We start from the raw sequence: 72089 nt of genomic DNA on the forward strand, positions 1-72089 counted from the left end.
GTGAAATTAGTACACCTTGTACCCTACAAGTAGTGTCTCCAGATCTTCAGAGCAATTATCAATGCTCCTGACTCAAGATCATGTGTTGTATAGTTAACTTCTTGTGTCTTAAGCTGTCTTGAGGTATAGGCAGTGACCTTTCCTCTTGCATAAGAACACAACCTAGTCGTACTGATTATGAAGTTAAAACCTTGTGGTCGATTAGATGTCGTGAAGATCTAAAAGTAAGTATGATTACTCATGAATTTAGGAAGAAGAATAGGTACTTTTGTTCCATCTGTCTCTCTTGTCCCGATCGGCGGGAAAGGCATGTGTTTGGCTTCTAAGTTTACTCGCATGGCAGCATGATCACTCGTAGTCTTAAGTAGTCTCCATCTTGAAGTTCATCTTAAAACTCATACCTGGTTCATCAATTTCAGTTTCGCGTATACGAGTCGTATATAATTAAGATTGAAAAGGTAGTCGAATAAATGATTCTTCTTTAAGCTCACATCACAACGAGGAAAAGAAGTTAGAGTGGAATCATCAATTCTAAACCTGTAGAACCTTGATTATATACTACCCCTATGTATACATTCTTCAACGATAGATCAACCGTATGGGTCTTTGGATTGAACTTCACGTGCTGTACGAGTGGTACTTCGAGGCGGTTTGTTGAATTTTTCTTCGGAAAGGATGAGAAACAATAAGTGCTCTATGCACGAGTACTTTAGTATTCTGGAATGACAGCTTTGCCAGAAAGAAAATTTCAGAGGAAGAGATGTACGTATGAAGTTGTTTTTGTGAGGATAAAATTGAATCAAGTCATATGATAATGTCGGAATCATAAGGAAACTTAAAGACATTAGATTTGAACGTAAGATGTTTACAGACAAAACACAACCGTGCAACCATCAACAGAGTTACAGCACTTTAGACTACTATAAGAGTATTGCTGCGAATAAGGTATACTACAAAAGGTAAGTATATGCAGTACGAGCATCCCTATACCGACGGGATCCTGCAAAAGATAAGACTCTAGTTGCACTAGTTTCAAACATGTTTTAAAACGACATACATAATACTAACAATTGGATGTGAACATATACTATAGTAGGTTCTTTCGCTGCTTCATTCCATTCTGAGGTTAAACTCCTCCGGATTCGCCGTCGTCCTTCTCTATTGGACAGTCCCTCTTGAAGTGTCCCATTATGCCACATAGATGGCATATTCGAGAGATTTCGACATTGGTGTTTGAAGTAATGTGTTGGGTCCGAGTCTGGCAGCAATTGGTGGTATGCCTGTTCTTGTTGCATTTAAAGTAGTGTAACGGACGACAACTACCCCGATGATGGAAGCCATACTTATTGCATTTCGGTAGGTTTCCGGCATACTGCCTAGCTGGTGTAGGGACAATTGGGATACCAGAAGGGATGGTAGTAGGATGTACAGATGTCGTGGCTGCGAAGGTTGCCACATGTTGTTGTCCTTTGCTCGTCCCTTGGGGTGATTTTCCTTTAGCATTAGCCCAAAACTTTCGTTTTTTATTCTTGGGCTTGGGATTCGGGGTTTCGTGGTAGTTTGTTGCCCGTTGAGGTATTTGATTGTTACTTGGATTGGAGCTATTGTTAACAATCCCGCTAACATTCATGTTGTTAGCATTAAGGTGGATCAGAACAGCTGACACGGTAGCCAAGACTGCAGCTTGAAAGGTAGCTGCATCAATTTGAAGAGTTGGTGTTTGGTTGATGGGTTGATCGTTTTTCTTTGGCGACATGATTCTGTTACATGGAAAGAAAATGAATTTGTGAGTGAGAGTGGTTGAACCTGGATGTACTTTGATCGCTTAAGTAAAGAGTAGAAGTATATTCTTGAAGTTTTGACCTGCATCTCTATGATGCAGTCCTAGTACAGATTAGAAGTATGTTCATGATAGTTTGACCTACATCCCTATGATGCAGTCCTAGTTCAGAGTAGAAGTATGATTGTAGAATGGTCTTTAAACGTTTATCGTTCAAGCCGAGGTATCGTTGGTTGGTGAATAACATGATCCAACCACTAAAAAAGACTTGGAAATGTCTCAGGAGTTAAATTACTATGGTCAAATGACTTGACTAAAGCATGATTCGGATAGATTCCAATGAGTGTATGATAAGAGTACTTGAATGAAGAATGACACAGAAGTTAGCCGACTGTCAATACCTTTGATATTTATGATGTAAAAGTTTGGGAAAATGACCTTGTAAAAGGCCTTACATCATATCCATAGGAGATAGTTCTTGAAATCATAAAGACCTAACCAAAAGTACTTACAGTACAAGGTAGTCACAAATAAAGTACTACACAGAACATAGACAGGAACATGGTTCGTTACAACAAAGAAGGAAGTAAGCTATCTCTTACTGGCGACAGTCACCCCCATGGTGAACCCTTAGTTAAGTTAGTTGATGATCCATTTCAAGCAGGTATCTCTCGTACACTCTCTGGCGTACTTGGAGCTCTATGACTTTGGCTCGGTTTTTCAGCTAGTGCTTGCAGTAGGGTCTCATGGTTTCGCTCTGATCTATCGTGAGCATCTTCTAGATGAATGGTGTGGAGGGTATGCATTCTCGCATTGGTATTAACATCTTAGATACGTTGAAAAGTCGTCCTGCTCTGAATTTCGTTTCGGGAAACTCTACGGATTATGATCTGTAGAACTCTATCTGCTGAGATTCCTTCACTTGAGTGGTAGAAGCTTTGGTATCCATTAAACGGCATAGGTTGATCTTGCTCTTCACTCCATGTTTCCAAGCATTCTACCCTAAGGAGGCGTCGGGCCATGAAGAGCTGGACAAGTGTTAGGGTTTGAATTGGGAGCTACTAGGGGTAGGTTCTCATCATCGGGTTCAGAGTTATCATCATCCGAAAGGTCTTCAACATGGTGATCATTCAAAAGGGAGTGGATGATCATTCTCTAGTTCTTCTCCAAACCAACCAGCTATGACTTCGTTCGGAAGATATTGGTTGTCGTGGGGATGGAGTCCAGCTATATTTTCTATGCGAGAATTTAAGGGTAAGAGAATAATTTATTAGACGAACTATCTAGATAATTATTTAGAAAACCTTCATTAGTTACATCGCTATTTGTGAAGTGCATACCAGCTATGTGTAATTTAATAGGATAGACCTTCGAATAAGTGACCTTAACTCCATATTCACACAGAATAGGGGTGAAGTAACATTTTCACAGATTCTAAGTCTATAACATCCTAATTACATATAGCCTTAGTGTATCCATTTAGCAACTATCAACTTAGTGATGAAGATCCCATTTTTAGTTCTCAAGTATAAAGTACTTATAGTAACACCAAATACTCCTATAGTATTTTAATTTTAATGTTATGTTCTATTGCTCTCATTGAGGTAGGGTTGGTACGATTTTAGCATTGTTGCAACTACCCAATTTAAACTTAGGCACATGCTAGTCAACCCTCGGATAATATAGGTGATCAGGCTATATCTTCCCAGTTTTGACCATATGTCTCTAAGCCCACTTGTGTTGCCCAACAATCATAATTCTTTTGTACTGTCCTAGTGACACTGGTTTTAGTATGAATGCAGGCACGTATACTTACTTAAATATTTTATTATTTAAAGTATAAAATCTAAATCAGAGTATTTTTATTCCCATTGTACTTATAGTTAGTATATCTTTTATGGGTTAATATACCCAATTCACTATAAACAATGCTCTGATACCAATCTGTCGCACCCCAAAACCAAGAACGGCGGAAACGTTCTGGGGCGGAGGACGTCATGTAAAGTATCACAACACAGTAAATGTAAATAAGCAAACAACATCATCCATTGCATTAAATATATAATTTTAATACAAGGGTGTTCTGTACAGTTTTTAGACACCAAAAATATAATGTGAATCAAAATAATATGATGAGTCTTGAATGCGCTCCATCTTCTCAAAAGCTGGCATCGGTACCTGTCTACTGATGACCTGAGAATACAAGTTATTTTGAAAGAGTTTATCAGCATTAAGCTGGTGAGTTCATAAGTGTTTTAGTGTCGGTGTTTGTTATTAAAAACGTTTGAACATGTTGCAAGTATAAGTTGTAAAATGTATGTAAGTGTTTGTAAAAGTTTGAATCTCTCATAAAAACCTATATTTTCTATTAAAGTAGCCTTCTACCCAGGGCTTAACTATTTTGTATGCTCGTTTGATGTAAAAATGTGTAATTTCCCAAGTGTAACTATCTTTTAACAAAATATAGTTTGTACATTAAAGTTTAAGTGAGGTTATCACTAAAAATGTAATGGGTAAATCATTGTAGTACTGTAGTTTTGTATTATAGGAACTACTGCTGTACTAACTACCTTAAACCGTATTTATATGAAGGTCTAATGTGATAATTGCACCATACTATTGACTGATAACAACGACATAAAGAACGGTCGTAATAACGGAATGACGTTTGGCACCCGCAGACCTGCAGGTCCGGCTGTAGCTAGCAGCAAGGTGTAGGATAGTCAGTCCAGTATAGATCTATACACAAACTCAACGCTCTCCCTCCAACAGAATTCTGGCTACAACTCGGGCCATGACATTTAAGGCATGCTCCGATACAGTGGATCACAATTGTTAACGTATTCTTGTATATGAAATGAACTGTTCTAGTATAGTTATATATGTTCTTTCTCTAGTATAGTTGTATATGTTCTCTGTCTAGTATAGTTGTATATGTTCTCTTTCTAGTATAGTTGTATACATTCTCTTTCTAGTATAGACTCATGAATGAACTGACTCATTGATCAAGCAGTTGTAATAGTATGATCCTATGTTACCCCAATGGTAACTTACTAATGGTGTGTCTAGTACGTATGAATATGGAAGTACTTTTATGTCCATATATGTATATTTGATATATAATTAATATGGAAACAAACTTCGGATGGTAACCCGATATTCCACCAGACCACATCCAAATCGAGGAAAAAGAAATAGGGTAGGTGGCTTTCCTAAGCCCTTTAAACATTATTTATACATCTATACATATATGGGCATGCAATTTATAAGTAGTAAAACAAAGTTTAAGTAAAAGCATTTGATAAGTAAAATAGTTTGTAACACATTTTTAAGTAAAACAGTTTGAACAGTGATAAAATCATTGGTTCCTAGTTATTAATCACATGTGATTAATGCAATCACATGTGATTGAAGCAATAACTATAAGTATTTAACTTGTATCCCCCCCCCCCATAAAGTATTTAAACATTTAAAATTATTTCAAAGGTTGATTTCAGGGGTATGAACTCACTTGGAAGTTTGAAGATAGCGAGATGGAAAACCGGGCCGAGTTTCGTCTCGGGAAACGGATTTTTCTCGAGATTCTCGGGAATCTCGGGAGTAAAATCGACCCTCGGAACTTGAGCAAAATGACCAGGGCTTCGGGTCTGAATGGGCACGGAAAACGAGGCAAAACGCAAGAAAATAGAGAGAGAATGAGCAAAATTTCTGGAAAGCCTCGCATCCCTTTTATAGGGGCTGAGATGCCTCGCGTACGCGGGGCGTACGAGACGTCACAGCTTACCGCATCCTCGGAAGAAACATCGGAGCGACGTGGATAGGTCGGAGCCCTTGATTTGAGTACGCGGGGCGTACGAGGGTACGCAGGGCGTACTCCGGTCTTATCTGCTGACTCCCTTTCGGATATTATCAAGAGTTTTTATTTATTTTTATATTTATTTTAAATAAAATTCTAAAATTCATATCTCCTTCATACAAACTCCTTTTTCGACGTTCTTTATATCCACGCGAAGGTGAGACTACGATCTACAACTTTCGTTTAGACTCCGTCGGCTAGTTTTGAATTTATTTTTAATATTATATTTTTAATAGGTCGGGATAGGAAAAGTCTGTTAAAGTTCCATAACTTCTTCATCTGACGTCCGTTTTCGTCAGACTTTTTACCGTTGCGCTAGTATTGTTAAGCCCTTCAATTCTCATTTAGATTGTGTCGGCCAAAAGTCTCTCGATCTCTATTTCGAGTTTTTAGCTGTCTACTGTTATATCTGTAACTTAGAAAAATCACAACTTCCTCATACGAAGTCAGATTTGGACGTTCTTTTTATGTACGTTTATGGCTTGATGATATCTAAAACATGCATTTAGATACCTAAGGCCAAAAACTATTGTATTGAAACTTCGCGTTTTACGTTTATCAGTATTGTCGGTTTTGCCGAGAATCTTCGGTTGGTCATAACTTCTTCGTTATAACTCGGATTCTAGGGTTCTTTATATGTATGAAAACCTTGACACGATTCCTACTACTTTATTTAACCCAAATAAGATTTTTTGAAAGTTAATTTTTGACCTAAATTTGACTTGCGTTCCATCGTATTGCCTCGAAATATCGGGTTGTCAGAGCTCCTCTTCAAGTGGAACCAAGAAAGGTTTCATCACTCCTTCTTCTGACCCAAAAGAGACTGAATGCGTCTATTTCCATGAAAGGTCTCATTGGAAGCGGAACTGCCCAAAGTACAAGCAATATGTGAAGGATGGGAAAGTTAAACCCAACCGTGTTGGTATTTACACTATCTTATCTAATAACTCACCCTATTCTAACTCTTGGGTCCTTGATACCGGTTGTGGTATTCATATCTGTTCTGATTTGCAGGGACTAAGAAGAAGTGAGAATGTGGAGCAAGGAAGAATAAACTTAATCATAGGGAATAGGAAAGTTACACCTGTCACCAAGATTGGAGTTTATACTTTATCCCTAAGTAGTGGGTTAAATTTAGATTTGAATAAATGTTGTTATTCGCCAGAAATGGCAAGAAATATTATTTCATTTCATGCATTGTATAAACAAGGTTTCACCTTTTCATTTGATAATGAAGTTGGTTCGATTAATGCTTTCTTTAATAATGTTCTTTATTTTAAAGCATTACCTTATGATGGTGTGTATGAACCTGTATTTGTTGTAGATAACTTAGGAAATAATGTTTTGTGTATTGATTCTCCTAATAATAATAACTTTGATAAAGCATCATTAGGGCATTGTCATCTTGGACATATAAGCAAGAAACGCATAGGCCAACTCCAAAAGGATGGAGCCTTGGAGTCGTTTGACCTAAAGTCAAATGATAGTTACGAATCATGCTTACTTGGAAAAATGACAAAGTCACCTTCACAGGATCATGTGAGAGGGGTGAAGGTTTGTTGGACCTTGTACACACGGATGTGTGTGGACCATTCAAACATGCCACAAGGGATGCTAATCGTTATTATTTGACTTTTACTGATGATTACAGTAGATATGGATATGTCTACCTAATCAAGCATAAGTCAGAGACTTTCGCAAGGTTTAAGGAATTTAAACAGAAAGACGAGAATCAGCTGGGCAGGACATTAAGATGCTTCAATCCGATCGAGGAGGTGAGTATCTTAGTTCAGAGTTCCTCGACTATCTAAGGGAATGTGGGATTGTCTCACAATTGACACCTCCCAGGACACCACAGCTGAATGGTGTGGCTGAGAGGCGTAATCGAACCTTGATAGACATGGTTCGTTCCATGATGAGTCGAGCTTCGCTACCAATCTCATTATGGGGGTATGCCTTAGAGACTGCCGCCCATATCCTTAATCTTGTCCCTACAAAGAAAGTTGCCAAAACTCCTCACGAGATGTGGACTGGTAAAGTACCCAAACTAGACCACATCAAGATTTGGGGTTGCGAGGCTTTCGTGAGATGCGAGACTCATGATAAGCTCGAACCTCGAAGTGAGAGGTGTATTTTTATCGGCTACCCACAGCAATCGTTTGGTTACCTCTTCTACAGCCCTAGTGATAATGTGGTCTTTGTACCAAGAAGAGGAATCTTTTGAGAAAGAGAGTTTATAAGCCAAGGAGACAGTGGGAGGTAAATTAATCTTGAACAAATTCAAGAGTCAAGTGGTGAAGGAACTTCAAGCACTAGCCCTCAACTTGAGGAGGAAACTCCTGTTGAGCCAATTGATGAATCTGTACCTCTGAGGCGTGCCACGAGAGTTAGGAGTGCACCTGATCATTACTATCGATTCCATATTACTGCAGAAGGTGAGACACTTATTAGTGATGGGACACTAGTAGGTTAAGATGACCCTAACAGCTATGAGGAAGCCATGGTAGGCCCCGAGTTTACTAAATGGAAAGAGGCTATAGATAGCGAGATACAATCCATGTATGACAATCAAGTTTGGAACTTGGTTGAGAATGTACCAGGTCGTAAGATAGTACGGTGCAAATGGATCTTCAAGAAGAAGACCGACATGGATGGTAATGTACACACTTATAAGGCTCGAGTGGTCGCAAAGGGCTTCTCTCAAATTCCTGGAGTGGATTATGATGAGACCTTTTCTCCTGTAGCCAAGATTAAGTCTATTAGGGTTATGTTAGCCATAGCTGCATTTCATGACTATGAAATTTGGTAAATGGATGTCAAAACCGCTTTCCTTAATGGAAAGTTGGCTGAAGATGTTTACATGAGTCAGCCAGAAGGTTTTGTCAGCAACGAGTACCCTAATAGAGTGTGTAAGCTTGAGAAATCCATTTATGGATTAAAGCAAGCACCTCGCAGATAGAATCTTTGCTTTGATGAAAAGGTCAAGGAATTTGGCTTTTCTAGGAGTGAAGATGAATCTTGTGTGTATGTCAAGGCTAGTGGGAGTATAGTTAGTTTTTTTTATTGTATGTGGATGACATACTACTCATAGGAAACGACATCCCAACTCTGTAGGAAGTTAAGTCCTGGCTTGGGAAGTGTTTTGCTATGAAGGACCTTGGTGAAGCTTCCTATATTCTACAGATAAGGATCTTGAGAGATCGGAGTAAAAGACTAATTGGACTTAGTCAGAGTACCTACTTGGATAAGGTGCTGAATAGATTCAACATGCAGGACTCCAAGAAAGGAGAGTTACCCATCCAGAGTAACGCCAGATTGAGTAAGACACAAAGCCCTAGCACTGAGGCTGAGATAGCAGAAATGAGTTGAATACCTTAGGCTTTGACTGTAGGATCGATCACGTATGCTATGACGTGTACTCGACCTGATGTAGCCTTTTCCCTTTGCATGGTTAGAAGGTATCAGGGGAACCTTGGCAAGGCACACTGGACTGCGGTAAAGAATATCCTCAAGTACCTACGGAGGACTAAGGACTGGGTCCTTACCCTCGGTGGGAGTGATGACTTGAGAGTTGTAGGGTATAGTGATGCTAGCTTCCAGACTGATAGGGATAATTTCCGCTCTCAGTCAGGCTGGGCCTTTACCCTAAACGGAGGAGCAATTTCTAGGAAGAGTTCCAAGCAAGAGACAGTGGCTGATTCAACTTGCGAATCGGAGTATATTGCCGTGAGCGAGGCGGAAAAGAAGGCTATATAGCTAAAGAACTTCATCGGAGACCTTGGATTTGTACCAGCTATTAAAGAGCCAATGGAAATTTTCTGTGATAGTGAAAGCGTTGTTGCGTTAGCCAAGGAACCAAGGGATCACGGGAGATCCAGACACATCGACAAAAAAAACCATTTTATTAGACATCGAATAGAAGAAGGACTCCTCGTGGCAAAGAGGGTATCATCGGATGAGAACCCAGCAGATCCCCTCACGAAGGGACTGACTCGGGTTAAGCATCTCCAACATGCTTGGAGCATAGGGCTGAAGGATGATATTAGAATTAGTAGTTAGATAACCTCAAAATTTGTAAAGTGCAATTGACATTAGATGATGAATAAAAGGTGTTTTATTTATGAGTAAAGTGTTGCTATCTCTTGTCAATCGTTTACTATATTTCTTTTGCATGTTTTGACTTCCAGAATAATTTTGTTTGGTATAACATATTATTCAAACCTCCACAGTCGGTCATATGTCGGAAGCAGGTATGAACCAAGACTGTCATGATTGGTTGTAGAGGTCTAAGGTGTTGGACAAGGCTACAACAATCATGAGTGCTCATAAGTTCTGAGCGTTGGACTCAACCCACGCTCACTGGAATCAGTTCATGGAATTCTATCTCGAGTGATCGTGAGACGGTAATATCATATAAGTCTTCAAACCTAGAGATACGATTTGTTACTTACAAGTTGGTTATGCATTGATTGTACGAAAACGTATTGGTAACTCAATGTTATAAAACGTGCTTTTGTGTATAATTCAATGAGTGGTAGAACAAACATATGAGTCGAAGTTTATCTGTTCCTTCTTGGATTAGAAGCTGATATTCGGACCCCTCGATGATTTTGTTTTGACCTATGTACCGGGCCCGGTCAGAACTAAGTTGATGTGTTCAATTAAGTTCTTTGCCAAACAAATTCGAAATCGAGAAACAAACTGTTGGACAATAAGTAAGACATTGTTCCATGTATTTGTCCTACTGATATCTAGAATAGAGGATTATATGATCACTTATCTTAAATGGCGTACCATCATCTTCTTAGTTCCGAGAAACCTTGAAAAGAGCTACGATTGCCGATCGGTTCCTGAAATCATACTTTTAGTAATAGTTATTAGACTTATCCAAGTGGGAGACTGTTGGATAAGGTGTCTAAGTCCATAACTATTTCTGGTATGTACTTGACCCGACCCGGCATGGTCCATTTGGGTTGCATGGCACCATGAAATTGGATAGACTAAATGAGAGAAATAACATTTGGAGATTATTAATATATTATAAGTTCTAATATATTAATAATATTATTTGATTAGTTTGATCAAGAATTGATTTAGAATTAATTAAGTGATCAAAAGATAACTAATTAAATATATGGGTTGATTGTGTAAATCATCCATATCTTGTATAGTGGCTAAGAGGCTCCATGGATTATCAAGTTGGGTTCCACCGATAGGATGCTCCATGGGAGTTACAAACCCATGGGTCATGGAAATGAAGAGTCATGACACATTAGGGTTTACATGGTGTAACCCTAGATGTGTCAACACTATATAAGAATCCTATTCTCCACCAAAATCGGTTACACATATGAAACAAGAGGGCTAGGCCGATTTCAAGAAGTATGCATTCTATCAAAATTCTTTCCAAGAGCATTTGGTGTTGTGTGAAGCATTTGAGGCATCACACTTGGGGTGCTAGGCTCACAAGGTTTCAGGGAACATAAGCTACAACAAGGTAAGTTATTATATCTTTCATTCAAGTTAAAATTGTTCCCCATGTATGCTAGCTAGGAATATAACCTTGGAATTCAACTTTGCATGATAATTAGACAAACATAGATCCAAGGTTATTAGAGTTGCATGTACACTTAGGAAGTATTAGACTGCTCAAAACCCATCATAACTAAGATATTTGAATACTTAACTAATACTATAAGTAAGGTAGTTACTAGTACATCGAAATCTAAACTACGAATTAAGTATCAAAAGGACAGCTAAACACTTAGGAAAATATGGGATTTTCCTGGAATAACGTAACAACTCGTAAACGAAATAAGTAACGAAATGATAACTAAACTGTTTTTACATAAGAAAATATGGGATTTTCTTGTATAAATAGCCTTTTACGACGCTCATTGAACTCACCAGCTTAATCACTACTAGAAAAATAGCCTTTTACATAACAAAACTGCTTATGAACTCACCAGCTTAATCACTACTAGAAAAATAGCCTTTTACGACGCTCATTGCGCGTTGTAAAAGGCTCAGACGACGCGCAAATGCGCGTCAAGGAAGGCCCTGTCATAAAGAGAGACGACGCGCATTTACGATGCACATTTACGACACGCAGTTATGACGCGCGTTTACGACACACAATGCGTATCAAGGAAGGCCCTGTCATAAAGGAAGACAACACACATTCGCGTGTCGTTACCTTACAACGCGCGTGTTGATGACACGCAATGCGTATCAAGAAAGCCCCTGTCAAGAAAGGCCATGTCATAAATGAAGATGACACACATTTTTGCGTATCATACTTTTAAATGTTAAAAAGAATATTATTTATAGATTTACTTATTTTCAAATTAAATTTGTATTTAATGTTTCATAATAGAAAATTAATAAAATATCATATACAAAATATAGAATCCATTGCATAAATTTAATGTCATACAGTTCTATTTCTTACAATATATAAATTTGCATCTAATCTACTATGTACATCGAATTTCAACTAACTAAAGTTGCATCTTGCCTTTCATAATTCTTTAAGACTAATGCTCCAAACAGCTGATTATATGGATAAGCAGTTGTACATTGGCCCATCTCACTCAATAATGACTTAGCAAAATTCAACTCCAAGTCTTTACTGCATCTTGCTGATAATGCTGCAAGATTTAAATAAAATTCAACTCCAAGTCTTTACTCAATAATCAAAATCCCAAGAGCAACATCCATTGTAGAGGCAAGTTCATTTTCAAAACAAAACATAGTATTTATAATGATAAGGATGTGGAGGGTATACTGTAAAAACTCAGACATGGCTATAATGGAGATAACAGGGATAGATATATATACCTTAAACAAATTAGCTTCCAAATCAGATTGAGTGTTGCAAAAAAACTAATATATGTTAAGGTAGTATTTGGAGGATGTAATATGATGACATACACGTCCAGAATGCTATTATTTATGATCTTGACCAACACCAAGGGCATTATTGGTAGAAATAATGTTACTATTTGTAGGGTTGAGAGGGATAATGTATCCTCCCTTTTTTCATGTACTGAAGCTCCCTGTTAAATATATTATGGTTTTCTATGCATATGGGAACATAGGGAGGCATCCTATGGGGGTAGATTTGTCATTTGACATACCGGTGACTGAACTGAAGGTGAAGACAAAGCATTTTCATGAAATTTTTTGTTCATATGAATTCCTTCTACATAGGGCAATTAAGCCAACTAACTTGACTAAGTTGACATGGTTTCTAATTGAAACTAGTCTCTAGATGATGAATGGAATATAAATTCAAGTAAGGTTTTGAAGTTTGAACAAAAGATATGTTGTTACCTTAACGAGGCCATGTGGAATTACTAACCATCAACACCAATAGGCCAATGCGGAGCCTTAGCTGCAACAACCAGGCATTGCAGAATTGCTTGCTCTGCCTTAATTATAGATATTGAAAACGCTACACCACAACACAACACAAAGATATTAGCCACTTTTTTGCATCAGAAAACAAAATGAACTTAACAAACCTCCCATATCAAGAGAAGTCATGAATGACCCTACATACACTGTAACAACAACTACTCCATGTTCCAGCTCTAAAATAGGAACAACCTTTCCAGCAACAATCATCAGTTCCATTACAAGTGTCCTCCCTAATCTGAGATTTACAATTTTCAAATCACAAATCCAATTTGTTAAAAAGAAATACATAATTAGCAATCTTATTTACTTTGAAAAAGATAAAACAATATGCATATAAATAGCTTCTAAGTTATGACTTCCCTTAAAATGTTAATGTATAGGGTAAGAATACCACTTATCAAAGGGCAAGAAGCAACTAAGAAAGAGAGATTACATTGGATACCCGTTAATCATAAGTACAACACAACTCCTACATTTAATTGGAACATATTTAAGGTTCATATTTGAGATAAAAGTGTATATTTATTGGTTATGGCTCATATGAGGTGAGATATCGCTTAATCGCTTAACCCGCAAAAAATCCATGTCACAAAATATAATAATAATAATAATAATAATAATAATAATAATAATAATAATGAAAAAAATAGCAGGATATCGTCCATAAAACAACCAATTCTGCAAATATCCAATAACATGGTAGAACCAATGGTGATCATCTTGCATAATGGAGTGGAGTTGAGGAATTGACATGCCATAAATCATTTATTTCTGTCTGTTAAAATACAACTAAGCAGTTGATGTGTCAAAAAATTTAAAAACTTATGCTACATCATACACATAAGTCATAGCAGGTTGCATGAACCATTGTCCTATTTTGAAACAACATTGCATATTATGTATAACAACAAACATTATAAATCAAAAAAATGTGAAACATTGTTGTCGTATAAATAAGTAACTAACCCTAAACAAGGAATTTCATAAATTCTTATAATTTTGAATTATATATCACAATTCACAATGAGGTTTATTAAAATAAAAGCTAACATGGGCAAGAATGTCATTCATGGAATCACTAGCATCAGCATCTCCATGGCCCAAAACACGTAAAAGGCGAAGCAGTCTTATATGAAGAAAAGGGTCTACAATACCTGAAACATCATATTCAGGAGCATATGGGCTGTTGAAAGCATCCTTTAAAACTTTCACCAACAACTCTGTGCATTTCTATACCAAAGGAAGAAAAAAGAAAATATATCTCATCACTAAAATTACTAATTTGCACTTATAGAATCATATGTCAAACAGTTCTTAGCGCAAAAACACAGTAGAAAGATAAAGAAAGAGAACAAGAACTAGAAGAAGAAAATCCCAACAAATAATAGAGGATCATTAACAAGATCAAGTATATTTACCTTCCTGAAAAATTCAAGAGCCTCTTCATTAAGGTTACAGAGATCTGTACAGAGCTAGATTGCTGTTAAAAGAACCCTATGATGTTTTTCTTTAAGTAAGGAAACAACAGGGTTGACAAAATTTTCTGCAAGGTCAGGGACCTTCTTTACAATCCTTATTGAGCACAATGCTGCCTGTAAATTGTAAGAACTTATGTGAGTATGATTCTTCATATGAAATGTGAGAATTAGATGAAACATCCTTGAGAGATCATGAAATGAAATAAATGTTAACATCAGCTTACTTTCTTACGAATATTTGGATCTCGAAATTGCAGGAATCTTTCAACTTTAGGTGCAAGATCACGAGCCATTTCTGCAGAACATATGTTACCCAAAGCACAAAGAGCTAATCCCACAATGTACTGATTGGTGTGGTTAAGATCTCTGCAGATGAAAAAAAAAATTCTCACGTCGACCATGTTGCTTGAACACAAGATATAGGAAAGATAAGAGTGAAGAAAGACAAGAGCATACTGCTTTAGTGAATTGGTGAAAAGCATCAAAACTTCTTGTCTTTCATCAAGAAGCAACATAAGTCCCAGATATCGTATTCTCTTTTCAGGGAATCCAGGAGTTGCTATAAGTTTCAAGCACTCCATTTTTCCAAAATGTGTGGGGTATCCTAACATGTGAATGAAAATGAGCTTTGCCAAGTTACTGTGTCTGTAATCATTATCATGATCGCTAACTGATGCACGAACAAAAGCACATTCTTTTCTAACAACAACACGCTCTTCTGCAGCAGTTTTGCAGGCTCGTATTGCCCTAATCATGTCCCTGCAGTAGACCAATAATGTTTCATTTACAGTTTCAGACCCAACTAATTAACATCAAATTACCCATGTGGTATGAAATGTAGTAAAATCTTTTGCAGGTGAAGGATAAACGAAAAAGATGGAAAATCTTAAGTAGAAAGACATATGGTTTGCGAGGGATGGTTCATGACAAAGTTCATGGATTATCTTCATACCCAGATTAGGATCTTATAAGTTGGTGACAATGTCTTACTCATTTGAGTGACCCATCCAATCAGGAAATACATGGATGAATTCCATTAAATGTACGCAAATCAAATGCCCTAACTCTCAATATAGACAACTTGAGATAACGTTAATACAAATTAGGTCGATATAAAGAACTAGTTCAAAATTGATCACGAGGAAAAGCTTTAAAACATAAGATCAGTTGTAAACAAGCCACTCACCTTAGACGCGTCCCAGACGAAAAGGGATTCATGATTGGGTCGGTTTTAAAAACCGCGAGAGAGCTCGATCAGATCCAGAGATGTTTAGTGCAAAAATGAACTATATAACCAGGTCATAGACCAGTGACTGCAATTATATGTATGTTTGATCAAATCGAGATCTGGGGAAAGGTCAACTATGAGGATCTGAAGGGGAATTTGAGATCTGTAGCCTATGGATGCTAATGAAAACTTGATGATGATGGCCAAAAATCTTGATTTCTCTCGCTAAATTCTTCCACTTTCGCTTCGGTGGGAGAGATGTAAGCGAGTATGCATCTATCTTTGTTTTTCCCTTTTTGAAAAGCGGAAGACGATGTATAGAATACAAAGCACTTAAATCAAATGAAAGTATGCAACAATGTCTCATTTTATTTCTTTCATTTCTCAAATCGTATTCTTTTATATTTTTGTGAACCTGGACTTGTATGACTGCAAAAAGAAATAAACCATTTACATGAAGGAGCATGCATATGTACAATAAAGCTGAATCAATAAATAGTAATAGTTGAGGTTTACCGAGTTATTTCAGCATGTCACTGTGGCAATATTGGTGCTCGACATACTACAAGAGTTGAACCAGTAGGAACAGGGGAACTGGTTGCTTGACTCAGTTCTAAGCAAAATGGACAAATGTGAGCCCCATCACAGATAACGAGTTTGGAGCCTTAACTTTTGCGTTTTCTTGAATCACCATTCAGGCTTTCTGAATCTCTTATTGGTTCTGAATTTTTTTCTTTATATGGATAGCCTACACAATTTTCATGTCGCAAGCATCACAGACATCACATTGTACCCAAAAAAACTTTATACTTTGAGATTTCACTTACAGCCCCACACACATGCTCTTTCTTCATTCCTTTGATGTTATATTTCTGCTCTCCAGCAACTTGTATTGTCTTGTTTCTTATATCATCAACATGTATGTCCGATTTTCTATTGTGCAAATATACAGGCAAGCAGCTCAAAGGGTTTTCCTAGACCCATTTCATTTGTTGTTTTTATAGAAACAAATCAGTAAAAACATCAAAAAAGATATATGAAATATTATAAAAACAATCGGATTCTTCTGGAATTAGGGTTCTAATATGGCTTAAGATATCAGGGAAGAAGAAGAATAATAAGTGAAGAAATTGTACGTGTTCCAAAAGTGAAGAAATTGTAGGTGTTACACGAAAAATTAAGATATCAGGGAAGAATAAGAAGAAGAAGAAGAAGAAGAAGAAGAAGAAGAAGAAGAAGAAGAAGAAGAAGAAGAAGAAGAAGAAGAAGAAGAAGAAGAAGAAGAAGAAGAAAAGAAGAAGAAGAAGAAGAAGAAGAAGAAGAAGAAGAAGAAGAAAAGAAGAAGAAGAAGAAGAAGAAGAAGAAGAAGAAGAATAAGAAGAAGAAAAAGAAGAAGAAGAAGAAGAAGAAGAAGAAGAAGAAGAAGAAGAAGAAGAAGAAGAAGAAGAAGAAGAAGAAGAAGAAGAAGAACAAGAACAAGAACAAGAACAAGAACAAGAACAAGAACAAGAACAAGAACAAGAACAAGAACAAGAAGAAGAGACTAGATGAATAACGGTAAGCACGACATACCTTAGTGCAACCAGAAGAGAAGAATCAGACCTGCTTCATTGAATAGAATGAGATATTTCTTGAAATCAGACCTAGGGCTTGTAAGCAGAACAAAAAATCATGATAAATCATGCTCAGTAAAGCATACCTTAGTTCAATCTGAGCTAGGGCTTGTAAGACCCTAAATCGTTGGCGTTGTGTGGGATGAGAAGCTGTAAGGCCCTAAATCATCGGCTCTAGGATAGAAGTAGATGGAGCATGTAAGTTCTTCACACTTTCAAGCATAATTGTTACCCAATCGTCAGCTCAAGCATAATTGTAACCCAATCATAGTCACTCAACGTGAAAATATGCGATTTTGGAACGGTGGAACTCTGTGGCGAAACCGATAGCAGCTTGGAACGAGATTCAAGTAAGCCAAATTCAAGATTCGTGAAATTCTAGGGCACACGAGGCTACATGTTGCCTGAATTTCAGTCTACCGGAGTTCCGACACATAAGTCCGACTTGTACGCAGTCGAATCTATGGAGGGCACAAGGCAGCAGTCGAATCTATGGAGGGGGAAGAAAGGATCGTAATTAGGGCAAGAAGAAAACAAAAGTGGAGGATAAAAAAGAAGGCGGGTGTTCAAAATTTTAGGGATTTCATTTTCCTCCTATCTACTAAACGCGCTTTTCATTAAAATTATAAAGCGACACTCATAGAGGACGCCCGTTTAAGATACAGCGCCCTCCGTGTTTTTAATTTTTTCTCGTATGACGCTAATTTAAGGGCACGCAATAATGCGTGACCTAAAATCTTAAATTTTTTGAAGAGATGACACTTTTTTAACGTCACTCTCCATTACGTAACATAAATCAATGAGTGTCGTGGTTTGCGCGTCGTAAAAGGCTATTTTTCTTGTAGTGAATGCTGATTTTCAAACTGCTTGTATACTCAGGTCAGCATGTGATAGGTACCCAGTGATCCTTTTGGAGAAGACGGAGCGTACAGAAGACTCGTCTCTACTTTTGTTCATATATACATATGTATAACGTTTGTAACACTTTACTTTTGAACTGATCTAAACAATTCCATGTAATGTAATGTTTTGTGTTTACTGTCTTACTATGTACATTGGATTTGATACTCAATGTGGAGTCCGCCCAGTAAATGTTTCCGCCTTAGGTTTTCGGGGTGTGACATTCGTAGTATTCGTTAAACCGAGAAATTCGATAAAAAGAACGCCAAAATCTTACTTCGTATAAGGAAGTTATGATTTTTCGAAGTTTCCACTTAGCAGTTGACAGCTAAAAACTCGAATTTTAGATCGAGCGATATTTGACCAATACATCCTAAACGATAATCTAAGGTCTCGTCATTTGTAGTACAACGGTATAAAGTCTGACGAAAATGGATGTCGGATGATGAAGTTATGAATTTTTAACGGATTTTCATGTCTCGGTCTGTTAAAAATAATAATATTAAAAATAAATCCAAAATTAGCCGACGAAGTCTAATCGAAAGTTGTAAAGCAAAATTTTAGCTACGCGTGGATATAAATAATGTTAAAACCGTAGCTTGTATGCGAAAGTTATGGATTTTAGAAGTTCAAGGCTCAAAATCCAAGAAATCTCGTATGAATAGTACCGGCCACATCATCTCGCACGAAGCAGCAGCGTCATCCGAGATGTGGCCCAATCCGAAGCCGGCGCGAGTCGCATACTGATTCGAGTGAAGTTCGGACCAACGAAATTCTGACGCACCTCGCCTTGGTGTCCGAACCTTGCTCCTCTGCGCCTCCTCGCGTCCGAGACTTCGCGCCTGCCTCATCACTCCTCCGGACCGAGCCTCACAGTTTGGACATGGAACCTCTCTAGCCACACACCTTCTGTCTCGCACCCTATAAATAAGGGGGTTGCCAGACTTGCCAACTAACTTTGAATTTTTGACACTTTTCACCCCCTTTTCCATATTTTCTTCATTTTCACTTTCCGCGAAGCCCCGATATCAATTTTAGCACCCGAAACACGTCCCGAAGCTCCCGAGAAGCCCGAAAATTTTATCTTTTCGGTTTTGAAGCCCTACCTACGCATAGCCATGTTTTCAATTAAGCTCCCAGTTTTCAGCATAGAAAGTCATATTTAAAGCCGAAGTGTTGTCCAAATTACTATTTTAACCCCCTGTTAATTTAAGGTGAGTTCAATATATAGGAACAACTGTATATTATGTGTAATATGTGCTATGTGATTTTCAGTGTTATTATTCTGAGTTATTTTCCCGTGTTATTTTTATTCGCTATTTTTAATAGCAAAGTTATACCTTTGATCATGTGATCAGTGAAAGGACTTAGATTCATGGTGGTACTGGTATGTAGCCTTTGGCCATGTAGAACATGTCTTGTAAGAGAATGACTTCTATTCTATGGCATTGGTAGAAGGTTAGATAGGAATAGTATGTAGCCTCTAACCATGTAGAGCATGACTCCGTAAGAGAATGAACTATATTCTATGGTATTGGCAAATGGTTGGATAGGGATATAAGCCTGAAATCTAGCAAAATGTTAATCAAAAATTATATGTCTTCCGTGCCATTTGGGCCAAAACTTTATTGTTGCATATCAAGTATTGAAATCGTTATGTCTCATTGATCGTAAATCTTTGAATCAAATCTTGAGTTGATATTGAAAGCCTGACATATGATACGCATATGCTATTATTGTTCTTGTTCCCTTTTGCTTCTGCCATATTTGTATATATAAGGCATAAGATTATATTGTATCTATTTATTGAATTCACTAAGCGTTATCACTTATCCCTCTCAACGTTTAACAATTGCAGGTGATGAGTATCTAATATAGTTTTATACTACTGAAAGATTTAGAATAGTTAATACTATTTCTCTATATTTTAATGTTCATGTATGTATATGAATAGTAGATTCCTGGGTAGACATGAAATGTAATAAAACTTAGTCGGTTTGTATCCAATCCTTTGTAATCACTTTATCAATATAAAATGTTGTTTTATAAATATGCATGTAGCATGTTTTGAGGAAGTAACTTAAGAATTTTTTTTTTAAATAGTATGAAAGTTTGGGTCTTTCATAAATACGAAAGTTGGGGTCTTTCAACCATGGTATCAGAGCAATGGTTTAAGTAAACTAAATATCACGAATTTGTATTTATACTTAAACTATTGGAAGCTCAATATATGAGCTGATTCATAATAAGTATATGGATACAAACCATAGGAAATATTTAAGTGGGGGATTGGGTAGTGATAAACCCTAGTTTCTAAGATATTAAGTTACTTCATAATTTTAAGAAAATTAGTTTAAGTGAACTAGGAGTTTTGAGAATTTCTAAGCTTAAACAAGAATTATTAAGTGAAAATGATACGATACGTATCTGGTATATTTTAGGTTCAATACCTAATGGAGTTAAGCACTAGAATATTATGTGCTAAATTATAAATGAATATAGCATGCCTTAAGGTGCTTATCTATAATTGCTATTATTTTAGAAAGCTTAAGGTCTGTTGCCGACCTTGGTTTAGAAAAAATTATTTCTAAATAAACGATCGCAAGATATTATAAAATAATAAATATCAATTGTTATCGTAATAAGTGTATTAATACCAATTGATTGGTAATATACATTTAAAGTATGCTTGATATATAATAACATCTTTGGAAGAAAGATATGCGTTTGAAACACGTTTGGGCAAGATAAATGTGTTGGTACAAATCCACAAAGTTGTTCTACCGCTGTTCAGATTGAAGGAGTGATTTTTTAGAGAGTCGGAAGAACCGAAGATGGTGATCAATACTTCGATAGTATCTATTTGATGTGGTACAAGATTAGAAGAATTAAATGAAGATCAAAAGAAAGGCTAATGAAGTTTTCAGACTCAATAGGCCAAGACTTTGTGATGTAGTATGTATTTCGAGTAGTAACCCTATAAAAGATGTCCAGACTTAGTATTTAATAATACTAAGTGATGATTGGCTTCTATCCCATCCTTATAGAAGTTCCATTGTGTGTTAAGCCGACTTTAACATACAAGATTGAGATGGTCAATTAAGTCATTTAGTGCTAAATGGTTAAGCAACTTACTTGTTTAAGTAAGGTAGAATGCTTAATTGAAGAAGAAATACACCCATAGTATCATATGAGAAGAGATGTTGTAGTCAGGAATGACAGAGAACCAAGTTGAAGCTAGTAGAGCTTGCTGAGACGCAGCTAAGATGCAGTCTTCTTAGGATAGACTCCTATGAAGTAGACTTAGACTTACTCAGATACAAGAATAACGATATCAATGAAGAATAATGAAATGAACAAATGTGCATGGTGGATTGCATGAGTTAGAAGATGATGCAGGTAGTAGAAGACAGTTTGTCTCCATGCTGCTAGAGTAAATTTTGGAATAGTGTGTCTTGTAGAGTAGACACTACTCAAGAAAGAATTTATATGAAGAAATGGATGTAAAATTTCTATCGACCTATGGAAAAGTATTAGGATATATTAAATCGAGCATATGCATGAGAAGAATCCTAAAAAGCGAGTATAGGTAATCCAATATATGTTTGATAGAAACCTGAAAACCCTAGTTGAGTCTAGGAGAAACTGTTGTATGTATTTTTTTAAACACATTCATGTGTGATAAGTTGCTTTGTGAAAACTTTTGAATGGTGAATTGGGAACTGCGATACAATACTTGGGACGAGTATGAGTAGGTGTGAATAGTAGTAGAGGCCTATACTACTGGAGCACAGGACTCACACTTGGATCAGGAAAAGTCACAAGGTTACCAAGAAACTAGTAAATGATTCCGTTTTATTCATGTGTGTCATTACCTTCGATTCGGTAATGACTAAGAAGATAAGTATTGTTCAACTCTTAATGTCATAAAGAATCGAGTCTGATTAGTATAAATCCGCAAAATGAGTTAATTGGTTCAGAGAACCATGTCTTATATAGTGACAAAACATCATTAGGAATACTGAAGAAGTAAATGGTCGAGATAGTCGATAGAAATATAACAATCTTCATTAAAGAATTGAGCAATCATTTGCCAGAGATGTGACTTGCTATGTGGTGCTACTGGCCATAAGAAATGTATCCGCTCTACTCTTACTAGTCAAATGGCGGGGAGTCAAGTTTCCGTTCAACAATCAAAGAGTACTCCAACTAAAAAGGAGGAGGTGCCAAAAGCTAAAAGATGTGTATATCCGAAAGCATGAATTAGAGATACGTGAGGCTATTCTTTCTATTCTTAAGCATCCATGTGTTGATCAAACTCTTTTTGTTTTTGCTATTCTATCAGCTCGATTTATTCGATCTGATTCTAATACAAGAGTTTAGATCGTTATGTGTCTTGTGCGAGGTAAAATCAAAGGTCATTAGAATATGACCATTCGAGTTGTTGTTATAGCAAAAGTAAAGACCTTATCTTGGGTTTAGTCTATAAAACAAGAAGGAGCAGGAATCTGTAATGAGAATTGAATTTTAACTCAAAGATTAGGATTGCATGTTTAATAGAGAATGAAGATCGGGTGCAAATTTGAACACCGCTAGTAACTAGGAAGTTTGAAGAATTTGACAATCATTTGGCAAACTAAAAGTTAAATATCATACATTTTACCACAAAGGAAGTAAGTTAAAACTCGAATGTTGTGACTAGTAATTTTCTCGTAAACTCTAGATCTACTCTGTAACAACCCGAAATTTGTTCGTCGCCAAGACCCGTTCTACCCGGAAAGTCGCCGTTATCGAATTCGTTCCGATTTCTCGTTGAAATTTATTTGTATAAATTATATGTTTACTTTATCCTAATGAGTGTCTAAAGCACTCAGGAACTTATGTTATTCGCCCAAAATCATTATTTCATAAATTTTAGAAATGTTCCCGTCGGGTGACGGAAACTTAATCGGGTGCGACCAAAAGCCACGGTTAGCGTCGGTATCGGGTAGAATTCCACCGTGTGCAAATTTTAGGAACTATATAAACGAGTTTCAGCTTTCATTTGAAGCTTTTTCCTTCTCTCACTACTCTCTCTCTAACCTCTCTCCAAAATCCAAAGATTTAGTGTCCAAAACTCAATTTTAAGGCTTCAAATCCTTAAGGTACCTCCCTAGCCTTAATCTATAGCATCTTTAGCCTTCAAATTCGAGAATTAAACAAGAAATTGAGCAATGTATGTGAGTTTACGGCCTAAGAAGATGCTTAGGGCGTAAACACTAAAAATGAGGGGTTTTGAGCCTTTAAACCCTTCCTTGACTAGTTTGGACCTTGGATATGGCTATGAGACTTTAATATATGTAATCTAAACATGAAAAACTTGCATTTTGTGATGTTTAGAGGAGTTTACGGCCAAGGAATATTCTTGGGCCGTAAACTCATATAATGAGGGTTTTTATGCCCTTAAACCCTTCCAAATCACCCCTATAGCTTAGATATGAATTATAGGACTTTGATTCTTGCATTTAGACACTTGAAACATTAATTTTGAGGGACTTATGTGAGTTTACGGCCAAGGCATGTTCTTGGGCCGTAAACTCCACTAAACTTGGCATAAATCTCATTCTAAGGTGTTAGAAAGCCATCCAACACCACCAAAAGCCTTGGAATAAATCAAGGGACCAACCAAAAATACTTTGAGGGCCTAAAACACAACATTTATGGGGTTTCTAAGGGTTTACGGCCAAGACATGTTCTTGGGCCGTAAACTCCAAAATTTTTGGTGTTAAAATGCAAACTACACACCCCTAAGGCCCTTAGATGAATTTTAGAAGTCCTTTCATGCATGTTCTAGACCTTGAAACACCTTGTAGCACCATGTATTAGAGTTTACGGCCATGAAGGGGTTTTCATGGGCCTTAAACTCCACAAATCACTCAAAAGTCCCATGCAAACTCATGTTAGGCCTTGGATTAATTTTATCAATCACATGTGATTTGTTCTAGCACCATTTAACATCATTTTCTTGGACAAACAAGTGTTTACGGCCTTGGAGCCTTGCTAGGCCGTAAACTCCCTTAAAGGGGGTCAAATTGATGTTTTGAATCATTCCAAGTCCTTAAACCAAGTCTAGAAATTATTCCCTAAGTGTTGGAAGTCCAAATGGCACCATAAACCACCCATCACGAGTTTACGGCCGTAAACTCATGGGGAATGGTGTTTTGGCCGTAAACTCCCTAAAGGGGAGTGTTCCTTTGATGTCCCAACTCATTTTTCAAGTCCCTTGTGTCATTCATGTCCCTAAACGCCACCCAGGTCCCACCAAACACTTGTATCGGAGTGTTATCGTGACCTGAAGCATTGGTCCCTATCCGACAATCAATCTAAGTCCTAATTAGATACAAATGTGTATCTTTACTTCATAATTAGGAACCTCGTGCGTTTACAAGTCCCGGCTCAACTCTTAGCATCCAAACCGTCTCGTACCTCGTTCGGTGAGTTCATACCCCTACGGCTTTTTCACTGTTTTCAATGTTTTCAGGGGGGGAATACAAGCAAACTATAACTGTTTTCCAATCATAACATTGATTTGTTTCAAACAATCTTTGATAAACCTATAAACTCTTTTACTCCTTATGTATTATGCTGAGCATAAGGAATGACTACTTGATTTCAACTAAATGGATTTTAGTTAAGGAAACAATCAAACTAATCAAATTATTATGGGAATAATTTGGGGGTCTTTACTGTTCTTTCTATCGTATACTGATATCTATACCAAGTTATTAGATAAACTATGTCTGATTCAGTTTATCTCCGTATCATTTGAATGTATTGTCAGATAATTTCATGTATGTATCTATACTTTACTGTACTATGTTTCATAATCTTCTGTCTGTGAATAGTTTAGTACTAGTTTGTGAGATAGTCATTACCCTTTATGGATGATCAGTAAATCCTCCCCGGAAGTGTAACCAGAGTCTCCTGGAGGGAGAGCGCGGAATTTGTGAATAGATCTATTCGGGACTGACAATCCCACACCTTAACTGCTAGCTACAGTTAGGCGGGCACGCCTAGGGTGACAAATTTCTGGATATCTTTCGACGTCTGACAAACGTCAAGGAGGTCACGTTGTCATATTAGTATGGTTACCCGACTCACAATATGTATTAATACCATCTTATTCACAGTTTGGGTTCGGAATCTATATCTCGTTCGGGATAGTGATCCCATGGTTTTGTATCTATATTCTATGTCTCTTTCGGGATGGTGATCCCATGGTATTGTTTCTATGTCTCTTTCGGGATAGTGATCCCATGGTATTATCAAACTATTCTATATCTATGTCCTATACGGGATAATGATCCCATGGTTTATTCTTATATCTCTTTCGGGATAGTGATCCCATGGTATTAACTAAACTATTTGGTATCTAGTTCGGGATAGTGATCCCATGGTTTATGTCTACAACTTGTACGGGATGTCTTTCCCCATGGTCTTTAACTATATTTTATACGGGATAGTGATCCCAAGGTTTCATATCGATATCTTATACGGGATAGTGATCCCATGGTTTTCTAAATCTATATGCGGGATAGTGATCCCATGGTTTCTAAATCTGTAAATTATTCGGGATAGTAATCCAAAGGTTTTCTAAATCTATATGCGGGATAGTGATCCCATGGTTTCTAAATCTATAAATTATTCGGGATAGTAATCCCAAGGTTTTCTAAATCTATATCTTATACGGGATAGTGATCCCATGGTTTCTAAAAGTTGTATCTTATTCGGGATAGTGATCCCATGGTTCCAAATCTATATTTACATATATACATTAACTTATCTCGTGTTAGTTCGGGATGATAGTCCCATGATCTTGAACCGTACTTTCGAATATCTGAAACTAACTTATATGTCTTTCGGGGTAGTGATCCCAAGATTTTCATTATATAGTTTTGTATGCTAAACTATACTTTGTGATATACCATTGATCTTACAATTAGGAAAATATGGGATTTTCCTGGGGTAAATTACGATACATAACCGAATTGGTAACAAACGATAACTTAACCAATTTCACATAAGAAAATATGGGATTTTCTTGGATAACAAATCTTTTCGGAAACTAATGGAAATCGATACATTTTCATAAATCAAAACCGCTTATGAACTCACCAGCTTTATGCTGATTTTCAAACCGCTTGTATTCTCAGGTCCAAGTTAGACAGGTACCCGGTGATATCTTTTGGCGAAGACGGAGTGCGTAGAAGACTCGTCTCAACTTTTGTTTATATGATGCATATGTATATTTGTATAACTTTACTTTTGAAACACATGTAAACTTTCATATATATGTAATGTAATGTTTGTTTACTGTGATTACTATGTACATTGGATTTGATACACAACATGGTAGTCAACCCCGGAGACGTTTCCGCCTTTGGTTTTCGGGGTGTGACAGATTGGTATCAGAGCCCTTGTTTATAGTGAACAGAGTATACCAAACCTTACATGGTATAAAACTATAAACACAAAAGGGCCTCAGTGCTCTGAATTAAAAGTATCTTCAAAACTACGAGTATTTTCAAAAGTATACAAGTATACCGAACCGTCGGAATCCATAACTACAAGTAGAACAAAACATAAGTAAATGGGTATTGTACACTGCGGTTAAACCTGGGCAGTTATGTAGTCGTGTCTAGGGTCAATATAGCCTGGCCAACTATATTCATTCGAGACACGGCCAACATGTGCTTGGGAGTGAATGTGGTACACAGCATGCCTAAAACTTACCTAATATCTCAAACAACGAATCGTCGCTGCAGCGAACCATGAAATACTATGGGAGTATTTCTCGAGCCAATCCTTCGTAGAAAATCCTCGTATACGCGATGTTACTTGATCAATCCGCTAGCGATAAAATGTTCTATCTTGATAACTCCTTCCTGCTTTATCGCTTAGTATGATACTATATCTGCCTTGATGAGATATCCCCTGTTCAATATCTCTTGATTCAATTCAGAGGACTTATAATCCTCTCTTTCCTGATCTTTTTAGATCAAGATGCCTCCGAGAAAGAGACCCAGCTCGAAGAACAACAATAATCCTCCTCCGCCAACACCTTCTCCTTAATTTGATCTCGCATCACTTCAAACAGTTCTGACTGCTGCAATGGTGGCAGCTATGTCTCAGATGAATCCCGGTGGCTCTGGAGGTGGTCCCCAACCTCAAAACCCAGAAGGCAGCCAGGAACACCGAAGAGGGGGTTCCTACAAAGACTTCATGAATGCGAAACCTACAACCTTTGATGGCACTGGAGGTGTCATTTCCATGACTCGATGGTTTGAGAAAATCGAGTCAATCTTCGAAATATGTGCCTGTTCGGAGTCTGATAAAGTCAAGTTTGCTGCCTGTACCTTCCTGGACAAAGCCCTGACTTGGTGGAAACGGCCGAGTCAAATCCTTAACTCTACCTGTAGCGAATGCCATGGGTTGGGAAGCTATGAAGGAGCTTCTACTTGCAGAGTACTGCCCTCGGGGCGAAATCCAGAAACTGGAACACGAACTCTGGAACCTTAAGATGAAGGGTTCCAACATAGCTGCTTATACTTCAAGATTCGATGACCTGGCGTTACTCTGTCCGGGAATGGTTACCCCGGAGAGTAAAAAGATCGAAAGATTCATCTGGGGATTGACCCAGCCAACAAAAGGGAATGTCTTGGCTGTGAAGCCAGACACGTACGACAGTGCTAAATGCCTTGCGAAAATCTTGATCGATCACGAAGACAACTATGATGAGGAAACTACCACTCCTGAGTCGGACACAAGTGGAGGTGAAAGTAGAAAGAAATCTCGGAACAAGCGAAAGGCCCAGAGTACGAGGGGGTCTTCCAAGAAATAGCAAACGGTAGCAGTCCATGCTGCTACTACCCCTATTGCTGTCTCAGCTGTCGGTTCTACAGCCCAAACTCCCACCAGTGGATACACTGGCAATCTTCCTTGGTGTGGTAAGTGCAACTACCATCACCGCATCCCCGGTCCATGTCGTGAAAAGAGCTGCGACAACTGTGGCAAGAAGGGCCATCTGTCTCGAACCTGCAGAAAACCGGCCAAGTCGACGAACCAATCATCGGGAGCAGGAATCAGTCCAGCCTGCTACAATTGTGGTGAAGCAGGGCACTTCAAGAGGAATTGCCCCAAGGCAACTACCACCACTGATCCCTCTGTCGCTGCAGGTATACTTCTCTTTGATAACTCATATACCTGCAACTCTTTTCGATTCCCGTGATTGAAGAGAAGCCTGTTATCCATCAATCCAAATGTTTTCTAAGCCCGATTCCTCGTGTGTGATCGAGATGTGCATCATCGAGACGACTAACCAATAAGGTTGAGAACACTAACTTCGCGCCTATAGATTGAATCCTCGGTCCAGAGGACTATTCTGTTCCATTTGGTTAAATGGGAAACCTTTCGCGATAATACCTTGATGCTACGTTTAACATGGAATGACGGAGTCCCATTCATGTTGTTATCCTAGTTTTGAGAGGGTCGCCTGTCTATATCTCTTCCTCGACCTAACTCTCATGATCTTCGGCATCGAACTTTCGTATTGTGTCATGCTTTAAAACTCAAGAGTTTTCCTGGTACGAATTACCACATTCCTTGTTTCCGTGATCATTGGGAAACGAGAAGTTAGTAGTTCTTTCTACTAAATGTCTGTCCCGAAGTGTTTCCGGGAATTTCATTCGAACGTCTAAAGTTTAATTCCATATCGTATGTTTCGAAATCTTCGTAGAGACCCGATTCCACTTGAGAAAGTGATGATCCAAAATATCGAATCCATTCGAGTTTCGTTTCAAACTCATGATCTATATCCTATTCTTTGAATTTCGGGACGAAATTCCCTCTAACGGGGCGATAATGTAACAACCCGAAATTTGTTCGTCGCCAAGACCCGTTCTACCCGGAAAGTCGCCGTTATCGAATTCGTTCTGATTTCTCGTTGAAATTTATTTGTATAAATTATATGTTTACTTTATCCTAATGAGTGTCTAAAGCACTCAGGAACTTATGTTATTCGCCCAAAATCATTATTTCATAAATTTTAGAAATGTTCCCGTCGGGTAACGGAAACTTAATCGGGTGCGACCAAAAGCCACGGTTAGCGTCGGTATCGGGTAGAATTCCACCGTGTGCAAATTTTGGGAACTATATAAACGAATTTCAGCTTTCATTTGAAGCTTTTTCCTTCTCTCACTACTCTCTCTCTAACCTCTCTCCAAAATCCAAAGATTTAGTGTCCAAAACTCAATTTTAAGGCTTCAAATCCTTAAGGTACCTCCCTAGCCTTAATCTATAGCATCTTTAGCCTTCAAATTCGAGAATTAAACAAGAAATTGAGCAATGTATGTGAGTTTACGGCCTAAGAAGATGCTTAGGCCGTAAACACTAAAAATGAGGGGTTTTGAGCCTTTAAACCCTTCCTTGATTAGTTTGGACCATGGATATGGCTATGAGACTTTAATATATGTAATCTAAACATGAAAAACTTGCATTTTGTGATGTTTAGAGGAGTTTACAGCCAAGGAATATTCTTGGGCCGTAAACTCATATAATGAGGGTTTTTATGCCCTTAAACCCTTCCAAATCACCCCTATAGCTTAGATATGAATTATAGGACTTTGATTCTTGCATTTAGACACTTGAAACATTAATTTTGAGGGACTTATGTGAGTTTACAGCCAAGGCATGTTCTTGGGCCGTAAACTCCACTAAACTTGGCATAAATCTCATTCTAAGGTGTTAGAAAGCCATCCAACACCACCAAAAGCCTTGGAATAAATCAAGGGACCAACCAAAAATACTTTGAGGGCCTAAAACACAACATTTATGGGGTTTCTAAGGGTTTACGGCCAAGACATGTTCTTGGGCCGTAAACTCCAAAATTTTTGGTGTTAAAATGCAAACTACACACCCCTAAGGCCCTTAGATGAATTTTAGAAGTCCGTTCATGCATGTTCTAGACCTTGAAACACCTTGTAGCACCATGTATTAGAGTTTACGGCCATGAAGGGGTTTTCATGGGCCGTAAACTCCACAAATCACTCAAAAGTCCCATGCAAACTCATGTTAGGCCTTGGATTAATTTTATCAATCACATGTGATTTGTTCTAGCACCATTTAACATCATTTTCTTGGACAAACAAGTGTTTACGGCCTTGGAGCCTTGCTAGGCCGTAAACTCCCTTAAAGGGGGTCAAATTGATGTTTTGAATCATTCCAATTCCTTAAACCAAGTCTAGAAATTATTCCCTAAATGTTGGAAGTCCAAATGGCACCATAAACCACCCATCATGAGTTTACGGCCGTAAACTCATGGGGAATGGTGTTTTGGCCGTAAACTCCCTAAAGGGGAGTGTTCCTTTGATGTCCCAACTCATTTCCCAAGTCCCTTGTATCATTCATATCCCTAAACGCCACCCGGGTCCCACCAAACACTTGTATCGGAGTGTTATCGTGACCTAAAGCATTGGTCCCTATCCGACAATCAATCTAAGTCCTAATTAGATACAAATGTGTATCTTTACTTCATAATTAGGAACCTCGTGCGTTTACAAGTCCCGGCTCAACTCTTAGCATCCAAACCGTCTCGTACCTCGTTCGGTGAGTTCATACCCCTACGGCTTTTTCACTGTTTTCAATGTTTTCAGGGGGGAATACAAGCAAACTATAACTGTTTTCCAATCATAACATTGATTTGTTTCAAACAATCTTTGATAAACCTATAAACTCTTTTACTCCTTATGTATTATGCTGAGCATAAGGAATGACTACTTGATTTCAACTAAATGGATTTTAGTTAAGGAAACAATCAAACTAATCAAATTATTATGGGAATAATTTGGGGGTCTTTACTGTTCTTTCTATCGTATACTGATATCTATACCAAGTTATTAGATAAACTATGTCTGATTCAGTTTATCTCCGTATCATTTGAATGTATTGTCAGATAATTTCATGTATGTATCTATACTTTACTGTACTATGTTTCATAATCTTCTGTCTGTGAATAGTTTAGTACTAGTTTGTGAGATAGTCATTACCCTTTATGGATGATCAGTAAATCCTCCCCGGAAGTGTAACCAGAGTCTCCTGGAGGGAGAGCGCGGAATTTGTGAATAGATCTATTCGGGACTGACAATCCCACACCTTAACTGCTAGCTACAGTTAGGCGGGCACGCCTAGGGTGACAAATTTCTGGATATCGTTTGACGTCTGACAAACGTCAAGGAGGTCACGTTGTCATATTAGTATGGTTACCCGACTCACAATATGTATTAATACCATCTTATTCACAGTTTGGGTTCGGAATCTATATCTCGTTCGGGATAGTGATCCCATGGTTTTGTATCTATATTCTATGTCTCTTTCGGGATGGTGATCCCATGGTATTGTTTCTATGTCTCTTTCGGGATAGTGATCCCATGGTATTATCAAACTATTCTATATCTATGTCCTATACGGGATAATGATCCCATGGTTTATTCTTATATCTCTTTCGGGATAGTGATCCCATGGTATTAACTAAACTATTTGGTATCTAGTTCGGGATAGTGATCCCATGGTTTATGTCTACAACTTGTACGGGATGTCTTTCCCCATGGTCTTTAACTATATTTTATACGGGATAGTGATCCCAAGGTTTCATATCGATATCTTATACGGGATAGTGATCCCATGGTTTTCTAAATCTATATGCGGGATAGTGATCCCATGGTTTCTAAATCTGTAAATTATTCGGGATAGTAATCCCAAGGTTTTCTAAATCTATATGCGGGATAGTGATCCCATGGTTTCTAAATCTGTAAATTATTCGGGATAGTAATCCCAAGGTTTTCTAAATCTATATCTTATACGGGATAGTGATCCCATGGTTTCTAAAAGTTGTATCTTATTCGGGATAGTGATCCCATGGTTCCAAATCTATATTTACATATATACATTAACTTATCTCGTGTTAGTTCGGGATGATAGTCCCATGATCTTGAACCGTACTTTCAAATATCTCAAACTAACTTATATGTCTTTCGGGGTAGTGATCCCAAGATTTTCATTATATAGTTTTGTATGCTAAACTATACTTTGTGATATACCATTGATCTTACAATTAGGAAAATATGGGATTTTCCTGGGGTAAATTACGATACATAACCGAATTGGTAACAAACGATAACTTAACCAATTTCACATAAGAAAATATGGGATTTTCTTGGATAACAAATCTTTTCGGAAACTAATGGAAATCGATACATTTTCATAAATCAAAACCGCTTATGAACTCACCAGCTTTATGCTGATTTTCAAACCGCTTGTATTCTCAGGTCCAAGTTAGACAGGTACCCGGTGATCTCTTTTGGTGAAGACGGAGTGCGTAGAAGACTCGTCTCAACTTTTGTTTATATGATGCATATGTATATTTGTATAACTTTACTTTTGAAACACATGTAAACTTTCATATATATGTAATGTAATGTTTGTTTACTGTGATTACTATGTACATTGGATTTGATACACAACATGGTAGTCAACCCCGGAGACGTTTCCGCCTTTGGTTTTCGGGGTGTGACAGATTGGTATCAGAGCCCTTGTTTATAGTGAACAGAGTATACCAAACCTTACATGGTATAAAACTATAAACACAAAAGGGCCTCAGTGCTCTGAATTAAAAGTATCTTCAAAACTACGAGTATTTTCAAAAGTATACAAGTATACCGAACCGTCGGAATCCGTAACTACAAGTAGAACAAAACATAAGTAAATGGGTGTTGTACACTGCGGTTAAACCTGGGCAGTTATGTAGTCGTGTCTAGGGTCAATATAGCCTGGCCAACTATATTCATTCGAGACACGGCCAACATGTGCTTGGGAGTGACTGTGGTACGCAGCATGCCTAAAACTTACCTAATATCTCAAACAACGAATCGTCGCTGCAGCGAACCATGAAATACTATGGGAGTATTTCTCGAGCCAATCCTTCGTAGAAAATCCTCGTATACGCGATGTTACTTGATCAATCCGCTAGCGATAAAATGTTCTGTCTTGATAACTCCTTCCTGCTTTATTGCTTAGTATGATACTATATCTGCCTTGATGAGATATCCCCTGTTCAATATCTCTTGATTCAATTCAGAGGACTTATAATCCTCTCTTTCCTGATCTTTTTAGATCAAGATGCCTCCGAGAAAGAGACTCAGCTCGAACAACAACAATAATCCTCCTCCGCCAACACCTTCTCCTCAATTTGATCTCGCATCACTTCAAACAGTTCTGACTGCTGCAATGGTGGCAGCTATGTCTTAGATGAATCCCAGTGGCTCTGGAGGTGGTCCCCAACCTCAAAACCCAGAAGGCAGCCAGGAACACCGAAGAGGGGGTTCCTACAAAGACTTCATGAATGCGAAACCTACAACCTTTGATGGCACTGGAGGTGTCATTTCCCTGACTCGATGGTTTGAGAAAATCGAGTCAATCTTCGAAATATGTGCCTGTTCGGAGTCTGATAAAGTCAAGTTTGCTGCCTGTACCTTCCTGGACAAAGCCCTAACTTGGTGGAAACGGCCGAGTCAAATCCTTAACTCTACCTGTAGCGAATGCCATGGGTTGGGAAGCTATGAAGGAGCTTCTACTTGCAGAGTACTGCCCTCGGGGCGAAATCCAGAAACTGGAACACGAACTCTGGAACCTTAAGATGAAGGGTTCCAACATAGTTGCTTATACTTCAAGATTCGATGACCTGGCGTTACTCTGTCCGGGAATGGTTACCCCGGAGAGTAAAAAGATCGAAAGATTCATCTGGGGATTGACCCAGCCAACAAAAGGGAATGTCTTGGCTGCGAAGCCAGACACGTACGACAGTGCTAAATTCCTTGCGAAAATATTGATCGATCACGAAGACAACTATGATGAGGAAACTACCACTCCTGAGTCGGACACAAGTGGAGGTGAAAGTAGAAAGAAATCTCGGAACAAGCGAAAGGCCCAGAGTACGAGGGGGTCTTCCAAGAAACAGCAAACGGTAGCAGTCCATGCTGCTACTACCCCTATTGTTGTCTCAGCTGTCGGTTCTACAGCCCAAACTCCCACCAGTGGATACACTGGCAATCTTCCTTGGTGTGGTAAGTGCAACTACCATCACCGCATCCCCGGTCCATGTCGCGAAAAGAGCTGCGACAACTGTGGCAAGAAGGGCCATCTGTCTCAAACCTGCAGAAAACCGGCCAAGTCGAGGAACCAATCATCGGGAGCAGGAATCAGTCCAGCCTGCTACAATTGTGGTGAAGCAGGGCACTTCAAGAGGAATTGCCCCAAGGCAACTACCACCACTGATCCCTCTATCGCTGCAGGTATACTTCTGTTTGATAACTCATATACCTGCAACTCTTTTCGATTCCCGTGATTGAAGGGAAGCCTGTTATCCATCAATCCAAATGTTTTCTAAGCCCGATTCCTCGTGTGTGATCGAGATGTGCATCATCGAGACGACTAACCAATAAGGTTGAGAACACTAACTTCGCGCCTATAGATTGAATCCTCGGTCCAGAGGACTATTCTGTTCCATTTGGTTAAATGGGAAACCTTTAACCGCTTGTATTCTCAGGTCCAAGTTAGACAGGTACCCGTTTATCTCTTTTGGCGAAGACGGAGTGCGTAGAAGACTCGTCTCAACTTTTGTTTATATGATGCATATGTATATTTGTATAACTTTACTTTTGAAACACATGTAAACTTTCATATATATGGAATGTAATGTTTGTTTACTGTGATTACTATGTACATTGGATTTGATACACAACATGGTAGTCAACCCCGGAGACGTTTCCGCCTTTGGTTTTCGGGGTGTGACATACTCACATCTTATTTGATTTCAATGCCTTAGATTCTTTTGTGCCTTATAAATTCACATATTCTTTTCAAATTGCTTGTTACGCAATTGTCCAATCATTTCATATAGATAACATAGGAAATATATCATTACTTGTTGATAAAGCCTATAGAGTTAGTGTTATAGGAATTGAATGTTATAATCTTCCTGCTAACCTAATTCCTATCTTTGATATTATTCTCGACATGGATTGGTTGTTAAAGAACGACACAGAGCTCTTGTGCTACAAAGATATGATATACATCCCTATCGAAAGGGAAGATTCTATCTATGTCTACGGTGAAAATAATAAATTTCTTTCTTAAGAACTCGTAAATTGTGTCAAAGGGATATTCTACTTATCCGACTTACACAATTAATACCTTGAAAGAGGAGAAGAAAACTGTGAATGATAACCTTTGGATAATTATCGACCGGCTGATGAAGAGTGTATATATTCTCGCCACACGTGAAACGAATCCATTGGAGAAATACGCGTAAGTTACTTAGACGAAATCATCGTGATACATGGTGTGCCACTAAAGATTTTTTTTCTTCAATCATGATACTCGCTTCACTTCTCACTTTTGGGCGAGTATGAAGAGTGAATTGGGATCTCGATTTACTCCCAACACAACTTATCATCCTCAGACAAATTATCAGAAGAAGAGAGCAATCCAAATAGTAGAAAATATATTGAAGGTATATAAAGTACTATATGAGCATAAATGTCATACTCAAATATGTTGGCATGACGTACGATAGAAGATCTTTAGAGGAACTGAAATGATTCAATACATCACTGACAAGATACAAATTTTGCCGAGAAAGAATGAAAGCGGCCCAGGATCGACAAATATCCTATGGAGAAAAGAGGAGACGACCCATAGAAATCCAAGTGGGTGATTTGGTGATGCTAAAGGTATCCCCATGGAAAGGCCTTATGCGATTTGGAAAGAAATGAAAGTTGAGTCCTACATTTGTTGGCCCTTTCAAAATCATCCAAAGAATTGGAAAGCAAGCATACCGCTTAGAATTGCCTGAAGATTTGGCAGGTATTCATGATGTGTTTCATGTGAGTTATTTGTGCAAATGCTTGAGCATTTACGATGAGATAGTTCCATTATCCAAGGTGAAATTGGAAAATAAGTTAAGATATGTTAAAGAGCCTGAAGAAATCGTGAATGAAAGAACAACTAAGCTACGTAATGATAAAGTAGAATTGGTACTTGTCAATTGGAAACACCATCGAGGCCCAAACTATACTTGGGAGAATAAGAATGAGATAAAAGCAAAATATCCCCATTTATTTTAAATCGATGTAATTTCGGGGACGAAATCGTCAAAAGGAGGAGGTATTTGTAACATACACGTTTTGAAATCGTGTTTTGTAATGAATCAAATTGTGAAATACTATGTGAAATTGAGTGTTGAATTCTAACAAATGGTTTTTACTAGAAATGAAGTAAAACTATGTTTAGAATCACTAAGAAAATATTGGAAGTCTTATGAGATTCCAATTAAAAGCCAAATAGTGAAATTTAACGAAAATATAAAATTTTAAATAAGTAAAATTTTATTATTGAAAGCTGTAAATCATCTCGTTAGAAACTTGTAGGCAAAAACCTCGTCGAAATCCGAGTTATAACGAAGAAGTTATGACCAACCGAAGATTCGCGATAAAACCGACACGACGCCGAATGACGTAAAAGGTGGGTTTTTCATAAACCACCTTTTAGCCTTAGCGATCTAAATGAAAGTCGTAGTATTCGTTAAAGTGAGAAATTCGATAAAAAGAACGCCAAAATCTGACTTCGTATGATGAAGTTATGATTTTTCGAAGTTTCAACATAGCAGTAGACAGCTAAAAACTTGAATTTTAGATCGAGCAATATTTGACCGATACATCCTAAACGAGAATCGAAGGTCTCGTTATTTGTAGTACAACGGTAAAAAGTCTGACGAAAACAGATGTCGGATGAAGAAGTTATGAATTTTTAACGTATTTTCATGTCCCGGTCTGTTAAAAATAATAATATTAAAAATAAAGTCAAGATTAGCCGATGAAGTCTAAACAAAAGTTATAGATCGTATTTTTAGCTACGCGTGCATATAAAGAACGTCAAAAACGGAGCTCGTATGCGAAATTTATGGATTTTAGAAGTTCGGGTCTCAAAATCCGAGAAATCTCGCATGAATAGTACCGGCCACATCATCTCGCACGAAGCAGCAGCGTCATCCGAGATGTGTCCCAATCTGAAGCCGACGCGTGCCGCATACTAATTCGACCGAAGTGTGGACCAGCGAAATTCCGTTGCACCTCGCCTTGGTGTCCGAACATCGCTCCTCCACGCCTCCTCGCGTCCGAGACTTCGCGCCTGCCTTGTCACTCCTCCGGACCGAGCCTCGCAGATGCGATGTGGAACTTCTCTAGCCACATACCTTCGGTCTCGCACCCTATAAATAAGGGGGTTGCGAGACTTGCCAACTAACTTTGAATTTTTGACACTTTTCACCCCTTTTTCCATATTTTCTTCATTTTGACTTTCCCCGAAGCCCCGATATCAATTTTAGCACCCGAAACACGTCCTGAAGCTCTTGAGAAGCCCGAAAATTTTATCTTTTCAGTTTTGAAGCCCTACCTTCACAGAGCCCAGTTTTCAATTAAGCTCTCGGTTTTCAACATATAAAGTCATATTTAAAGCCGAAATGCTATCCAAATTACTATTTTAACCCCTGGTTAATTTAAGGTGAGTTCAATATATAAAAACAATTGTATGTTATGTGTTATATGTGCTATGCGATTTTCAGTGTTATCATTCTGAGTTATTTTCCCTTGTTATTTTTATTCGCTATTTTTAATAGCAAAGTTATACCTTTGACCATGTGATCAGTGAAAGGACTTAGATTCACAGTGGTACTGGTATGTAGCCTCTGGCCATGTAGAACATGTCTCGTAAGAGAATGACTTATTCTATGGCATTAGCAGTACGTTAGATAGGAATGGTATGTAGCCTTTGACCATGTAGAGCATGTCTCCGTAAGAGAATGAACTCTATTCTATGGTATTGGCAAATGGTTAGATAGGGCTATAAGCCTGAAATCTACCAAAATGTTAATAATAAATTATATGTCTTCTGTGCCATTTGGGCCAAAACTTTATTGATGCATATCAAGTATGGAAATCATTATGTCTCATTGATCGTAAATCTTTGAATCAAATCTTTTGTTGATATTTAAAGCCTGACATATGATACGCATATGCTATTATTGTTCTTGTTCCCTTTTGCTTCTGTCATATTTGTATATATAAGGCATAAGATTATATTGTATCTATTTATTGAATTCATTAAGCGTTATCGCTTATCCCTCTCAATGTTTAACAATTGCAGGTGATGAGTATCCAATATAGTTTTATACTGCTGAAAGATTTAGAATAGTTAATACTATGTCTCTATATTTTAATGTTCATGTATGTATATGAATAGTAGATTCCTGGGTAGACATGAAATGTAATAAAACTTAGTCGGTGTGTATCCAATCTTTTGTAATCACTTTATCAATATAAAATATTGTTTTATAAATATGCATGTAGCATGTTTTGAGGAAGTAACTTAAGAATTTTTTTTTGAAATAGTATGAAAGTTTGCGTCTTTCATAAATACGAAAGTTGGGGTCTTTCACAAATTAAGTTCCTTCTGCTCATGGTGAGGAGCAGTCAGCCGATGAGGACGAGGAGGTTCACGATGGAGGCTCGCCAAGGGGAAACACACCTCCCCAATCTCCAACTCCTGAGGTACAAATTGACGTCTTTGTTCCTACGCCTCCTCTTTCTCCAACTCATACAATAATACCAATTTCTATTGCTCCAATTCCACCACCTGTCTCTTCTCAACCTACTACCAATGCTCCACTTCCACCTCCCATCTTTTCTCAAGCTACAACAACCACTACAACTGAACCCCCGGTTAGTATCAACATATCTGATATAGGGGCACCCACTGATGGCACCAAAACCCATGTTACCACCAAACGTCTTTCATCATCTCCTTCAACCGATTCTGAAACTATTCTCGGTGGTGATAACTTTGATTTCAACTCAATCTACTGTAGTCCTTATCGGCTTCCGAGTGAAGATGAATATGATGCCCCTGTGACTCGGCAACATTTAAAGAGTCTTAATGACAAGCTTGACAGATTAATTGCTTCCTCAGCAACTTATTCTGATGTGGTTATGAAGGCTTTTCTAGATACAGCTCTTCAGCAGCATACCGCTTCGATTAAAAAAGCTACAAAGGCTGTGGCTGCCTCCACGTCTTCCTGTCAGAAAGCAACTACTGATGTGGTTGATCTTATTCATGATTCAAATATTTTCTTCGAATCATTCAAAGGCCACGTAGATTCCAATGCCTCCAAAGGGAATGCTACTATCGATTCGCTCTCCAAGTCATTTCAATAGGAGAAAGTAAAGTTTGACTATGTTTGATCTGAATTCAAAGCTGATCACACCTCTCTTCTCACTTTGGTTAAGTCTCGCATCGATAAACTTCAGCCTTATCTGGCTTTGGAAAACAAGGTAATGGACGAACTTGCTCGCAAAACTACCACAATCAAAGTTCAAGCTGTTCAACTTGCTCAAGCCCAAGAGGAAATTAACTCACTCAAGACCGAGCGGGCAGTACTAAAAAGTTGTGTCGGTGATATTCTCTCTATTCTAGGTAATCTTGTTAATACCCATGACCCTGTTCTCACTCTTACCATTCAGAATCATTTGATTGCAAAATTCCTTCCTGATATTCAAATTTTAAGTCAGATTCAAGGTGTTACAGAGCCTATTGTTACTCCGCAACAAGGGGGAGAAGGTGTTTGCGATCCTCTAGTTCCAGTCATTGTAAAATCTCAATCCAATGAACCGTAGGTTAATGAAGCTTCGGGTTCTAGTGGACAGGATAAGCCAAAGGGTGTTTCAGATGAAAGTGACGAGGAAGAAGAAATGATTGTAGAAGCCTTGAAAAGAAAGAAAAAGGATAAAGAAATCGATGAAAATCTCTAAATAGCCAGAGAAGAAGAAGAGAGAGAACGTAAGCAAAAGGAAGAACATGATGCGCTTATATGAAAGCAAGCTCTCTTTCTCCCTTGGACACTGGGAAGATTGATTAAAGACGCGATTGAGTCCCCAAGCACTCACTGGTTGGAATCGGTTGCTTTATTTGATTGTATCAACACGAAGGACTCTCAGTTTGATATGCCTGTTACCTGTAGGGCATTTGTGTTCCATTGTTTTGATTCAACATTTGAAGTTCCTTCTCCTCACCCACAGGTTGATCAAGATCTTGTTGATTACTATCTTGAATTCGCTCAACCTCAATACTTGACATGGAATGCACATAAAATAACCTTTGTTAAAGTATTGAAACCTTCTGCTGCCGGAAAGTTTATCAATGTTAAATTTAGGGTGACCCAAGGTTCTGACAACTCAGTTCATATGGTTTCATTGGCTGCTCTTCCGAACCTTAACCCACATGATTGGATTTTGCTATTCAACATTTTTCTTACCAATCAATAGTAGTATGTGCCGATTATTGACCATATCAAAAGAATGTTGGCTTCCTACATCGATGAAGTTGCTAAAATGGATCAAGAGATTGCAAACGTTTTGAGGAAAACTCTGACGGTGAAGCCCATTGGGAAACCAAGTGATCTCAACAAAATCAAGATGGCCAAGATTGATCCAATACATTACACTGTTATGTTCACTATAGGTGAAGGTGAAAAATACCTTTTCGCTCTTGTTGACAAACACCTGTACTCCAAAACCTGCTTGAAGCACGTTCTTGACATAACCCATAGGTGTAAATAGAATAGTGTATCGGATAAGAAGAACTTCTCTGACATGCTTCGGTGGTATATCTCTTTTCGTCAAACTCTATTTGTCATTATACCGAAGGTATTCAAGACGCTAAAGAAGTCTACTCTTACTCAACCGAACTAATCTCTCGCCTTATTGACGCAAAGGGGGATATTGTTGGGTTTAAGAATGTTGCGTCATAGGGCCTTCTTCTATTGTTTATTTTGAATACCCGGTTTGGGCCTGTCTAACCATGGTTTATTATTAGGGTTAGCATTTACATATAGTGTGTGCATGTATATCTTTCTACGTTACGTTTCTCATTAATAGCTTTTGCTGCATTGTAACCCTAACATACCTCTACAGTCGAAGTTCTTCATCGAGCTCTTCTGAGGTGTTGAATATTAATCATTTGACATTGTTTGATCCATTCTTGTGTTCTTTACTTCATCAATATTTTTTATATGTTTGGAATCTGTCGACCTATTAGCGTCATATACTCAACAAATTTCATTCCTTGTAATCCTCATTCACATCACCATTTTTTGTTGTTACAACTGCAAACTTTCCAAACCGATAACAAAACCCCTGAAAATTACAAGTGATAAAGTTTTCAATTGCATTAGCTTTCTAATGAGGCTATAAAGAGAGATAGGGAGTCCATCACCTAAATGAGAAAACAAAGAAGATGATAATAATTTCCATACAAAATCACAAAAAATTCAAATTGTGGTATGTATAAAAAGGAAACTGATAAAAAATTCACAGAGAGAAAAAGATAGAGATATAAGGAGAGTATGTTACCTGGATGAAAAAATGGAAATGGTAATGATGAATTCTAGTTCTACGATCAACATCAAGTCAACCCACAAAATTTCCAAACAATGGTGCATGCGTACGTGGTCAAAAACCAATAAAAAACCCACAAAATTTCCCTAACTCCACCTTTATCATCATCTCCCCTATCTTTTCTACTAAAAAACGGCTGACTATTACTTCCTCCTTCATGAACAAATCCATCGAACCAACCACCGAATTAAACTAAAAGAACATGTCAATTTATCAGGTCCAGGTTTCGATTAGGATTGTAGGAAAAACAACAAGGTATTGTGATTATGGTGTCGACTACAAAAGAGGGCGAGGCAGAAAATAACGGTCAACAACACTAGAGTTTGAGAGATAAAGGACTAGTAGGTTTTTGTGGTAGTTAAGATTGTATGATGGCTATAATGGAGAGCATAGATAAATTATGGGTGTGGTAACAGCTGCTTGGGGTTTGTATATATAATGCACTGATGAATGGTGGCAACGGTGGTGGCATTTTAAGGGTTGTAAGAGTAGGTAACGTGGAGAATGGAAAAATGATATATTCAATGTGGGGTTAAACTTTGAGGTAGAAAGAGTAATCAAGGTGTTTTACCTCTTTTAATTGAGATAGAGTAGCAGGGGGTCCATTAGTAAGTTGGTGGTTTGGTGGTGGCAGGGGTAAACGTTGGTGGTGAGTGGTGTTAGAGTTTCCAGACTGAAAAAGGAAGAAAATCCGCTTCATAGAAGAGAAACATGAAATGATATGAGAGAATGACAAGAGCACCTAGTATAAGGGGAGGGTTTGCTGCTTGCCAAAATCGAAAGCTTTTTTTCACGTATCTCAGGCTTCAAGAAAACTTCATCAAAGATTAAAGGAATGGTTCAAAGTCTAAAAGGAGATTTACTTGATGTTGACTGGATAAAAGTTAATGGATAAATTGATTGTACATGTTTCATTAAGGTTATACCTCTTAAAATTCAGTATTTGAGGGCTTATTAAGATATATATATATATATATATATATATATATATATATATATATATATATATATCTTTACTATCTTATAAAAGAAATCCCACTATTTCTAAAAATAGATTGAATATAATAATATTATTTTTTTAAGACGTTGAAATCATTAAGCTAATAGTACAAGTAGCCATCAATAAAATAATATTAAATTTTAACCTCCGTTTTGAATCTTTATATTTCTCAACAAATTCTTTTTCCTTCCCTGAATTTTGGATAATTCAAAATTTAAAACCATCAGAAAATACATGTTGATTCAAATATCCCTCCTGCAGATAACTCTTTCTTAACAGGTTTTTATTTTAATCCTAACTTGTAATTGATTTCATTATTTTTGACTTTTTGTATTTTTATCTTATAAATATATTGGGTAAAGGCATTATTATATCAGGTTTGTTCCTAAAAAGGTTTTTAGTATGTTTCTTTAATGTGTTGGCTTTGCAGGTTCAAAGAACTCAACCAAGAGAGCCAGTTAGAGCATTATATTATCATTAGTTTGTATATTTTGGCATCTTACTTTTGCACTAAAAAACAGTTAAACACAAGATTTGACATAATTAAGGTAGTTTGTATATTTTTCATCTTGTTTAGTCTAAAAATGAAACCTTTTTCATCATTGGTCCTTATAATATCAAGTTTCATCACATGGACTTCCTAATTACGGTGATTATTGTCCTTACTATAAGGTTCTATATAGATTTTGTTCAATATTTTAAGGTTTCGAGAACCTAAATCAATATGAATCCTTGAATTACATACCATCGTTGAAAATGTTTTAATTTGTGACCAAACTTGGTTTAAAATCACAATGAACAAGTTGACATCTGAGTATTTTGGCCTTCTCAAAGGCCTATTTATCGACTTTTGAATCACAACACCTGATATTCTAAAGGTTTATTTTTATAAACTATTATTTATATATTTTAGCATTTTTACTTAGTAGGACATTAAGTTAATAAAGGAATTAAGGAAAAAAAAAAAGAGGACGATAAACCCTACAAGTGGTTTGGGTACGTATAAATGGAAGTAATAACCATTTAGGGGGTGTTTGGCAAAAAGGCTTATTGCTTATTAGTTTATTAGCTTATAAGTCAATAAGTAAGTGTAGGGTAACTTATGAAAAATGACGTATTAGAGGTTCTCCACCAGAATAAGTTATTTTAATCTAAACACTTTTTTAACTTATAGTGATGTCGGACCTAATAAGTTGTTTTAAAAAAAGCTCAGCCAAACACCCCCTTAATATGGTATGGTAATACTCTTGAAAAATAGATGTCATTTAATATTCAGTTCTTGAAGTGAACGCAAAATGGTTTTAACTCTAAATAGATCAAATTATTCGTCGTCTGCCGCTTTGCGCGGTAGACAGCTAATATATATATATATATATATATATATATATATATATATATATATATATATATATATATATATATATATATATATATACACACACACACACACACACACTAGCCGTTTACCCGCGCTAAGCGGCGGGTGTGAATAATTTGTTTTGTTTTAGCGAAAGATCAAATTGCAAATAAAAGTTCGTTATGTTTGGCTTAAAAATAAAAATAAGTTACTCTTTAGGTTAACATAAAAGTTTGTTACTGCTTTGTACTAAAAATAAAAGTATGTTGGATATTTAGATTAAAAGTAAAAATATGTTGTTGTTTTGCGTTAAAAATATAAGTACATTGTTTTTTTTGGTTAACAATAAAAGTGTGTTGGTGGTGGCGATTAGTTTCCATTCACAAACATGTTATATTTCAAAAACATGACATGTGACGCTAATCGTACAACACTGCTTTATACGCTATATTTGATGTATAGACTTCACTGTTTTTAATTTGTTCGTCATGTTTCACTAATACTTTTTATTGGCACATGATATCTCTTTGGATAACGCCACATAAAGTTGATCATTCGAGAAAAGCAATCATGGAAAATAAATTCCTACATTTGGAATGAGTTTCATTTCCGGTTGATAGTTACCTTATGGCAATAAGTTTCCTTTTGATAAGTGTGAAAAGTTTTGTTTGCGCTATTTGTTTCTACTTTGCTAATAATTTTTTAAGAATCTCATGATATTACAAATTACACACAATCCATTATTAAACAATTTGATTTCAATGAATTGTTACTTTTGGGGTTTTGGTTTATAGTTTATAATTAATCGCTTCCGGATTTCGATTTAGAGTCAACATTCTTGATGAATAGTTACTTTCGGCAAATATTTTTATTTCAACCATTAATCTCTTTTTTTAATGCATTAAATATTTTTTTGGGCGAGTAATTCCTTTGGGCGAATAGTGTTTGGACTTTGTTTTACTTTAAAAATATTCTATAGATTTAGGCAATCTAATAAGTATCTTTATACCAATGATTATTACTAAGCAATTAGTTGAAAGTAAGCAATGAGATTTTATGGATAAGAATATTAGCATAATTAAATCATAAAGTGGTTATTCACTTATTTGTTAAATTATTAATCCATCAAGTATATATATATATATATATATATATATATATATATATATATATATATATATATATATATATATATATATATGTCACAACGAACTAGATTGAAATAGATCCCTTAATAAATAACATGACAATCACTAATGCTTTATGTATATTCCCCTTAAGCATTTCTTTTCACCCTGATCTACACCCCTAGAATCAACCTTCAAAATTGGTTTTCATGTAAAGGATATTACTATATTAGGAGAATGAATACAATTAAATGATATTTATGTCTTCTTTGCCTTTATTAAATGGCATAAATGGATATTTTAATAGAATAAAATGTAACTAATTTAAGATAAAGTTGTTCATCTAGAGTAGATAGACCAAAATTATAAATTTAATAAACTATCTATTAAAAACGAAATTCTTTTTTATGTTGAAAATTTTATAACCATTTATCATTGATTTGTTATGTATAAATATAATAATATATTAGATGATAGATCAATCAAAACATTAATATGTTATTTTATTAATTAAAAAATGGAGACAATTAATGATAGATTGATAATTCCACTACATAAAAATCTCGATCCAATTAGTGCAGGTTATAGGTCAAACAACATAAAATTTAGCAATGCTTGTATTCCCATCATAAAGCATTTAAATAGGAATTTCGTAGAATGAGTGTGTTATAAACAAACTTGCGTGTTATATCGCGCTTTCAAGGGTTATAAAACCAAGTCACATACCAATTTTAAAAGTGCATTGCCCCTTGGTACTAATTAGCATAGCAGCAACACATGAACTATTTGAGACCCTCCCCTGCATTACCTATCAAATCCATGTCGATTCCATTGAGCAGTTAGCTACACAATCTTCAACCGCTGAAAATGCAAGCGACCATTTTTTTTCCCTATATCCTAGTTATCTGATTCGGTGGACATAATTCTCAACACCAGTGGGAAATCATAATTAATGACCACCTACAAAGAAATAATGGCATCATCGCCTCCTTGATAATAATTATTCATAATTCTTGTTTTTATTTCTGTTTTTCATGGAGCCTGTCCATTTTCATCAAATTTCTATAAGGCCCACTTCCCTTGATGTTAAGAAAATCATTGTCAATAAAAATACATGAAAATAATAAGCATTGCCAACAAGAGTGAAAAAAAATACAAAAATCAGAAAAGGATGTTACCTTGAAACATGAGTCTGTGGGGGTATACAATTACAAGCAAAAACAACTACTCACACTAAAATAGCAACCTACTTTAGTTTCTTTCCTATCATAGCAACATACTTTGTCAATATTCATGATTATAGCATACTTTTAGTTTGTTGATTGTTATGTTGGTTGTTATAATCAGGGGAAATGTAAGAACTTTGCTCATATCAGTAAATTTAAAGTGGATTACTATGATATGGTATTTGGGCAAAATACATTGCTATTTCTTGAACACTACACTCATGTTCTTTTTGAACAACCAATAACATTTCTTCTGTTTATGCAAAATGTTATATGTAACTATACAAAGAAAGTGTAGTCAAAACGAAATCTATTTCTTACCCGTATAATTTGGATTTCCATATTAGTCTTAATGACCCCTTGCAAGGTATGGTTTCTAGATCATATGTATCAATCGAAGGACATGGTAGCAAATCTGCATGAAAAGCATTTATAAGCATAATCTATAGCTTATCTATATTAGCTTCTTGTAAAAGAAACAAAAGTATTTTGTAAATGTAAACTTTACCTTGATAGAAGCAAGAAGTATTTGGTAAATGTAAACTTCCTCTACAAAATAGTCATACACCAACATATGGTTTGGGGTTAACAATAGCCAAATGTAAATCCAAATACAAAAAACAGTGTCGGAGAAATAAAATTAAAAGGCAACAAAGTTGTAGAGAATAAGGTTTTATCACTTATTGTAATTTGTAAGCTTTGTAAAGAACATGCTTTGGCCCATTTTTTATTAGACTTTTCAAACCTAGCCATGGTTCCAGTAAATCTACAAGATTCAACAAACTATGTTACAAATTCAGTTATGAAGAACAAAATATGACGAATAAAAAAACATGTTCCTTATACCTTTGCTGTGATGTTTCTTCACCTTCAAAATAAAGAGTAAATGATGAGAATTTTTGTTTTGTGTTAAAAGGTCATCGTGCGATTACTTTGGGGGGTAATTATGATTATTATTACCATCTATAACTATCACCTCCTCAATTGTAGGTACCAAAACAAATACCCAATTTTAGCTCAGTGCCATCAACTAAATTAAGAAAGTAAAAAGACCAGGCTTATCAAAAGTGTTGAGGACAACAATTTTAAAGAAGTAACCTGATGGAGCGTAACATTTTGATGTTTTTTTAGCATAATCTCTTCCTTTTTTTCTTGTACCTAACAAAAAAAATTATAGTTTATAAGAAGATGAAAACAAATTAGTAGAAAAATAATTAGAGAAATAATGAAGGGAACTTACATTCATATTCGAATCAAAACAAAACTTAATGAACCTGTAGAAATTCATTAATTACCTAACATCGATATTTAGATTTCGAACCTTGAAAATGTTGCTCTTTTTTCCCAGCAGGAAAAAACAATGGAACATGGGAAACAAAATATTAAAACTTATGAAACAAAAACCACAATCTATGGATGTAAAAAGAAACAGATCCATTAAAACTTCACAATCGTTTTAAAATGTTAGCTGAGAAAAAAAGATTACAATGATTGCAATATAAAGGAGAGAGAGAGAGAGAGAGAGAGAGGTTAGTTTTCAAAATACACATACATGTAATGCACAATAACAATGACAGATGTAGTTTGTGGTGACGGTGACAGAGCAGTGGTGGTAGGTGTTGAGAGAGAGAGAGAGAGAGAGAGAGAGAGAGAGAGAGAGAGAGAGAGAGAGAGAGAGAGCATGGATCAATAGGAGGATGTAAATACAAATTTTTAGAAGAAGGGCGGTGTAAGTGGAAGGTTCAGCAACGACGATGAAGGCAACAACAGCAGGATAGTCAGATTTTATGGCGTCTCGTCGTGCGATTCTCCTTCCAATGTCCCAAACTCATATCTGATCTTCAAAACCCAAAAAGCAGTACAAAATGGAACCCAAAATCGCTAAATACAATATATATATATATATATATATATATATATATATATATATATATATATATATATATATACCTGTCGTCTATGGACCTCCCTCAAATTCTTTGAGAAAGCAGCATCTGCCGTAAGGAAGAAATAAAAAGAACAAAGTTGGCTTCGGTGGATCTATCGTTAGATATAGGTTTTGTGGAAAAGACTAAGATAACATATATACATGGATCTAACCGATTTAATTGGTTTTGACCAATTTAAGAAGGTCATTAAGCATCAATAAAAAGCTCTGCTTTTTCACTTATATTGCAGTATCGTCACTGGAACACCATGACCATTCCCATGTTCTCCCAATCGTACCTGCAAGTCAACTTAAAACCTAAAAAATTAATAAATGGACAAATCAAGGGGTGGTAGTGCATGATGGTTGGAAATGGTACCGAAGATTAGAGCTTCGAAAACGGAAATCCAGAAGAACATTTAATCGAGGGACTGATACATATTTTCCGACAGGGACTGAAAGTGGAGATGGCGAAGGGTGGTAAATGATATGATGATGGTGGTGATTGGTTTCTGGTGAGGGTAGCGACTGAGTTTCTTGTAGATCTAGAAAGAGACGAAGAGAGAGTTAGAGATCAATCTTCCAAGATGTGTTAATATAGTTGTGTTTGATCGATTCAAGTGGTTGAAAGTGAGGTTTGACATGTTCAAGTGGCTGAAAATGAACAATACTAATTCAAATTTCAAAGGCCCCCTAATAAACCATCAAATAATTCTTATAATTTTTATCTTGATTTTTTCACATCATGACTAAAGAACTTGGTCAAATATACTATAAGAAGTTCATATGCAGTGGTTAATTGTACTTTATTCTTCATGTCTTGTACAACTTAAAAAAATATTATTATTTTATTGATAGCTACTTGTACTATTACCTTAATGATTTGAACGTATTGAAAAAAATTATTATTATATTTAATCTATTTATAGAAATAGTGAAAATTCTTTTATAAGATAGTAAAGACACACACACACATATATATATATATATATATATATATATATATATATATATATATATATATATATATATATATATATATATATATATATATACGCTGAATTTTATGTCGTCCAAACCATTATGCAATATGTACATTACTTTGATGCATCAAAAGTTTATATGGCGAACATTCATAAATCTAACTAATTTCAAAAAAATCTAGGATCAACCACAATTTACCAAAAAAATAGGAGATGAATTGGTCAAAGTTGACTTAGTTTTTCGTCGCTCTCATCAAATTAGTTTGATATATATTTACTACTTATTTATATCTTGCATATTAAATTCTAATCTCTCAATTCCTCTCTCAAAATTCCATTTCTTCAAAAGAACATCATTGATTTATATTTGGGTAACTATTTTTTTTTTTGTACACATCTAGGTAACGAACTTGTTGAAAGCATTCACGTCTACGATTTAACCTGCTATAGCCGGTCATAATGGTCATATATGAACATTTCCAACAAGTTTGTTACCTAGATGTGTACAAAAAAAAAGATAGTTACCCAGATGCGAACATACCGAAAAGTTAATTACCTTAATAAATCATATTCCTGAGTTTAAATGGTCCATGAAGAGCTTGAACCATAATTACATAATTTCCTTTTATGAGCTTGTAATATTACAAATATATGAAATTTTATTAAAAGGCTAATGAAAGTCCTTAGGACTAACATAATGTATGCTTTCCAAAGTATAAACAAATTAGGAAGAGTTTTTTTCTTGTGAAAATATTATTTTTGTTGCCTAATAGGCACGAATGTAGGAGTGGTTGTATAGAGTTGCTAGAAAACAAGACGGACTTCTGTAAATAAAGAAGGCTTAAATGAAATATATAGCAACCTACTTTTGTTGGTTTGTATATTCTTATGTCTTACATTTGTTTCTTCCTACTATATTATTGTACATGGAAATTTTTACCAAATTTATGTTTTATTTCCTTTTGATTTTTGTATGATTCTGGTTCTTGGTCTTAAAATTGATATTTTCCTTCCATATTTTATTTTTAGCATATAAAATATGGATTTTATAAAAGTTTTGTTGTCAAATGCTTTTTTATGGTTTACTAATGTGTCTAGGGAATGTTGGATTGGAAGTGGAAAAGATTTTAGTTTTAGCTAATGTTGTAAATAGTTCACGACAAGAGGTGATTCAATCAAACACTTGCAGTCAAATTTAATAAGAAAATTAATAGATGATGTGTCATGTTTCACCCTCAAACTAAGATTTAACAAAAAAAAAAAATTGATGCGAATATGCAATCAAAATTACTTTCCCAATTTAATTAAAGTTTAATACACATGGTAATTATAATATTTAAATATAATATATTATTTTTACATTATAAAATAATGGGGTAGAATTTAAGATAACAGGTTCTATGCTTGGTTGTATATCATATCTTTTGTTAAAAAATCTTTAGAATTATATTTTTCTTTGTATAATAAACATTTATCAATTTTCCAGTAACCACTTTATGTTAATGAATATATGTTAATTAAATTGTCAAAAAAATATATATATATATATATATTATCTTTGTATACAAATGACGGGTGTCTTTATTTTAGACCCTTTCTTTCTATATTTTTAACTTTAATTTTAATATATGTATATTGGCTTTTTAACTTTTTTTTTTATTAGGACATTAAACTTTAAACAATCTATCAATATGGGTTATAGCAATGAAGACATCATGATATTATATCATTTATTGTATCATGGGTATTTTGGTAAATTGATATTTTGATTGATCAATAATTTTCTTTGTTAATGATTACTATATTTGATTGTGAAAATTGTTAGTATTTAAACAATAGAAACACAATAATGTTTTTAAGAATGACAAATTATGTGATGAAAATAAAATAAAATAAAACATTGGTTTCTAATAATCTCAAATATCCTTTGTCATTTTTTGTTATATATCACTACAAAAATTTTAAAAATACTAACAATTGACTATTTCTTGGAAAAAAAAAAACTATTGATCATCTTTCAAAAACAACTATTCATGTAAAGTAAAACTATTTGCTTTAAATAAATCTATTCATACAATCCCCACAAAGTAAACTTAAATATATGTCGATGCATTTCATATTCTTTGTAATATCAGATGTTTCTAAAGAAATTATCATTTTCCGTCAAAATGAAGTTACAGAAAATTATTCATCAACAAGAAACTAATCATCCAAATGGAATTAATCAATGTCTGCCTAAAGAAAAACGAGTCGACCAAAAACTGTTTTCATGCATGAGAAACTTTATGTTGCATTGTCCAGAGGAACATCAAGTGCCAATACAAATGTATTAGTGAATCCTGAAAAAAGTTCAACGAGGACGAAGTATACACCTCAAATGTGGCATATAAAGATTTGTTGTGTGATTAACTTTTATTAATAATTGTTTACATGTAGTAATCTAAGAACTAATTTCTGAAAATACAATTCATATCCGTCACTTGTCGCGCGGGTAAATGACTAATATATATATATATATATATATATATATATATATATATATATATATATATATATATATATATATATATATATCTTTACTACATTATTATTTACTATATTATTAAGGATATTGCCCATTTCTTGAAAATTAAAAGGTACAACATATATGTTACCTCATGTACAATATATTAAGCATTATACGTATTATACTACACGCTACACGGATGATATACTACACCCTAATACAAGGAATCCCTAAACACACTGCCATCTAACCTATTCACATCGACACCACCAAAGATGCCCCTTTCCTAACTTCATACGGAGGAGGTGATGAACAAATCAATCAAACCTTTGATTTTTAGATCTGTAACGGAGACAAATGCTACTCAGCATCTTCGATCCTCAACTAATGGTTATCAATGATCCCGAACACAGAAAGGAGGAGGAAGTCGTTGCTGCTGACGACGAAGACACCGCCGCCTTCGATTTTCACCCTAACAGACGCTCTCAGGTCTCAGCATCTTCGATCCTCGACTATAATGGCTATCAATGATCCCGAACACAGAGAGGAGGAGGAATCCGTTGCTGACGATGAAGACACCGGGGCTCAGGTTGCTCCGATCATCAGGCTTGAAGCAATCGAGGTCATTAACGGTGAAGAAAACGAGGATGCAATACTTGATCTGTGAGTATTCGACCTTTATCCGAGTTTACACGTTTGTATGGTTTATTATATAACCCTTTTTTTTTATTCCTTCCATTTGAACCCAACAAGGAATTAAAATACTGGAAATAGCAAACACAGGAAAGGCTACTCTATCGCCTTTTTCTCCCCCTTCTTCCTCAATCATCATCATTACAGGTTCTCTCGAGGTTGCTCTTTGTTTATATTTGTGCAGTTCACTCGATTCATTGGATTATGCATTTAATCATGTTATTTACTGTCCTTAGGCAATTTGACGACTCGTAGATTAATCAATTGTGCTGTCAGAAGCAACTGTGGTAAGCGCATTTCACGATTTAGGAGCGGTGTGATTTTAACAATGTTGATGGACTATAAATAACATGTTATCTGCAATCCATCTTGAATATGTGTGAGTTGCTTATTGAAAATAGTTTCAGTAGCCTTGGACTTTCCTAATGTCACTTGTACTTACTTTGACCATGTCTTTTTCAATTTAGTGATTTTTTATGTTATTTTGGTCAACGAGAAGAGGCTGGTTCAAATATTCTTAAAAAATCAAAATAATTATTTTTTCTAATTTTGGTCAATGGTTTATGTTAGCGGTATGGTGAATAGAGATACACATGGCGTGAGATAGTTAAGGAAATAAGATTGGGAGCCTGTGATCTGACAGACATGTGAAAGGTGTAGTATTTGTAGTAAAGGTGCTTAAGAGAGGCATTTTCGTCATACTCTTAGTTAAGGTAGGTTTAGATATGTTTAAATAGGAGTTTATAATGAATTTGTCATTATCTTGAAATTGAAATAGTAAATGAGAGATCTTGACATGGGGTTGTTCCATGGTACTGTTATGAATAAATAAGTAAATTACAGGTATTTAATGAGATTTCTGAACTCATTTTCTTTTCTTTTTTATATAGGGAACCAAGAATGGTTGGTATCTTAAATTCATCTTTTGATACAACTTCTTCAATGTTTGTAGAAACGAAAGCCAAATATGGAATTATGGATCACATTATCCACCGGTAACTCCTCCATCCTCATTCATATGTTTATATATATATGTAATTGGTATTATTTCATGTATGAAGTGCAAATTAATAATTATTAAAAGTTGAGTATAATTTTAATGATGCATTTACAATAATATAAATTAGTTAAAATCTTCTATAGAATATACATAGGATTGCATAAAAAAATTAATCTACATTTGCTTCCTATTTTAGGTTCTCTGTTTCATTGATATATCCACACTAAGAGCCTGAGATCTTTAATTTGTAATAAAGATAGGATGAGGTTTTGGTAATCCACCAAGAAATAAATAACGAAGTGGATAAAGCCTTCTTTAATTTAGTCTTTTTTGCTTCTATTTGGTTTGACTCCCTTTGGTGCTTTGTTTCTCTCACCGTTGATATAGAAATAACAATGTCGGGTTGGATAGAGATTTTGCTCTTTTTGGTCTTAGACAAAAACGCCCCCTAATGGAACTGCTCTTGGCAGATACACAGAGGAGGTAATCGATTTTTTTTGTTGTTAATAATTGATTTGGGTTTTTTGTTGGTTGTACAGATCTGGACATTACCGTCCTCTTCATCGATTTATTATCCCAGTACTTACATATTTAGTTTTTTGTTGATAGTTGATTTGTATGTTAAGTATGAAAACAATTATCCCTTTATTCATTAAAAAACTTTCAATATAAGTGGAATGGAGTCTTAGTATCTTTATCAATGGTAAATTTGAGGGGTTTTGTTTTCATTTTGAATATGTTGCAGTTGTAAAAATACCAAATGGAGTAGCAAATGCTGAAGAGAAGACAGGACATGCAAAAAGTTGTAGATCAAACAAAACATGGTGTGATAGGTTTTTGTGTTTCCATAATGTGATTGGGTTTCCTTTATGAATTAACCAACTTTTTAAACTACATCCTCATTTCCTTTTTAGTAATTGCAAGGAAATGGTTTGGTTTTATGTGCAACAAATAGGTAGCAAAAAGATAAATAAAAACTTTTTTTTTTTTTTTTTCTGTTTTTACTTGTGTGTTTGTTTAATTATGAAGACAATATTTTTTTTGGTTTTTGATAAAATTTAATTTAATATTTATTTTTCATTTACGGTGCACATAGTCAGTTGCAATGTGCCCTGTCAAATTTATTTCTTAATTTGTGATAATAAAAAAAGGTGTAGACCATTGTCTCCAAAAAAATTCAAGCTCATTATATTAATTTCGTTATATTTGCAAATAAGCAATTTTAGTTTTTTTAATTGCTTAAAATAAAACATATCTAAATAAAACATAATTAAAAAAGATTTAAAAACTGTCAATAATAAGTTATCAATTGTATACATATGATTTTAAGACCTTTTTTTTATAAATTATATTAAATTATTTCACTAAATAACTTATTTATTAAAAAAATAAATTAAAGTAAATAAAATGTTTAAACGTATAATCTTTTTAACAAAAAAGGATATAGACATGTTTTTATACAAAAAATATAAGGTATTTTTATCTTTAACCCCAATAAATATGTCACATTTAACGTAAAACATAATCATATTTTTACGTCTCTGCTTCCAAACTTTCTTAAACCTAAAATAACAACAAACCTTTTCATTTTAATAAATAGTAATATAAGATTCATTTGTAAACCATAACACCAATGTAATTATTTATGTTAACGTTTGTTACTTTTATTTTTAACCCAAAGTAACATATTATATTCTAAAACTAAAACTCTAGCATACTTATATTTATTAAGTGAACCCCTTCACTTCGGCATTAAACACTAAACTCTAAACTATAATTTACAATATATTGTGTCTTATTTTTAATATGATGTTTTTTATACAAAACTAACCGTTAAATTGTAATTAATCAGGTCTCCCGAAAAAAAAAAACTAATTTCCAAGATAAACAATTCGCCAACTTATAATTTGATTGCTATTAAAGGTATTATATAACATTGTAACATTGTGGATGAATCTAAACTGAATGGATTGAGTTTATGTTAATGAACATTGAATATATAACCATGTGGGTTGAGTATCAAAATTTTTAAGATTACATTGAATTGAGTTTTTAATACACATACACACAATATTTATTTGGTGTAGTAGTCAATTTGCACTATATATATATATATATATATATATATATATATATATATATATATATATATATATATATATATATATATATATATATATATATATTGTATTCTATCTATTGTGTGGATGTAGGGTTGATTGTGGACTAATCATTTTAATTATTTAGAGAAAATAATTAATAAATATTAGTGGATTAAAAATAATTGAAAGATATCATCTAATTTTATTTTAAAGATATTTTATTCAATTAACCTAAACTTAAAAAAGGAAAATCATTGATTTTAGGGAATTGTTAATTCTCTTTACTTTAAAAATGATATTTTTGTAGATAATAATAATATTAATTCGGTCATTCGAAAAGAAATTTGTTTATGATTACTTTAAAAATAGCATTATATTCTGACAGAATACTGTAAATATATATTATCAAGATTAATAATTTTTAATGAGTACATATTTTAAACGATTTTTAATATTTCAGAATCAATTATTACACTCATTCTTAAAGAATGCAACTACACACATAGATTCCATTCATTCTCAAAAAATACGATAAATAACGGTTAACAATTACATTTGTTCTTGAAGATTAAAATTAAGAATGGTTAAAAATAAAAATAAAAACATTGAAATCTAAGTAAAAACATTAATACATTGTGAAAGAATATTGTTAATCCATTCTCAAATCATATATTGTTACTTCTTATATGTTGATACTATGTATTCCACATCCATAGTAGAATTTGTTTCCAACATTTCGTTTTTGAGAAAAACACAATAAAATGTTAATAGTGAAAATAATATATAAATAATTTATGTATTAAAAAAACAACAACAACAACAACAACAACAACAACAATAATAATAATAATAATAATAATAATAATAATAATAATAATAATAAAAATAATACTAATAATAATAATAATAATAATACTAATAATAATAGTAATAGTAATAATAATACTAATAATAATAATACTAATAATAATAGTAATACTAATAGTAATAATAATAATAATAATAATAATAATAATAATAATAATAATAATAATAATAATAATAATAATAATAATAATAATAATAATAATAATAATAATAGTAATAATAATAATAGTAATAGTAATAATAATAATAATAGTAGTAATAATAATAATAATAATAATAATAATAACAACAACAATAATAATAATAATAATAATAATAATAATAATAATAATAATCAAGAGTTATTAATAAAGACAATATGTATACATTAAGTATTCAACACCCGAGGAATCATTTATTAACATAAAAAGCACATATGATTCCTTATCTATCAATTCATTTTTATTAAATTTCACCTTTAACTATTTTGCCATCAGCATGCGTATACAAATAAATATTTAAACTTGATGGCTTATTTACTACTAAATATTTAACGATATGGATGCAACATGAAGCATCCATGTTAAAAACTTAGTCTTGCTAAAAAACTAAATACCATCATAGCAACGTTGCAAATATTATAACTATAACTACGGAATTTGTCAATTAGATTTCACCTTTAACTATTTTGTAGCCAAATGATGTAATTCCGTAGCTAAACCTAAATAACTACGGAAGTTGCTACAGAATTTGTCAATTAGATTCCATAGTAAGATTTCTTGTAGCAAAATGTTTAACTACGAAATTATAGTTCCGTAGCAATTTTGCTATGGCTGTTGCTACGACGTCTATCCGTAGCATTTCAACTACAACACACTTCCATCACAATTCCGTAACAATGATTTCTGTAGCAAATTCCGTAGCCATTTGGTCCATAGCGAATTTTGTAGCTAATTGTTCCGTAGCAAATTCCGTAGTCGTTTGGTCCGTAGCAAATTCCATAGCCATTTGGTCCATAACAAATTTTGTAGCCATTTGGTTCATAGCAAGTTCCGTAGCAAATTTCATATCCATTTGGTCCATAGCAAGTTCCGTAGCAAATTTCATATCCATTTAGTCCATAGCAAGTTCCGTAGCTAATTGTTCCGTAGCAAATTTTGTAGTCATTCGTTCCGTAACAAATTCTGTAACCATTCATTCCATAGCAAATTTCGTAACAACTTTTTTTGTAGTCAATTCCATAACAATTGTTTCATACAATTTTTTCTATAAAATTCGGTTATTTAATTTGACTTATTATATCAATTTACAAAAATATAATTAATATAAAACCAAAAATAACAAAATATTTCTATAGAAACTAAAAGAAATATCTAATACATCAAAAGATCCATATTTCAACATCAAAAGTCGGTAAAAATTTAACGTAAAATACTATTCGATACATCATATTCTATCATTGATTAATAAAAGTTTTGACCTGTTCACTCAGTGTGTTAATGACATTTATTGCTTGTGCAAGTTGTTGTTCAAACTTTGCTTGAACATCCACATTTTTCTGCTGAAACTCTACATTCTTTTTCTGAGCATCTTCATATTTTTGAAGAATATCCTCATATTTTTGTTGAATATCCTCATATTGTCCGCTTTGCGTCTCAACTAACTTCTTCAAATTCTCAATCTCGACTTTTTCTCGACATTATTATCCTTGTATTGTTCGCAATGCATTTTAGAAGATCCTTTACTATCGAACAATCCAAGATAGATATATCTGCAAACCAAAAACGTGTGACAATCAATAACGTCACCCCTCTACAATATTTTTAGTTAATATAAGATAAGAGTTTTTTTATATACTTTTTCGAAAAAATAACAAATCTATAACTTTTTTCAAAATTTAAACAACAAAAAATTAATTCTATCAAATAATCATTAATTTCACAGATCCAACTCACTAAATGACAAAACTCACTTTTTCCCAACAAATTGGCCCATTCGAGCTTCCCAACGACCACATTTGTGTAGGGTAACACCTCTATACTTTGAGCTTCCTCTTGAGAATCCAGTGCTTTGACGACGAAGTAGATGCATAAACTCTTCCTTGGTCAAGTTTTTTATCTGTGTAACATAAGATATACATAAACTAACAGAATATTCATTGGGATTTTCAACTAATTATAAGAAACAATTTTTATATTATACATCAAATTTAGTTAAATTAACCTGATTCAAGTCATCCTCCTAATCACTTATATTGAAATTAATATCAGCATTAACACCACGAAATTTTATAGCAACCCGATCATATGCCCTGTAGAAAAATATCAGGTTTATAAAATTTGACATGATTAAATGATGAAACTAATGTCAGAAAACTGAAAAAGTGTAGAAGATCTTTACCTAGCAGTAGCATATGCAGTATCAAATCCACCTACAAAAATAATTAAGAATATATATATATATATATATATATATATATATATATATATATATATATATATATATATATATATATATATATAGAATTTAGATAAATATAATTAAACATATTCATATACATATTGAAATAGAATGGGATTTCAATGCTACGTATAATTTCTTAAATACCGAGGTAAACTTGTTTCCCACAATCCCTGCAGAAATCATAGAAATAGAATGAGGTTTTGCCTATTTTCCCACGTCTTGTTCAGCTTCCATTGGACAGGTTTCAGACAGCACTGGCCAAGTTTCAATTTTTTGTGGTTCAACATTTAGTATAACTGAAGATGAAGTAGTATAATAATAGAATAGAAAATAGTTTTACCTAAAAATTTTGTTGTTGGTATGAGCAGGGTTCAGCTCATATGGGGCCCGCACAGACACCAGTAGAAGTATTGGTGGCAATCCATGACATTAGCCCTGAGAAGGTTGGTGTTCCACTAAAAAAGGCATGCTCTTCATATTTCATATGTTCGTTATATATCAGTTGTCAAAATCCATGAGCCATTTTTCAAACTTTTTGCAAATAATGGATGCTTGTTCAGCTTGTTTTGAGCAGAAACTATTTTCACACAACAAGCCCTAGCAAAAGCATTGAACCAAATGGTGTCCTAATAATTATCCCAAAATAAGAAGTAAAAAATCACAGGTATCCTCACAAATTACAGAGATGGACTCTAGTCAGGAACGGTAAATGCCATAAAAAATAGCTACAAGTCCAAGAGACATTGATTTGATGATTAAACATGGTAAAAGATCTCAGAAGACTATAATCAAACAAACTAATCACAAATCCCGAATAGACGTATGATATTCCAAGCAGAGGAACTATAATCAAGAGCAATGTCATCGCTAATTAGAAATTGGTTCATGTAAATGCCGATCAAAAATCATATTTTTTTTTCTTAGCAATCAGGCGTGAAACCACTAAATTGGCAAACAATTTGACTCAATCGATTGATTTTCTCAACTACCACATAAAAGTTAAGAGTTGTTCAATCAATCTGCATTGCAAGTAGATAATATCGATTGCAAAACAAATAAATTTACAACAGGAGAACGCTACTAACAGTTGATTTCTAGGGTTTTTGAATCAGTGATAAGTTAAAAGATACCGACGTTAAGCTCTGTAATTGTCAAATTAAAAACAACAATTGGATGACAAGTATGAGGTGCAGGTCTGTATGATCGTTGGTTAAATAATGTAAAGCAGTGAATGAAAAAGATCGTCATTCGTTCACAATGCATGATTCTTCTTACCATTTGAGCATATAAGAAACTTATGACTTATTTATGTTGAATAATCTAATGGAGAGATCAACATCCTTTGAGTGATTGGATGATAGAAAGAAAAAGTGGAGCAAAAAGAATGTTACCTGGTAGGGATGAAGACGATCGAGAAAAATCTACAGGTTGACGGAGCAGGAGGCGAACGACAAAGCAAATGAGAGTGCGAGGAGCTCTGATCGATAAACCGTTTGGGGAATGAGGAATGCGATCGACGATTGAAAAGTTTGATCCAGATACTGATTTGGGGAAGAAGACTTATTTGGGTCATGTGATCTGACCCATTTGCCCGACTGGTCAAAATTTTTTGGGTACTCCTATATACACAAAGGATTCGTATATAAAGGTCAAATGACAAGATAAAATTAATTCTACAAACAGTCATCGGTTTTAATGTCCAATCGATTAATTTATCCTTCAACTTGCAAAGATTTTTCAAAACCCACCCTTAATGTTTTATTTAAACTTTACTATTTTTTGTTATATGGTTAAGAAAGTTTTAACATTTTTTATTTGGTGCCGAGCACTTTAAAATTCTCAATTATTGAAAAGAGACAATGTTGAAAATAATAATAATTACCATGTGTTCACTTTATATATACAAAAAATAAGTTTAGTTAATAAAACAAATTAATAAACAAAACAGTAAAATAAAAACTATAAAGTGGAAAGTGGAAGGTAGATTTTGTTACTTTAATAGAAAATAAAGGGCATTAAATGAAAAATGATAAAGTATATTAAAAACGAAATATTTTTGAACGGGATATTTTTAAATCATGATACATTTGGGGTTGGAGGAATTTGTGTGGATTTAGTAATTTATCCTTAATAAAACATTGAAACAAATGGTTCAAGTTCATCAAAGGATTTTCATTCTATCTTCTTTTTACTAAAAAACCAAAATAAAATACATTATTATCTTTTTTTTTAGAAAAAATTGGTACAAGGCAGAGGGTAAATAAATTTTGATTTAAGGTTAATAATTTTCAAAAGCCTAAAAAATATGGGGATAATATTATTATATGAAAATTAACAAATATATATCATGGAAATCTAAAAATTATAGAATATTTATTATGTAGAAATTATATTATAATTAAAATTTCAAAACAATTAAAAATAAGATTTTATTTTCATTGTTGAGTTTTCAAAGATAATTGTGTATTTTTAATATATTTTTTTCAATAATCTTATATATTTTACTACGGAAACATATTTCGTAACTACTTGACTACGGAATTTTCCGTAGCCAAATACTTATGGATTTTGATTTCATAGCTATTTTGCAAATTCACCTTTTTGTAATAAGTTCCATAATAGATTAGCTACAAAATTTTATTTTGTAGCAAATTTTCCTAGCAAAATAGCTACGGATCCCAATTCCATAGCTAACTAGATACGTATTTTTATTTCGTAGCCAATTATGTAGCCAACTAGCTACATACATGGATTTTGTAACAAGTTTCATAGAGAACTAGCTACAACCAAAAAAATTGTAGAATTATTTGTAGTAAACTAGCTACGGATTTTAATTCTGTAGCAACTATTCAAGATTTAGCTACGAAATGCAATTCCGTAGCCATTTTCGTAGCAATTTAGTTACAACCAAGCATTTTGTAACATATTCCGTAGTAAAATAACTATAAATTTAGATTACGTAACAATTTTACGTAGCTACTTAAGATTTAGCTACATAATGCAATTTTGTAATCATTTATGTAGCAAAATAGCTACGGCAAGTCGTTTTGTAGCATATTCCGTAGTAAAATAACAACGGATTTTGATTCCATAGTAACTTTCGGTAGCTATTTATGATTTTTCTTGTAGTGCAGCAACACCCCCTTGGTTTAAGCAAAAGCATACACATGTTGGAAAATATCATCACCATTTATGTTTTAATAAACACAGTAGAAAAAGCAGGAGTAATGCACCCCTTTGTTTATTGAAAAAAAAAAAAAAAAACTAATCAGAACCAACTCATCATTAAAGATAGCAGTAAAGCGCTAAACAAATTCATCAAAAAATGTCCGAGTCTATATCCATCCATCCAGAAACCAAAATGGAAATGCATTTTCAAAAACAACCAAAATAATTAAATAAATAGCCAAAATGGTAATGTAAATTTAGAGATTATCAAATGATAAAAATCAACAAAAAATGAAATTTTTCTGCTTACAGAAACAATACGTGTTGATCTTTTAACCTTTTTCTCTACAGAGTTCAACCTGAGATAAAGATTTGATGGATCTAAAGGAATTGAAGGAGAACCAACGAAAGGAGGACGGTTTTTTTTTTATTTTTTTTTATATGAAAGCAGCGACAAACCTGAAATATAACCTTAAGAATCACAAATTAGACCTTCTTTGCACAAGAAATGTAGAGCTAAAAGAAATATCATCGTAAAATATAAGAGGAAAACATCATCGTAAAATATAGGAGGAAAAGAGATAAGGGTCGAGAAAAAGAGGGGAGTTTGGTATTTCAGCTGTCAATCCATTAAATCACAACTTCAAATATGCGGCTGGGTCAAACAATTAAAGGGGCACGGTAGAGATAAGGGTTAATTGTTATTTTGGAAACCAAAAATATATTAATAAAACCAAACGATTAGCAAGTAACTAAAACATGGGCCAATATAGTGTCAAAATACATGAAAATTAACAAAAACAAAATGGAGAAATACTCCAATCAATCCACTTGCCACATTGTTTATGACCCCTATACTTACACCACGAGTATGAATGTGAAATTATATCATCCACAATCTTTGCTGGGGTTGTATTCATACATTTAACACCTTGGAATTTCTTGCTATCCAAATATAAAACACCATGAAATAAAAGATTAAGTTGACTATTTTCCTTTTTTTTTGGGACAGTTACCCTAAGAGGCAGCGAAGTCAATATAATCCTTCATGTTGGAGAATTGTCTGTCGGGAATCACACAGCATTTAAGTATCCATTTTCTTGTTTTGCTTCGCAACTTTGCAGTGAATAAAAAGGTGCTCCATAGTTTCTGATTCAGACTCACATAACAGACAAAGATTGGATTGGACATTTATACCCCTATCTTCAAGGTTTGATGCAACATGTATTCTACCTAATGTAGCTAACCATACAAAACACCTAACCTTCAGTGGAATTATTTTTGACCACTCAATGATCAATCCACTTTGTGAACTCGTTGTAGAGTCTAGTTGCCTCCTCAATGTATTAACACTATAAACACCATCGGGATTGAGATTAAAACGAAATCCACATATTACTGATTGGATCCTTATGTCATTAATAAGAGAGCACAATTCCGTGAATTCATGTAACACTGCATTCTCCCGAAGTGGTGTCTTCCATTTCCATCTGAATCTGGAGTTAGAGATTCGCTCTGTGACATAACAACTTTTCAAGGATTCAAGTTCATACAGTAAGCGGAATTTCACTTTGAAAGCTTCCGTACCACACCAACAATCAAGCGGATCTAAACATTTAATTCTAGGACAAGGGAGAACATGTTCCGTTCATTGACTATGAATTCATTGAAAGCCTTCGCAATGTTGCCCCAAATTATTTTAATTGATTTTTTCGCAATGCATGTAGCTGACTTTCTGATTAGATTGTTGATACTAACAATACAATTATTCCAAAAACATCAAATGTCAGTTCTTAAGTGCTACAACCATTTTGTTAGGAGAACTAAGTTATGTGCTTTTAGTGAACCATCACCAAGCCTACCATCTTGCTTAGACGAGATTTATTTTAACCAAGACACCTAGTGAATCTTTCTTTTTGTATCATCACTACCCCACATGAATCGCCTTCTGAGTTTTTTAAGAGCATCAATGACACCATTTGGTGCTCTAAACAACAAAAAGTAATATGTAGGCAAGCTATTAAGAACCGATTTTATAAGTGTGCATCGTCCACCAAATGATAGCGTTTTTGCTTTCCATAGTGATAGTCTAGCCTGAAACTTATCCAGTATTGGACGGTAATATCTTTTAAGGGACATGTGGGCCCTAACTAGAACACCTAAATAGATAAACGGAAAGGACCCTTTAACACATCCAAGGAATCTTACTTGATCTTGTATCTCTGCATCTGTCACCCTAATGCCATATAACTTTGACATGTGCAAATTTGTTGGATTATGTGTATAAGCCCATAACTATAATTGATATGTACTTGACCCAATATAGCATGGTCCATTTGAGTTGTAACACTCTGAAACAATTTGATAGGATGGATATTTGAGAAAGAGGTTATTTGTGATTTATTAATATATTATAAGTATAATATATTAATTGAGAGAACATATTATTTAATTAATATTGATCAAGAATTAATTTGGAACAAATTTAGTGATCAAAAGAGACTAATTAAATTAATGAGGACTGATTATGTAAATCAGTGATACATATGGTTTGGGCTATTGATCCATGATGGACTAAGCTTATGTGAAAGTCCATGAAATATTAGTCCATATGAATTATGGATCATAAGCCTAAGTGTAAGAATTAGGGTTTGCTTATGACTCTTGGAATTCTATATATATATATATATATATATATATATATATATATATATATATTCCTCTAAAGCAAAAAATCGTGCACTAGTGATTCCAAGAAGCTCTAGACGATTTTATGTCTCGTTACTTCTCTCCTATATTCCTCCTCTTATTCTTGGTTTGTTATAAGACATTTGAGGCATCACACTTGAGGTGTTAGGCTCTTGAAAGACCAATTCCTACAAGCTACAGAAAGAGGTAATCTTCTAACTTACTTTTATGATTCATATGTCAAGTTGTATACTAGTTGTAGGTTTCAAGCTTTGGAAATTTTGTTGCATGTATAACTAGAGAAAACTTAGATCCAAAGCTATTAGGGTTGTACGTGCACCATAGGAGTGTTATAGTACTCAAAACTTATCAGTGGTATCAAAGCTAGGTAGGGTAGTTTTCTGTTATATAGATGCATAGCTATTTGTTCAAAGTTGGAAAAGTCGAAAAACTGAACTCTGAAAGGAGGACTCGACGAGTCCATACATGAACACGTCGATTCCATGCTCATAAGTGAAGAACTCGTCGAGTCCATTATCCGACTCGACGAGTTGGATCATCTGTTAGCAATTTTTCAGGTTTTTTGGACTCAATTTGATTATATTCATTACCATAAATTGTTTTGTACATGGTTCTAAAAAGGGTGCCATGGCGTGCCTCAAGGCGTGCAATGACGCGAGGCGTGGTGTAGCCGTTATGAAAACGTTCAAGGCGGGTTTCTGAAGCGTGGCGCCCAAATAACGTGTCAAGGCACGCCTTATCATGTTATGGCGCGAGTTTTTTTAAAGGCGCTGGTTTTTTTTGTTTTTTTACTTTTGTTTTTTTTATCGGGCCTAAAATAAATGAGTTTTTGTTAAAAATTTTCAATTGGATATTAATATAGCACTTCTAAAAACTTCATATATTTGAGAAAATTCAATAATTATATAATTTATATCTTTTAATGTATATGAGATAGTAACGCCTTGAAAAACATCATGGCTCGCCAAGGCTTGTCATGGCTTAACTTTTACCTTGCCGCTAAGTCCACCTTACGTTATATAGAACCTTGGGTTTGTATCATACAATATGTTTTTCTGATATCGTAGTGATTATTCTCATCCAATTAAAAGATAAATTGTCAACGTTTAAGATAATTACTAGTTTATATGATAAAGCTAATTATTTGTAATTTTTGATTTGAAATTATATTACTACAAGAATTCTATTATAATCAAATTGGTAAATGATAAAAATGGTTATTTTATAAGTTTATAATTTGATCTAAATGTTTTTAAGGAGTTACAAATTTTGTCATCAAATTTAGAACTCAAAAGGTTTTTTTATTAAGGAGTTACAAATAAACATTAGTTAAATTGATCTTAATGTTTTTGAAGAGTTTCATAAGTTATGGAATATGAAAAGTCTAATCTTCATAAAAAAAATTAACTACTTATGTTATGGATGTCAAAAGTGTTTCAAGAATTACAATACCTTCCCTCAAGTTTTAGAAGTTGAAAAGTCTCAATTAAGAAACATTGAATTCATAGAAACCCTAGAAATTTGAAAAGTTTTAAAAATGTAACTCATGGGTTTATAACTTAAAATTAGTTAAACAGTTTCTATTTGATTTAGCATCTTGATGTTTTTTTGAATAGTTCAATTAGCTCTTATGGACTTTATTAATAGTTAATTAAATGTTTAATTAAAAGAGTATTATTAAATCCATAATCATATGGTTTAAGTTTAATTAAATTAAGAGTATAATTTATTAATCTATTAAATCATCAAGTATTTTAAAAGTTTAAAATACACCCTTATACTATTTAAAATTAAAGTCTAATATACTACACATGTATAAGTTAAACGTCAGTCTTACCGTTTGTGACAACCCGAAATTTCCATTGTGAACAAACCATATCAAGTCAATAGAAGTTAGAACAGTTACAATGAAGTTCCAAACTTTTGGGTATAAGTTGGATAGTTTTCAGGATTTACACTTAAAGAGATATCAGGAGAGTGGATGTACTAGGGTTTTGTGCAACACTGTTATTCCAAAACTCTATGATATTAGAGTTCATTTCGTGAATAAAATATTTTCTACCAAAAAAATCCCAGGATTATATATAGGATTCTGAACCGTATTTATTCATTAGTTAAATTTCCAACTAGAGAAAAGCCGAATTCTTTCTCACGGGTCTTCGGTTTTCATCCCAAATCGTGAGTACTTCCATCTAGTTGTATTATATAGCTTAGATTGTGCTTAATAACATCAAAATCGGATAAAAACCCCAAGATTTGAGAGTTTACCGCCCAAGAACACTTGAGAGTAAACTCTTTTATAAGGGCCAAAGTGTGCCCAATGTCCCTCCAAACCTTGGAAATGAACCATAGCTTGTTTAGACATCCAAAACATTAAGAATCAAAGGTTGAAAGTGAGTTCACGACCAAGGATGTTCTTGGGCCGTGAACTCCATTTTAGGTTGCCAAAATGCCCTAAATGCCTTCATTAAGCCAAGAGACAAACATATCACTTTACCTTGATGTGTCTAAGACCCAAAACAATCAAAATACCAACACCCATGAGTGTTTACGGCCGCAAACACATGATCAAATGGTCCATGGGCCGTAAACTCAAGTTAGGGGTGTTTTGATGCCAAAAACACTTCCTAAGGCTTAGGCTTGAATTTAGAATACTTCCTTATGACCTTTAAGACCCTCATAAACATAAAAGGCCATGAGTTTACAGTAGTAAACTCATAAGGGCCGTGAACTCCTCAAAAACTCCAAGGAAGGTGGTATTTTTGATACTAGGTTAGAGTTAATGTACCTAAATCATTCCCTAGCCTTCAAACTTGCATTCCCACATGAGTAGCCATGAGTTTACGGCCGTAAACTCCCTTGGGCCATGAACTCATGGTAGTAAACTCATGTGAGTGCCTTTATACCTTCCTATGTTGAATCACATGTGATTCCAACACTTGGTCAAGGTGTTTCCTTGTCCCGGAAGGTGTTTCCTTTCATATAGATGTTATAAACACTATATTCATGTCAATGTCTGTCCTTATATGTCATTTAGGACTTATTGTGTCTCAAGACTTCATTCGTGGAACTTTTCATCCCTACACGCATACCCGTTAGAACCACTCACAACAGGTGAGTTCATACCCCTTAATCAATGTTTTAAATGATTTTAAATGTTTTAATGGGGGGGGGGGGGGGGAATACAGGTAGAAAACAACATGTTATTAAATCAATCATATGTATTTATAACTGTGTTTTCATTCAGCAGATTTGACATACTACAAAATGTGATGCATGAAATGGTTTTATATCTTAAAAAAATACCTTTATAGCAAAAGTATTACGTTTGAAATGCTTACTAAAATGACATCAAGTCAATGTTAATTAATGTTCAAAACTCTTAGATGTCTTATAAAACCATTTTCACCTTCTCGAACAAAACTATATCTATACACTTATGTTATTTTATATGTACTGATGTTATAGTTTTCATCCTTCATTCAGTTTCCCACACTCTTGTGTAGCAAGGGTGTATAAGCCTGTTTGGACAATCAATTACCTTCCAGTTAACTATTATAGGGATAGTTAGGAGATACATAACATTATTCCTATTACAAGGAATTACATCATAGTCAATTCATTCATGAGTCTACACTAAACATTACATGAGTACCTTACATGATTACCTTACATGAATACATTACAGAAGTACTTTACATGAATACATTACATGAGTACCTTACATGAATACATTACATGAGCACCTTACATGATTACATTACATAAGTACCTTACATGAATACATTACATGAGTACCTTACATGAATACATTACATGAGTACCTTACATGAATACATTACATGAGTACCTTACATGAATACATTACATGAGCACCTTACATGAATACATTACATAAGCACCTTACATGAATACATTACATGAGTAACTTTACGTAGATACATCTTCCTGTATACATTTACATGGAAACTTGTACCTCGATTCACTAGGATGATTTATTAGTACCTTCTGTGTAAATTGTCCTACCTATCCCAGTTCAACGGGATATCTAGACGGGACTAACCATTCCGAATCCCAGCTGTTAGCACCAGTGGTTGATGAACATCTACGGATGCCTACGGTTATTACTTATATTAGGGGTACCATTACGGGACTAACCATTCCTTGGGCCTACTGTTCGCTACAGAGGTTGATGAACATCTACGGATGCCTATGGTTAATACTTATATTAGGAGTACCTTTACAGGGACTTACCCTTCCTCCCACCTGCTGTAGCTACAGAGGAAAATTGAACAATCTATGGATGTTCAAAGGTTATACATTTTCGCAAATCGCGATGTCGTGTTAATCCTAATACAAAAGGATAACACTTACATGATTATATTTTTCCTATTACTTTATTTTGTGATACATTCACATACACGATGAGTTAGACTAATTACTATTTGTAATAGCGAAAAGAAGGAAAAACTATCATTTTCATAGCAAAACATTCGGGTCTTGGTAGAAGACTTCATTTCATACTAGTAGGAAATATGGGATTTTCTAGGATTTTTCATACTTATATCAACTGTTTCATTTAAAGATTTACATAGCATACATAACAACTTTCAAAAACAAGACAATGACATTTAAATACTTATGAATTCACTAGCTTTAGGCTGATACTCTCTTTCAAAATAACTTGTATTCTCAGGTCACCAGTTAGACAGGTACGATGGCCAGGTTTTGAGAAGACGGAGCACAGACAAGACTCATCTTATTTTGATTATTCATTTTATTGTTGTACATTATGAAAGAACACACATGTATTAAAACTTTACTTTTAATGCAATGGATGATGTTGTTGCTTGTTTACTACTTTACACTGTTATGATACTTCACATGACGTCCTCCACCCCGGAACGTTTCCTCCGTTCTTTGTTTTTCGGGTGTGACACCGTTAGTAGGCTTCATTCACAAAGTTGGTCTATAAGGGGTGTTTAAGGAAGTGGTCTATAAAATGACCGACATTGGGTATACACTCTTACCCCCGCACTCTTGACCAGTGGAGGGTCGTTAGCCGAACGGGTTTGATAGGACATTGAAATCCTCATTAAAAGTATAATGAAATACTAAGTAACTAAACACTTATAAATTCCCAAATCTTAATTACGTAGGAAAAATGTTAACTGATGCTAACCCATGAAATTGTACTTTTCACCTTGTTATGTCGTTAGTGGAGTGTATGTGGTTAACCGACACACTAATTGTGACATCCCCATTTTCACGGCCAGAAAATGCCGATTTTGTTTATGCTTTATAAAAATCAGAGTATCTCTTTTAATAAAAACGTTGCGGAATTTGTTTCCAGAAAAACATGATAATTTCATTATCAAAGCATTTCCGAATAAATGTATTTTTATTCATTTTAAAACATTTGGGATGTCATCGTCGATACATAAACATAAGCATAAACAGAACTTATATTCATTTCCAATAGTGATCTATATCTCCTTAATCTCTCAGTGTAATGTAACTTCACCTCATCACCAGTGATACAAGTAAACTGAATGGGTCAGGTTGGGAAACCTGGTGAGTACATAGGGTTTTCAACCCACAATAATATAGTTATTATGTTTAATCATCAAACAATTAACCCAATTACCCATCCCCATTATCTTATTTATTTCTAAGTACTTTCCCTAATGATTTATCCTAAGGATCATCTCCTACATCATATTTAACTCTCATCTCCTTACATCGCATTTCCTTATATGTTTGTTCCTAAGGACTCTCCCTAAGTATCATCGCCTACATTGCATAGACAATATTGATTAAGGGATTACTCCTTCAATACGTGCCCAACAAGGGTTAGGGCATCATCGCATGAATACATAGTTACAACATCGCTTGAGCTCGTAATTCATAGTAAGGGGTTAGAGTATCATCGCATGAACATGTAGTTACAACATCGCCTGAACTCGTAATTCATCACCTATAGGTTATGGGTATGCTGGTGTTTCCACGTGGTTGTCTAGAATAGTCTGTGGTCGCCATCTATACTCTGGTAGATGACTACATCACCACATTGTCGGTTAAGGTTATGGTATCTCCTTTCATCCTACATCACATATTCATCATCATTATTTACCTAATTATCATCACCTTTCTATCATCACTTATCTCTCATGATTTTATTTCATCACACACCAACTATTTCGTCTACGCATGTTTCATCTGCAACATACTTGTAGATTTAAAATAAATATACCGTTTATATCTTTTAAAACATGTATAAAATCGTTCATCCAGCATATAAAACAAGTATACAGATAATATGCACACATAGCGCGTAGTTTATATAAAATAATTCTTATCTATGTGTAAGATGAAAGGGATCATGCACTCACCTGAAAAGGTGGTGATTCCGAACTCAAACAGCGCTTCGCTTCTTAAAAATATTTCCTTCGACGAAACCTAGTGTTATTACCACTAGAGTTTAGTCTATTATTCACCGAGACTAATTAATAGTCTAGATATTATTACTATTATATAAGCGTTAAAAAATATTTATATAACCCATAATAATAAGCCAAGTACTTATTATAAGTTCCTAATAACGTTACTATAATTAAATAAAAGCTATATTAGAAATAGCGTAGGCGTAGCTCACTTACAACAAGTTTTATAGAAAATCGGGCTTTGCTTGGAGCAGTGTTCCCGAGCCGAAAATATCTTCTTCTCGGAGCCCTCGAGCACTCTAAGGCTTCCGTCTCGTGCTAGGGAGGTTCCCTAGTCTTTTCGGGGGGTTTCGGGGCTAGAGAGAGGTTCTAGAAAGAGAGTAAAGAGAAGAAAAAGAATGGGAAATGTGTGAAGAAAATGTGGGTGGGAGAGGGTTCTATTATAGGGTGATATATGGTTGAACTTGGTGCCACATGTCACCATCTAATGGCATGACTTGAGGAGAAAGCAATGACCAAGATTGTGCCACGTCACCAATTTTCGTACAACACACTTTCGACTTATGAAATCCATAACATTCACATACAAGCCCCATTTTCGACGTTCTTTATATCCAAGCGTAGGTAAAAATAAGATCTACAACTTTCATTTTGACTCCGTCGGC

General features: G+C 34.8%; 2 protein-coding genes and 2 long non-coding RNA genes across 30 annotated transcripts; 1 reads left to right on the forward strand and 3 right to left on the reverse strand.

Annotated features, from left to right (window-relative positions):
- Window positions 1-12099: 12099 nt before the first annotated feature.
- On the reverse strand, window positions 12100-41607 carry LOC145034134 (AP-1 complex subunit gamma-2-like). 2 transcript variants are annotated; one of them, XM_078982511.1, is made up of 9 exons: window positions 16281-16449; window positions 15723-16193; window positions 14993-15295; window positions 14761-14902; window positions 14477-14650; window positions 14213-14288; window positions 13201-13293; window positions 12972-13092; window positions 12100-12286 (listed from the first exon to the last, which is right to left on the reverse strand). In XM_078982511.1, the coding sequence occupies exons 2-5, from the start codon at window positions 15752-15754 to the stop codon at window positions 14531-14533; spliced, it is 597 nt and encodes a 198-aa protein (XP_078838637.1). In that variant the 5' UTR covers window positions 15755-16193; window positions 16281-16449; the 3' UTR covers window positions 12100-12286; window positions 12972-13092; window positions 13201-13293; window positions 14213-14288; window positions 14477-14530. The 2 variants fall into 2 exon arrangements, with proteins under 2 accessions (XP_078838637.1, XP_078838640.1); XM_078982514.1 differs by lacking the exons at window positions 15723-16193; window positions 16281-16449 and adding an exon at window positions 41384-41607.
- Window positions 41608-45957: 4350 nt separating this feature from the next.
- LOC145037775 (uncharacterized) lies at window positions 45958-49182 on the reverse strand. Of its 12 annotated transcripts, XR_013678979.1 has the most exons (8): window positions 48891-49182; window positions 48535-48821; window positions 47825-48423; window positions 47683-47742; window positions 47431-47452; window positions 47093-47350; window positions 46906-46999; window positions 45958-46318 (listed from the first exon to the last, which is right to left on the reverse strand). It is a non-coding gene; the product is annotated as an uncharacterized LOC145037775 (long non-coding RNA). The 12 variants fall into 12 exon arrangements; XR_013678977.1 differs by having other exon boundaries at window positions 47683-48423; XR_013678981.1 differs by lacking the exon at window positions 47825-48423 and having other exon boundaries at window positions 48891-49180.
- A 3014-nt stretch (window positions 49183-52196) lies between these two features.
- Window positions 52197-54685, forward strand: LOC145037776 (ran-binding protein 1 homolog b-like). Of its 13 annotated transcripts, none has more exons than XR_013678991.1 (7): window positions 52198-52663; window positions 52754-52851; window positions 52930-52980; window positions 53264-53406; window positions 53584-53688; window positions 54081-54176; window positions 54439-54685. XR_013678991.1 is itself a non-coding variant. In XM_078986492.1 (4 exons), the coding sequence occupies exons 1-4, from the start codon at window positions 52398-52400 to the stop codon at window positions 54470-54472; spliced, it is 501 nt and encodes a 166-aa protein (XP_078842618.1). In that variant the 5' UTR covers window positions 52200-52397; the 3' UTR covers window positions 54473-54685. The 13 variants fall into 13 exon arrangements, 2 of the variants coding, with proteins under 2 accessions (XP_078842618.1, XP_078842619.1); XR_013678984.1 differs by having other exon boundaries at window positions 52200-52663; window positions 52754-52840; window positions 52930-53072; XR_013678987.1 differs by having other exon boundaries at window positions 52200-52663; window positions 52754-52840.
- Window positions 54686-57967: 3282 nt separating this feature from the next.
- Window positions 57968-60739, reverse strand: LOC145037778 (uncharacterized). 3 transcript variants are annotated; one of them, XR_013678995.1, is made up of 7 exons: window positions 60496-60739; window positions 59445-59701; window positions 59200-59358; window positions 59042-59072; window positions 58865-58952; window positions 58614-58759; window positions 57968-58412 (listed from the first exon to the last, which is right to left on the reverse strand). It is a non-coding gene; the product is annotated as an uncharacterized LOC145037778 (long non-coding RNA). The 3 variants fall into 3 exon arrangements; XR_013678994.1 differs by having other exon boundaries at window positions 59249-59358; window positions 59445-59730; XR_013678993.1 differs by having other exon boundaries at window positions 59249-59358; window positions 60496-60737.
- Window positions 60740-72089: the final 11350 nt, after the last annotated feature.

This window comes from Lactuca saligna, chromosome 3 (assembly GCF_052625555.1).
Source record: "Lactuca saligna cultivar CGN05327 chromosome 3, ASM5262555v1, whole genome shotgun sequence".
NCBI classification, from domain to species: domain Eukaryota; kingdom Viridiplantae; phylum Streptophyta; class Magnoliopsida; order Asterales; family Asteraceae; genus Lactuca; species Lactuca saligna.

Excerpts from the sequence above, each read along its gene's own strand:
- LOC145034134 (XM_078982511.1), bottom strand. The coding sequence starts at position 15,754 with ATGAATCCCTTTTCGTCTGGGACGCGTCTAAG. Across the intron at positions 15,296-15,722 it reads TCGTCTGGGACGCGTCTAAG|GGACATGATTAGGGCAATAC; the intron begins GTGAGTGGCTTG and ends GGTCTACTGCAG. Across the intron at positions 14,903-14,992 it reads TTCACCAATTCACTAAAGCA|AGATCTTAACCACACCAATC; the intron begins GTATGCTCTTGT and ends TTTCATCTGCAG.
- LOC145037776 (XM_078986492.1), top strand. The coding sequence starts at position 52,398 with ATGATCCCGAACACAGAAAGGAGGAGGAAGTCGTTGCTGCTGACGACG. Across the intron at positions 52,664-53,583 it reads GAGGATGCAATACTTGATCT|GGAACCAAGAATGGTTGGTA; the intron begins GTGAGTATTCGA and ends TTTTTTATATAG. Across the intron at positions 54,177-54,438 it reads TTGGCAGATACACAGAGGAG|TTGTAAAAATACCAAATGGA; the intron begins GTAATCGATTTT and ends AATATGTTGCAG.